Raw genomic sequence first — 72,089 nt, 5'->3', positions numbered from 1 at the left:
GTTAACAGCCGAACGCGCTAACCATTGCGCCACGGAAGCCCAAAAATTAAATGGTCGTCATTTATTGTGCAAAAACTTTGGCTTTCTACGTTACATTTCAGATCCCACAACACCGCTCCCGGGTGGGCTCGAACCACCAACCTATTGGTTAACAGCCGAACGCGCTAACCCTTGAGCCACGGAAGCTCCGAAATTAAATGGTTGTCAGGTATTGTGGAAAACCTTGACTTTTTACGTCACATCTGAGACCTCACAACACGGCTCCCGGATGGGCTCGAACCACCAACCTATTGGTTAACAGCCGAACGTGCTAACCATTGCGCCACGGAAGCCCAAAAATTAAATGGTCGTCAGGTATTGTGGAAAAACTTTGGCTTTCTACGTTACATTTGAGACCCCACAACACCTTTCCCGGGTGGGCTCGAACCACCAACCTTTCGATTAACAGCTGAACGCGCTAACCATTGCGCCACGGGAGCCCAAAAATTAAATGCTCGTCAGGTATTGTGTAAAAACCTTGACTTTTTACGTCACATCTGAGACCTCACAACACCGCTCCCGGATGGGCTCGAACCACCAACCTATTGGTTAACAGCCGAACGCGCTAAACATAGCGCCACGGAAGCCCAAAAGTTAAATGCTCGTCAGGTATTGTGTAAAAACCTTGACTTTTTACGTCACATCTGAGACCTCACAACACCGCTCCCGGATGGGCTCGAACCACCAACCTATTGGTTAACAGCCGAACGCGCTAACCATTGCGCCACGGAAGCCCAAAAGTTAAATGGTCGTCATTTATTGTGCAAAAACTTTGGCTTTCTACGTTACATTTCAGATCCCACAACACCGCTCCCGGGTGGGCTCGAACCACCAACCTATTGGTTAACAGCCGAACGCGCTAACCCTTGAGCCACGGAAGCTCCGAAATTAAATGGTTGTCAGGTATTGTGGAAAACCTTGACTTTTTACGTCACATCTGAGACCTCACAACACGGCTCCCGGATGGGCTCGAACCACCAACCTATTGGTTAACAGCCGAACGTGCTAACCATTGCGCCACGGAAGCCCAAAAATTAAATGGTCGTCAGGTATTGTGGAAAAACTTTGGCTTTCTACGTTACATTTGAGACCCCACAACACCTTTCCCGGGTGGGCTCGAACCACCAACCTTTCGATTAACAGCTGAACGCGCTAACCATTGCGCCACGGGAGCCCAAAAATTAAATGCTCGTCAGGTATTGTGTAAAAACCTTGACTTTTTACGTCACATCTGAGACCTCACAACACCGCTCCCGGATGGGCTCGAACCACCAACCTATTGGTTAACAGCCGAACGCGCTAAACATAGCGCCACGGAAGCCCAAAAGTTAAATGCTCGTCAGGTATTGTGTAAAAACCTTGACTTTTTACGTCACATCTGAGACCTCACAACACCGCTCCCGGATGGGCTCGAACCACCAACCTATTGGTTAACAGCCGAACGCGCTAACCATTGCGCCACGGAAGCCCAAAAGTTAAATGGTCGTCATTTATTGTGCAAAAACTTTGGCTTTCTACGTTACATTTCAGATCCCACAACACCGCTCCCGGGTGGGCTCGAACCACCAACCTATTGGTTAACAGCCGAACGCGCTAACCCTTGAGCCACGGAAGCTCCGAAATTAAATGGTTGTCAGGTATTGTGGAAAACCTTGACTTTTTACGTCACATCTGAGACCTCACAACACGGCTCCCGGATGGGCTCGAACCACCAACCTATTGGTTAACAGCCGAACGTGCTAACCATTGCGCCACGGAAGCCCAAAAATTAAGTGGTCGTCAGGTATTGTGGAAAAACTTTGGCTTTCTACGTTACATTTGAGACCCCACAACACCTTTCCCGGGTGGGCTCGAACCACCAACCTTTCGATTAACAGCTGAACGCGCTAACCATTGCGCCACGGGAGCCCAAAAATTAAATGCTCGTCAGGTATTGTGTAAAAACCTTGACTTTTTACGTCACATCTGAGACCTCACAACACCGCTCCCGGATGGGCTCGAACCACAACCTATTGGTTAACAGCCGAACGCGCTAAACATAGCGCCACGGAAGCCCAAAAGTTAAATGCTCGTCAGGTATTGTGTAAAAACCTTGACTTTTTACGTCACATCTGAGACCTCACAACACCGCTCCCGGATGGGCTCGAACCACCAACCTATTGGTTAACAGCCGAACGCGCTAACCATTGCGCCACGGAAGCCCAAAAGTTAAATGCTCGTCAGGTATTGTGTAAAAACCTTGACTTTTTACGTCACATCTGAGACCTCAAAACACCGCTCCCGGATGGGGTCGAACCACCAACCTATTGGTTAACAGCCGAACGCGCTAACCATTGCGCCACGGAAGCCCAAAAATTAAATGGTCGTCATTTATTGTGCAAAAACTTTGGCTTTCTACGTTACATTTGAGATCCCACAACACCGCTCCCGGGTGGGCTCGAACCACCAACCTTTTGGTTAACAGCCGAACGCGCTAACCATTGAGCCACGGAAGCTAAGAAATTAAATGGTTGTCAGGTATTGTGGAAAAACTTTGGCTTTCTACGTTACATTTGAGATCACACAACACCGCTCCCGGGTGGGCTCGAACCACCAACCTATTGGTTAACAGCCGAACGCGCTAACCATTGCGCCACGGAAGCCCAAAAGCTAAATGCTCGTCAGGTGTTGTGCAAAAAACTTGACTTTTTACGTCACATCTGAGACCTCACAACACCGCTCCCGGATGGGCTCGAACCACCAACCTATTGGTTAACAGCCGAACGCGCTAACCATTGCGTCACGGAAGCCCAAAAGTTAAATGCTCGTTAGGTATTGTGTAAAAACCTTGACTTTTTACGTCACATCTGAGACCTCACAACACCGCTCCCGGATGGGCTCGAACCACCAACCTATTGGTTAACAGCCGAACGCGCTAACCATTGCGCCACGGAAGCCCAAAAGTTAAATGCTCGTTAGGTATTGTGTAAAAACCTTGACTTTTTACGTCACATCTGAGACCTCACAACACCGCTCCCGGATGGGCTCGAACCACCAACCTATTGGTTAACAGCCGAACGCGCTAACCATTGCGCCACGGAAGCCCAAAAGTTAAATGCTCGTCAGGTATTATGTAAAAACCTTGACTTTTTACGTCACATCTGAGACCTCACAACACCGCTCCCGGATGGGCTCGAACCACCAACCTATTGGTTAACAGCCGAACGCGCTAACCATTGCGCCACGGAAGCCCAAAAGTTAAATGCTCGTCAGGTATTGTGTAAAAGCCTTGACTTTTTACGTCACATCTGAGACCTCAAAACACCGCTCCCGGATGGGGTCGAACCACCAACCTATTGGTTAACAGCCGAACGCGCTAACCATTGCGCCACGGAAGCCCAAAAATTAAATGGTCGTCATTTATTGTGCAAAAACTTTGGCTTTCTACGTTACATTTGAGATCCCACAACACCGCTCCCGGGTGGGCTCGAACCACCAACCTTTTGGTTAACAGCCGAACGCGCTAACCATTGAGCCACGGAAGCTAAGAAATTAAATGGTTGTCAGGTATTGTGGAAAAACTTTGGCTTTCTACGTTACATTTGAGATCACACAACACCGCTCCCGGGTGGGCTCGAACCACCAACCTATTGGTTAACAGCCGAACGCGCTAACCATTGCGCCACGGAAGCCCAAAAGCTAAATGCTCGTCAGGTGTTGTGCAAAAAACTTGACTTTTTACGTCACATCTGAGACCTCACAACACCGCTCCCGGATGGGCTCGAACCACCAACCTATTGGTTAACAGCCGAACGCGCTAACCATTGAGCCACGGAAGCTCAGAAATTAAATTGTTGTCAGGTATTGTGGAAAAACTTTGGCTTTCTACGTTACATTTGAGACCCCACAACACCTCTCCCGGGTGGGCTCGAACCACCAACCTATTGGTTAACAGCCGAACGCGCTAACCATTGCGCCACGAAAGCCCATAAGTTAAATGCTCGTCAGGTATTGGGTAAAAACCTTGACTTTTTACGTCACATCTGAGACCTCACAACACCGCTCCCGGATGGGCTCGAACCACCAACCTATTGGTTAACAGCCGAACGCGCTAACCATTGCGTCACGGAAGCCCAAAAGTTAAATGCTCGTTAGGTATTGTGTAAAAACCTTGACTTTTTACGTCACATCTGAGACCTCACAACACCGCTCCCGGATGGGCTCGAACCACCAACCTATTGGTTAACAGCCGAACGCGCTAACCATTGCGCCACGGAAGCCCAAAAGTTAAATGCTCGTTAGGTATTGTGTAAAAACCTTGACTTTTTACGTCACATCTGAGACCTCACAACACCGCTCCCGGATGGGCTCGAACCACCAACCTATTGGTTAACAGCCGAACGCGCTAACCATTGCGCCACGGAAGCCCAAAAGTTAAATGCTCGTCAGGTATTATGTAAAAACCTTGACTTTTTACGTCACATCTGAGACCTCACAACACCGCTCCCGGATGGGGTCGAACCACCAACCTATTGGTTAACAGCCGAACGCGCTAACCATTGCGCCACGGAAGCCCAAAAATTAAATGGTCGTCATTTATTGTGCAAAAACTTTGGCTTTCTACGTTACATTTCAGATCCCACAACACCGCTCCCGGGTGGGCTCGAACCACCAACCTATTGGTTAACAGCCGAACGCGCTAACCCTTGAGCCACGGAAGCTCCGAAATTAAATGGTTGTCAGGTATTGTGGAAAACCTTGACTTTTTACGTCACATCTGAGACCTCACAACACGGCTCCCGGATGGGCTCGAACCACCAACCTATTGGTTAACAGCCGAACGTGCTAACCATTGCGCCACGGAATCCCAAAAATTAAATGGTCGTCAGGTATTGTGGAAAACCTTGACTTTTTACGTCACATCTGAGACCTCACAACACGGCTCCCGGATGGGCTCGAACCACCAACCTATTGGTTAACAGCCGAACGTGCTAACCATTGCGCCACGGAAGCCCAAAAATTAAATGGTCGTCAGGTATTGTGGAAAAACTTTGGCTTTCTACGTTACATTTGAGACCCCACAACACCTTTCCCGGGTGGGCTCGAACCACCAACCTTTCGATTAACAGCTGAACGCGCTAACCATTGCGCCACGGGAGCCCAAAAATTAAATGCTCGTCAGGTATTGTGTAAAAACCTTGACTTTTTACGTCACATCTGAGACCTCACAACACCGCTCCCGGATGGGCTCGAACCACCAACCTATTGGTTAACAGCCGAACGCGCTAAACATAGCGCCACGGAAGCCCAAAAGTTAAATGATCGTCAGGTATTGTGTAAAAACCTTGACTTTTTACGTCACATCTGAGACCTCACAACACCGCTCCCGGATGGGCTCGAACCACCAACCTATTGGTTAACAGCCGAACGCGCTAACCATTGCGCCACGGAAGCCCAAAAGTTAAATGCTCGTCAGGTATTGTGTAAAAACCTTGACTTTTTACGTCAAATCTGAGACCTCAAAACACCGCTCCCGGATGGGGTCGAACCACCAACCTATTGGTTAACAGCCGAACGCGCTAAACATTGCGCCACGGAAGCCCAAAAATTAAATGGTCGTCATTTATTGTGCAAAAACTTTGGCTTTCTACGTTACATTTGAGATCCCACAACACCGCTCCCGGGTGGGCTCGAACCACCAACCTTTTGGTTAACAGCCGAACGCGCTAACCATTGAGCCACGGAAGCTAAGAAATTAAATGGTTGTCAGGTATTGTGGAAAAACTTTGGCTTTCTACGTTACATTTGAGATCACACAACACCGCTCCCGGGTGGGCTCGAACCACCAACCTATTGGTTAACAGCCGAACGCGCTAACCATTGCGCCACGGAAGCCCAAAAGCTAAATGCTCGTCAGGTGTTGTGCAAAAAACTTGACTTTTTACGTCACATCTGAGACCTCACAACACCGCTCCCGGATGGGCTCGAACCACCAACCTATTGGTTAACAGCCGAACGCGCTAACCATTGCGCCACGGAAGCCCAAAAATTAAATGGTCGTCATTTATTGTGCAAAAACTTTGGCTTTCTACGTTACATTTGAGATCCCACAACACCGCTCCCGGGTGGGCTCGAACCACCAACCTTTTGGTTAACAGCCGAACGCGCTAACCATTGAGCCACGGAAGCTAAGAAATTAAATGGTTGTCAGGTATTGTGGAAAAACTTTGGCTTTCTACGTTACATTTGAGATCACACAACACCGCTCCCGGGTGGGCTCGAACCACCAACCTATTGGTTAACAGCCGAACGCGCTAACCATTGCGCCACGGAAGCCCAAAAGCTAAATGCTCGTCAGGTGTTGTGCAAAAAACTTGACTTTTTACGTCACATCTGAGACCTCACAACACCGCTCCCGGATGGGCTCGAACCACCAACCTATTGGTTAACAGCCGAACGCGCTAACCATTGCGCCACGGAAGCCCAAAAATTAAATGCTCGTCAGGTATTGTGTAAAAACCTTGACTTTTTACGTCACATCTGAGACCTCACAACACCGCTCCCGGATGGGCTCGAACCACCAACCTATTGGTTAACAGCCGAACGCGCTAAACATAGCGCCACGGAAGCCCAAAAGTTAAATGATCGTCAGGTATTGTGTAAAAACCTTGACTTTTTACGTCACATCTGAGACCTCACAACACCGCTCCCGGATGGGCTCGAACCACCAACCTATTGGTTAACAGCCGAACGCGCTAACCATTGCGCCACGGAAGCCCAAAAGTTAAATGCTCGTCAGGTATTGTGTAAAAACCTTGACTTTTTACGTCAAATCTGAGACCTCAAAACACCGCTCCCGGATGGGGTCGAACCACCAACCTATTGGTTAACAGCCGAACGCGCTAAACATTGCGCCACGGAAGCCCAAAAATTAAATGGTCGTCATTTATTGTGCAAAAACTTTGGCTTTCTACGTTACATTTGAGATCCCACAACACCGCTCCCGGGTGGGCTCGAACCACCAACCTTTTGGTTAACAGCCGAACGCGCTAACCATTGAGCCACGGAAGCTAAGAAATTAAATGGTTGTCAGGTATTGTGGAAAAACTTTGGCTTTCTACGTTACATTTGAGATCACACAACACCGCTCCCGGGTGGGCTCGAACCACCAACCTATTGGTTAACAGCCGAACGCGCTAACCATTTCGCCACGGAAGCCCAAAAGCTAAATGCTCGTCAGGTGTTGTGCAAAAAACTTGACTTTTTACGTCACATCTGAGACCTCACAACACCGCTCCCGGATGGGCTCGAACCACCAACCTATTGGTTAACAGCCGAACGCGCTAACCATTGCGCCACGGAAGCCCAAAAATTAAATGGTCGTCATTTATTGTGCAAAAACTTTGGCTTTCTACGTTACATTTGAGATCCCACAACACCGCTCCCGGGTGGGCTCGAACCACCAACCTTTTGGTTAACAGCCGAACGCGCTAACCATTGAGCCACGGAAGCTAAGAAATTAAATGGTTGTCAGGTATTGTGGAAAAACTTTGGCTTTCTACGTTACATTTGAGATCACACAACACCGCTCCCGGGTGGGCTCGAATCACCAACCTATTGGTTAACAGCCGAACGCGCTAACCATTGCGACACGGAAGCCCAAAAGCTAAATGCTCGTCAGGTGTTGTGCAAAAAACTTGACTTTTTACGTCACATCTGAGACCTCACAACACCGCTCCCGGATGGGCTCGAACCACCAACCTATTGGTTAACAGCCGAACGCGCTAACCATTGCGCCACGGAAGCCCAAAAGCTAAATGCTCGTCAGGTGTTGTGCAAAAAACTTGACTTTTTACGTCACATCTGAGACCTCACAACACCGCTCCCGGATGGGCTCGAACCACCAACCTATTGGTTAACAGCCGAACGCGCTAACCATTGCGCCACGGAAGCCCAAAAGTTAAATGCTCGTCAGGTATTGTGTAAAAACCTTGACTTTTTACGTCACATCTGAGACCTCACAACACCGCTCCCGGATGGGCTCGAACCACCAACCTATTGGTTAACAGCCGAACGCGCTAACCATTGAGCCACGGAAGCTCAGAAATTAAATTGTTGTCAGGTATTGTGGAAAAACTTTGGCTTTCTACGTTACATTTGAGACCCCACAACACCTCTCCCGGGTGGGCTCGAACCACCAACCTATTGGTTAACAGCCGAACGCGCTAACCATTGCGCCACGGAAGCCCAAAAGTTAAATGCTCGTCAGGTATTGTGTAAAAACCTTGACTTTTTACGTCACATCTGAGACCTCACAACACCGCTCCCGGATGGGCTCGAACCACCAACCTATTGGTTAACAGCCGAACGCGCTAACCATTGCGCCACGGAAGCCCAAAAGTTAAATGCTCGTTAGGTATTGTGTAAAAACCTTGACTTTTCACGTCACATCTGAGACCTCACAACACCGCTCCCGGATGGGCTCGAACCACCAACCTATTGGTTAACAGCCGAACGCGCTAACCATTGCGCCACGGAAGCCCAAAAGTTAAATGCTCGTCAGGTATTATGTAAAAACCTTGACTTTTTACGTCACATCTGAGACCTCACAACACCGCTCCCGGATGGGGTCGAACCACCAACCTATTGGTTAACAGCCGAACGCGCTAACCATTGCGCCACGGAAGCCCAAAAATTAAATGGTCGTCATTTATTGTGCAAAAACTTTGGCTTTCTACGTTACATTTCAGATCCCACAACACCGCTCCCGGGTGGGCTCGAACCACCAACCTATTGGTTAACAGCCGAACGCGCTAACCCTTGAGCCACGGAAGCTCCGAAATTAAATGGTTGTCAGGTATTGTGGAAAACCTTGACTTTTTACGTCACATCTGAGACCTCACAACACGGCTCCCGGATGGGCTCGAACCACCAACCTATTGGTTAACAGCCGAACGTGCTAACCATTGCGCCACGGAAGCCCAAAAATTAAATGGTCGTCAGGTATTGTGGAAAAACTTTGGCTTTCTACGTTACATTTGAGACCCCACAACACCTTTCCCGGGTGGGCTCGAACCACCAACCTTTCGATTAACAGCTGAACGCGCTAACCATTGCGCCACGGGAGCCCAAAAATTAAATGCTCGTCAGGTATTGTGTAAAAACATTGACTTTTTACGTCACATCTGAGACCTCACAACACCGCTCCCGGATGGGCTCGAACCACCAACCTATTGGTTAACAGCCGAACGCGCTAAACATAGCGCCACGGAAGCCCAAAAGTTAAATGTTCGTCAGGTATTGTGTAAAAACCTTGACTTTTTACGTCACATCTGAGACCTCACAACACCGCTCCCGGATGGGCTCGAACCACCAACCTATTGGTTAACAGCCGAACGCGCTAACCATTGCGCCACGGAAGCCCAAAAGTTAAATGCTCGTCAGGTATTGTGTAAAAACCTTGACTTTTTACGTCAAATCTGAGACCTCAAAACACCGCTCCCGGATGGGGTCGAACCACCAACCTATTGGTTAACAGCCGAACGCGCTAACCATTGCGCCACGGAAGCCCAAAAATTAAATGGTCGTCATTTATTGTGCAAAAACTTTGGCTTTCTACGTTACATTTGAGATCCCACAACACCGCTCCCGGGTGGGCTCGAACCACCAACCTTTTGGTTAACAGCCGAACGCGCTAACCATTGAGCCACGGAAGCTAAGAAATTAAATGGTTGTCAGGTATTGTGGAAAAACTTTGGCTTTCTACGTTACATTTGAGATCACACAACACCGCTCCCGGGTGGGCTCGAACCACCAACCTATTGGTTAACAGCCGAACGCGCTAACCATTGCGCCACGGAAGCCCAAAAGCTAAATGCTCGTCAGGTGTTGTGCAAAAAACTTGACTTTTTACGTCACATCTGAGACCTCACAACACCGCTCCCGGATGGGCTCGAACCACCAACCTATTGGTTAACAGCCGAACGCGCTAACCATTGCGCCACGGAAGCCCAAAAGCTAAATGCTCGTCAGGTGTTGTGCAAAAAACTTGACTTTTTACGTCACATCTGAGACCTCACAACACCGCTCCCGGATGGGCTCGAACCACCAACCTATTGGTTAACAGCCGAACGCGCTAACCATTGCGCCACGGAAGCCCAAAAGTTAAATGCTCGTCAGGTATTGTGTAAAAACCTTGACTTTTTACGTCACATCTGAGACCTCACAACACCGCTCCCGGATGGGCTCGAACCACCAACCTATTGGTTAACAGCCGAACGCGCTAACCATTGAGCCACGGAAGCTCAGAAATTAAATTGTTGTCAGGTATTGTGGAAAAAATTTGGCTTTCTACGTTACATTTGAGACCCCACAACACCTCTCCCGGGTGGGCTCGAACCACCAACCTATTGGTTAACAGCCGAACGCGCTAACCATTGCGCCACGGAAGCCCAAAAGTTAAATGCTCGTCAGGTATTGTGTAAAAACCTTGACTTTTTACGTCAAATCTGAGACCTCAAAACACCGCTCCCGGATGGGGTCGAACCACCAACCTATTGGTTAACAGCCGAACGCGCTAACCATTGCGCCACGGAAGCCCAAAAGTTAAATGCTCGTTAGGTATTGTGTAAAAACCTTGACTTTTCACGTCACATCTGAGACCTCACAACACCGCTCCCGGATGGGCTCGAACCACCAACCTATTGGTTAACAGCCGAACGCGCTAACCATTGCGCCACGGAAGCCCAAAAGTTAAATGCTCGTCAGGTATTATGTAAAAACCTTGACTTTTTACGTCACATCTGAGACCTCACAACACCGCTCCCGGATGGGGTCGAACCACCAACCTATTGGTTAACAGCCGAACGCGCTAACCATTGCGCCACGGAAGCCCAAAAATTAAATGGTCGTCATTTATTGTGCAAAAACTTTGGCTTTCTACGTTACATTTCAGATCCCACAACACCGCTCCCGGGTGGGCTCGAACCACCAACCTATTGGTTAACAGCCGAACGCGCTAACCCTTGAGCCACGGAAGCTCCGAAATTAAATGGTTGTCAGGTATTGTGGAAAACCTTGACTTTTTACGTCACATCTGAGACCTCACAACACGGCTCCCGGATGGGCTCGAACCACCAACCTATTGGTTAACAGCCGAACGTGCTAACCATTGCGCCACGGAAGCCCAAAAATTAAATGGTCGTCAGGTATTGTGGAAAAACTTTGGCTTTCTACGTTACATTTGAGACCCCACAACACCTTTCCCGGGTGGGCTCGAACCACCAACCTTTCGATTAACAGCTGAACGCGCTAACCATTGCGCCACGGGAGCCCAAAAATTAAATGCTCGTCAGGTATTGTGTAAAAACCTTGACTTTTTACGTCACATCTGAGACCTCACAACACCGCTCCCGGATGGGCTCGAACCACCAACCTATTGGTTAACAGCCGAACGCGCTAAACATAGCGCCACGGAAGCCCAAAAGTTAAATGTTCGTCAGGTATTGTGTAAAAACCTTGACTTTTTACGTCACATCTGAGACCTCACAACACCGCTCCCGGATGGGCTCGAACCACCAACCTATTGGTTAACAGCCGAACGCGCTAACCATTGCGCCACGGAAGCCCAAAAGTTAAATGCTCGTCAGGTATTGTGTAAAAACCTTGACTTTTTACGTCAAATCTGAGACCTCAAAACACCGCTCCCGGATGGGGTCGAACCACCAACCTATTGGTTAACAGCCGAACGCGCTAACCATTGCGCCACGGAAGCCCAAAAATTAAATGGTCGTCATTTATTGTGCAAAAACTTTGGCTTTCTACGTTACATTTGAGATCCCACAACACCGCTCCCGGGTGGGCTCGAACCACCAACCTTTTGGTTAACAGCCGAACGCGCTAACCATTGAGCCACGGAAGCTAAGAAATTAAATGGTTGTCAGGTATTGTGGAAAAACTTTGGCTTTCTACGTTACATTTGAGATCACACAACACCGCTCCCGGGTGGGCTCGAACCACCAACCTATTGGTTAACAGCCGAACGCGCTAACCATTGCGCCACGGAAGCCCAAAAGCTAAATGCTCGTCAGGTGTTGTGCAAAAAACTTGACTTTTTACGTCACATCTGAGACCTCACAACACCGCTCCCGGATGGGCTCGAACCACCAACCTATTGGTTAACAGCCGAACGCGCTAACCATTGCGCCACGGAAGCCCAAAAGCTAAATGCTCGTCAGGTGTTGTGCAAAAAACTTGACTTTTTACGTCACATCTGAGACCTCACAACACCGCTCCCGGATGGGCTCGAACCACCAACCTATTGGTTAACAGCCGAACGCGCTAACCATTGCGCCACGGAAGCCCAAAAGTTAAATGCTCGTCAGGTATTGTGTAAAAACCTTGACTTTTTACGTCACATCTGAGACCTCACAACACCGCTCCCGGATGGGCTCGAACCACCAACCTATTGGTTAACAGCCGAACGCGCTAACCATTGAGCCACGGAAGCTCAGAAATTAAATTGTTGTCAGGTATTGTGGAAAAACTTTGGCTTTCTACGTTACATTTGAGACCCCACAACACCTCTCCCGGGTGGGCTCGAACCACCAACCTATTGGTTAACAGCCGAACGCGCTAACCATTGCGCCACGGAAGCCCAAAAGTTAAATGCTCGTCAGGTATTGTGTAAAAACCTTGACTTTTTACGTCACATCTGAGACCTCACAACACCGCTCCCGGATGGGCTCGAACCACCAACCTATTGGTTAACAGCCGAACGCGCTAACCATTGCGCCACGGAAGCCCAAAAGTTAAATGCTCGTTAGGTATTGTGTAAAAACCTTGACTTTTCACGTCACATCTGAGACCTCACAACACCGCTCCCGGATGGGCTCGAACCACCAACCTATTGGCTAACAGCCGAACGCGCTAACCATTGCGCCACGGAAGCCCAAAAGTTAAATGCTCGTCAGGTATTATGTAAAAACCTTGACTTTTTACGTCACATCTGAGACCTCACAACACCGCTCCCGGATGGGGTCGAACCACCAACCTATTGGTTAACAGCCGAACGCGCTAACCATTGCGCCACGGAAGCCCAAAAATTAAATGGTCGTCATTTATTGTGCAAAAACTTTGGCTTTCTACGTTACATTTCAGATCCCACAACACCGCTCCCGGGTGGGCTCGAACCACCAACCTATTGGTTAACAGCCGAACGCGCTAACCCTTGAGCCACGGAAGCTCCGAAATTAAATGGTTGTCAGGTATTGTGGAAAACCTTGACTTTTTACGTCACATCTGAGACCTCACAACACGGCTCCCGGATGGGCTCGAACCACCAACCTATTGGTTAACAGCCGAACGTGCTAACCATTGCGCCACGGAAGCCCAAAAATTAAATGGTCGTCAGGTATTGTGGAAAAACTTTGGCTTTCTACGTTACATTTGAGACCCCACAACACCTTTCCCGGGTGGGCTCGAACCACCAACCTTTCGATTAACAGCTGAACGCGCTAACCATTGCGCCACGGGAGCCCAAAAATTAAATGCTCGTCAGGTATTGTGGAAAAACCTTGACTTTTTACGTCACATCTGAGACCTCACAACACCGCTCCCGGATGGGCTCGAACCACCAACCTATTGGTTAACAGCCGAACGCGCTAAACATAGCGCCACGGAAGCCCAAAAGTTAAATGCTCGTCAGGTATTGTGTAAAAACCTTGACTTTTTACGTCACATCTGAGACCTCACAACACCGCTCCCGGATGGGCTCGAACCACCAACCTATTGGTTAACAGCCGAACGCGCTAACCATTGCGCCACGGAAGCCCAAAAGTTAAATGCTCGTCAGGTATTGTGTAAAAACCTTGACTTTTTACGTCAAATCTGAGACCTCAAAACACCGCTCCCGGATGGGGTCGAACCACCAACCTATTGGTTAACAGCCGAACGCGCTAACCATTGCGCCACGGAAGCCCAAAAATTAAATGGTCGTCATTTATTGTGCAAAAACTTTGGCTTTCTACGTTACATTTGAGATCCCACAACACCGCTCCCGAGTGGGCTCGAACCACCAACCTTTTGGTTAACAGCCGAACGCGCTAACCATTGAGCCACGGAAGCTAAGAAATTAAATGGTTGTCAGGTATTGTGGAAAAACTTTGGCTTTCTACGTTACATTTGAGATCACACAACACCGCTCCCGGGTGGGCTCGAACCACCAACCTATTGGTTAACAGCCGAACGCGCTAACCATTGCGCCACGGAAGCCGAAAAGGTAAATGCTCGTCAGGTGTTGTGCAAAAAACTTGACTTTTTACGTCACATCTGAGACCTCACAACACCGCTCCCGGATGGGCTCGAACCACCAACCTATTGGTTAACAGCCGAACGCGCTAACCATTGCGCCACGGAAGCCCAAAAGTTAAATGCTCGTCAGGTATTGTGTAAAAACCTTGACTTTTTACGTCACATCTGAGACCTCACAACACCGCTCCCGGATGGGCTCGAACCACCAACCTATTGGTTAACAGCCGAACGCGCTAACCATTGAGCCACGGAAGCTCAGAAATTAAATTGTTGTCAGGTATTGTGGAAAAACTTTGGCTTTCTACGTTACATTTGAGACCCCAAAACACCTCTCCCGGGTGGGCTCGAACCACCAACCTATTGGTTAACAGCCGAACGCGCTAACCCTTGCGCCACGGAAGCCCAAAAGTTAAATGCTCGTCAGGTATTGTGTAAAAACCTTGACTTTTTACGTCACATCTGAGACCTCACAACACCGCTCCCGGATGGGCTCGAACCACCAACCTATTGGTTAACAGCCGAACGCGCTAACCATTGCGCCACGGAAGCCCAAAAGTTAAATGCTCGTTAGGTATTGTGTAAAAACCTTGACTTTTTACGTCACATCTGAGACCTCACAACACCGCTCCCGGATGGGCTCGAACCACCAACCTATTGGTTAACAGCCGAACGCGCTAACCATTGCGCCACGGAAGCCCAAAAGTTAAATGCTCGTCAGGTATTCTGTAAAAACCTTGACTTTTTACGTCACATCTGAGACCTCACAACACCGCTCCCGGATGGGGTCGAACCACCAACCTATTGGTTAACAGCCGAACGCGCTAACCATTGCGCCACGGAAGCCCAAAAATTAAATGGTCGTCATTTATTGTGCAAAAACTTTGGCTTTCTACGTTACATTTCAGATCCCACAACACCGCTCCCGGGTGGGCTCGAACCACCAACCTATTGGTTAACAGCCGAACGCGCTAACCCTTGAGCCACGGAAGCTCCGAAATTAAATGGTTGTCAGGTATTGTGGAAAACCTTGACTTTTTACGTCACATCTGAGACCTCACAACACGGCTCCCGGATGGGCTCGAACCACCAACCTATTGGTTAACAGCCGAACGTGCTAACCATTGCGCCACGGAAGCCCAAAAATTAAATGGTCGTCAGGTATTGTGGAAAAACTTTGGCTTTCTACGTTACATTTGAGACCCCACAACACCTTCCCCGGGTGGGCTCGAACCACCAACCTTTCGATTAACAGCTGAACGCGCTAACCATTGCGCCACGGGAGCCCAAAAATTAAATGCTCGTCACGTATTGTGTAAAAACCTTGACTTTTTACGTCACATCTGAGACCTCACAACACCGCTCCCGGATGGGCTCGAACCACCAACCTATTGGTTAACAGCCGAACGCGCTAAACATAGCGCCACGGAAGCCCAAAAGTTAAATGCTCGTCAGGTATTGTGTAAAAACCTTGACTTTTTACGTCACATCTGAGACCTCACAACACCGCTCCCGGATGGGCTCGAACCACCAACCTATTGGTTAACAGCCGAACGCGCTAACCATTGCGCCACGGAAGCCCAAAAGTTAAATGCTCGTCAGGTATTGTGTAAAAACCTTGACTTTTTACGTCACATCTGAGACCTCACAACACCGCTCCCGGATGGGCTCGAACCACCAACCTATTGGTTAACAGCCGAACGCGCTAACCATTGCGCCACGGAAGCCCAAAAATTAAATGGTCGTCATTTATTGTGCAAAAACTTTGGCTTTCTACGTTACATTTGAGATCCCACAACACCGCTCCCGGGTGGGCTCGAACCACCAACCTTTTGGTTAACAGCCGAACGCGCTAACCATTGAGCCACGGAAGATAAGAAATTAAATGGTTGTCAGGTATTGTGGAAAACTTTGGCTTTCTACGTTACATTTGAGATCACACAACACCGCTCCCGGGTGGGCTCGAACCACCAACCTATTGGTTAACAGCCGAACGCGCTAACCATTGCGCCACGGAAGCCCAAAAGCTAAATGCTCGTCAGGTGTTGTGCAAAAAACTTGACTTTTTACGTCACATCTGAGACCTCACAACACCGCTCCCGGATGGGCTCGAACCACCAACCTATTGGTTAACAGCCGAACGCGCTAACCATTGCGCCACGGAAGCCCAAAAGTTAAATGCTCGTCAGGTATTGTGTAAAAACCTTGACTTTTTACGTCACATCTGAGACCTCACAACACCGCTCCCGGATGGGCTCGAACCACCAACCTATTGGTTAACAGCCGAACGCGCTAACCATTGAGCCACGGAAGCTCAGAAATTAAATTGTTGTCAGGTATTGTGGAAAAACTTTGGCTTTCTACGTTACATTTGAGACCCCACAACACCTCTCCCGGGTGGGCTCGAACCACCAACCTTTCGATTAACAGCTGAACGCGGTAACCATTGTGCCACGGAAGCCCAAAAATGAAATGCTCGTCAGGTATTGTGGAAAAACTCTGACATTTTACGTTACATCTGAGACGTCACAACACCGCTCCCGGGAGGGCTCGAACCACCAACCTTTCGGTTAACAGCTGAACGCGCTGACCATTGCGCCACTGAAGCCCAAAAATTAAATTTTCGTCAGGTATTGAGGTAAAACTTTGACTTTTTACTTCACATCCGAGACCTCACAACACCGCTCCCGGATGGGCTCGAACCACCAACCTTTCGATTGACAGCCGAACGCGCTAACCATTGAGCCACGGAAGCTCAGAAATTAAATGGTTGTCACGTATTGTGGAAAAGTTTTGACTTTTTACGTTACATCTGAGACCCCACAACACCTCTTCCGGGCGGGCTCGAACCACCAACCTATTGGTTAACAGCTGAACGCGCTAACCATTGCGCCACGGAAGCCCAAAAGTTAAATGTTCGTCAGGTGTTGTGGAAAAACTCTGACATTTTACGTTACATCTGAGACGTCACAACACCGCTCCCGGGAGGGCTCGAACCACCAACCTTTCGGTTAACAGCTGAACGCGCTGACCATTGCGCCACTGAAGCCTAAAAATTAAATTTTCGTCAGGTATTGAGGTAAGACCTTGACTTTTTACTTCTCATCTGAGACCTCACAACACCGCTCCCGGATGGGCTCGAACCACCAACCTTTCGGTTAACAGCCGAACGCGCTAATCATTCGCCACGGACGCCCAAAAATTAAATGGTCGTCAGGTATTGTGGAAAAACTTTGGCTATTTACGTTACATTTGAGATCCAAAAACACCGCTCCCGGGTGGGCTCGAACCACCAACCTATTGGTTAACAGCCGAACGCGCTAACCATTGCGCCACGGAAGCCCAAAAATTAAATGTTCGTCAGGTATTGTGGAAAAACTCTGACATTTTACGTAACATCTGAGACGTCACAACACCGCTCCCGGATGGGCTCGAACCACCAACCTTTCGGTTAACAGCTGAACGCGCTGACCATTGCGCCACTGAAGCTCAGAAATTAAATGGTTGTCACGTATTGTGGAAAAGTTTTGACTTTTTACGCTACATCTGAGACCCCACATCACCTCTTCCGGGTGGGCTCGAACCACCAACCTTTCGATTAACAGCTGAACGCGCTAACCATTGCGCCACGGAAGCCCAAAAATTAAATGCTCGTCAGGTATTGTGGAAAAACTCTGACATTTTACGTTACATCTGAGACGTCACAACACCGCTCCCGGGAGGGCTCGAACCACCAACCTTTCGGTTAACAGCTGAACGCGCTGACCATTGCGCCACTGAAGCCCAAAAATTAAATTTTCGTCAGGTATTGAGGTAAAACTTTGACTTTTTACTTCACATCCGAGACCTCACAACACCGCTCCCGGATGGGCTCGAACCACCAACCTTTCGATTGACAGCCGAACGCGCTAACCATTGAGCCACGGAAGCTCAGAAATTAAATGTTCGTCAGGTGTTGTGGAAAAACTCTGACATTTTAATTTACATCTGAGACGTCACAACACCGCTCCCGGGAGGGCTCGAACCACCAACCTTTCGGTTAACAGCTGAACGCGCTGACCATTGCGCCACTGAAGCCTAAAAATTAAATTTTCGTCAGGTATTGAGGTAAGACCTTGACTTTTTACTTCTCATCTGAGACCTCACAACACCGCTCCCGGATGGGCTCGAACCACCAACCTTTCGGTTAACAGCCGAACGCGCTAATCATTCGCCACGGACGCCCAAAAATTAAATGGTCGTCAGGTATTGTGGAAAAACTTTGGCTATTTACGTTACATTTGAGATCCAAAAACACCGCTCCCGGGTGGGCTCGAACCACCAACCTATTGGTTAACAGCCGAACGCGCTAACCATTGAGCCACGGAAGATCAGAAATTAAATGGTTGTCACGTATTGTGGAAAAGTTTTGACTTTTAACGCTACATCTGAGACCCCACAACACCTCTCCCGGGTGGGCTCGAACCACCAACCTTTCGATTAACAGCTGAACGCGCTAACCATTGCGCCACGGAAGCCCAAAAATTAAATGTTCGTCAGGTATTGTGGAAAAACTCTGACATTTTACGTTACATCTGAGACCCCACAACACCTCTTCCGGTGGGCTCGAACCACCAACCTTTCGATTAAGTGCTCGACGCGCTAATTATTGCGCCACGGAAGGCCAAAAATTAAATGTTCGTCAGGTATTGTGGAAAAACTCTGACATTTTACGTAACATCTGAGACGTCACAACACCGCTCCCGGATGGGCTCGAACCTCCAACCTATAGGTTAACAGCCGAACGCGCTAACCATTGAGCCACGGAAGCTCAGAAATTAAATGGTTGTCAGGTATTGATGAAAAGTTACGACTTTTCAAGCTACATCTGAGACCCCACAAAACCTCTCTCGTTTGGGCTCGAACCACCAACCTTTCGGTTAACAGCTGAACGCGCTGACCATTGCGCCACTGAAGCCCAAAAAATAAATGCTCGTCAGGTATTGAGGTAAAACTTTGACTTTTTACTTCACATCCGAGACCTCACAACACCGCTCCCGGATGGGCTCGAACCACCAACCTTTCGATTAACAGCCGAACGCGCTAACCATTGAGCCACGGAAGCTCAGAAATTAAATGGTTGTCACGTATTGTGGAAAAGTTTTGACTTTTTACGCTACATCTGAGACCCCACATCACCTCTTCCGGGTGGGCTCGAACCACCAACCTTTCGATTAACAGCTGAACGCGCTAACCATTGCGCCAAGGAAGCCCAAAAATTAAATGTTCGTCAGGTATTGTGGAAAAACTCTGACATTTTACGTTACATCTGAGACCCCACAACACCTCTTCCGGTGGGCTCGAACCACCAACCTTTCGATTAAGTGCTCGACGCGCTAATTATTGCGCCACGGAAGGCCAAAAATTAAATGTTCGTCAGGTATTGTGGAAAAACTCTGACATTTTACGTAACATCTGAGACGTCACAACACCGCTCCCGGATGGGCTCGAACCTCCAACCTATAGGTTAACAGCCGAACGCGCTAACCATTGAGCCACGAAAGCTCAGAAATTAAATGGTTGTCAGGTATTGATGAAAAGTTACGACTTTTCAAGCTACATCTGAGACCCCACAAAACCTCTCTCGTTTGGGCTCGAACCACCAACCTTTCGGTTAACAGCTGAACGCGCTGACCATTGCGCCACTGAAGCCCAAAAATTAAATGTTCGTCAGGTATTGTGGAAAAACTCCGACATTTTACGTTACATCTGAGACGTCACAACACTTCTCCCGGATGGGCTCGAACCACCAACCTATTGGTTAATAGCCGAACGCGCTAACCATTGCGCCACTGAAGCCCAAAAATTAAATTTTCGTCAGGTATTGAGGTAAAACCTTGTCTTTTTACTTCACATCTGAGACCTCACAACACCGCTCCCGGATGGGCTCGAACCACCAACCTTTCGGTTAACAGCCGAACGCGCTAACCATTCGCCACGGACGCCCAAAAATTAAATGGTCGTCAGGTATTGCGGAAAAACTTTGGCTATTTACGTTACATTTGAGATCCAAAAACACCGCTCCCGGGTGGGCTCGAACCACCAAGCTATTGGTTAACAGCCGAACGCGCTAACCATTGCGCCACTGAAGCCCAAAAATTAAATTTTCGTCAGGTATTGAGGTAAAACTATGACTTTTTACTTCACATCCGAGACCTCACAACACCGCTCCCGGATGGGATCGAACCACCAACCTTTCGATTGACAGCCGAACGCGCTAACCATTGAGCCACGGAAGCTCAGAAATTAAATGGTTGTCACGTATTGTGGAAAACTTTTGACTTTTCAAGCTACATCTGAGACCCCACAAAACCTCTCTCGTTTGGGCTCGAACCACCAACCTTTCGGTTAACAGCTGAACGCGCTAACCATTGCGCCACGGAAGCCCAAAAATTAAATGGTCGTCATTTATTGTGCAAAAACTTTGGCTTTCTACGTAACATTTGAGATCCCACAACACCGCTCCCGGGTGGGCTCGAACCACCAACCTTTTGGTTAACAGCCGAACGCGCTAACCATTGAGCCACGGAAGCTAAGAAATTAAATGGTTGTCAGGTATTGTGGAAAAACTTTGGCTTTCTACGTTACATTTGAGATCACACAACACCGCTCCCGGGTGGGCTCGAACCACCAACCTATTGGTTAACAGCCGAACGCGCTAACCATTGCGCCACGGAAGCCCAAAAGCTAAATGCTCGTCAGGTGTTGTGCAAAAAACTTGACTTTTTACGTCACATCTGAGACCTCACAACACCGCTCCCGGATGGGCTCGAACCACCAACCTATTGGTTAACAGCCGAACGCGCTAACCATTGCGCCACGGAAGCCCAAAAGCTAAATGCTCGTCAGGTGTTGTGCAAAAAACTTGACTTTTTACGTCACATCTGAGACCTCACAACACCGCTCCCGGATGGGCTCGAACCACCAACCTATTGGTTAACAGCCGAACGCGCTAACCATTGCGCCACGGAAGCCCAAAAGTTAAATGCTCGTCAGGTATTGTGTAAAAACCTTGACTTTTTACGTCACATCTGAGACCTCACAACACCGCTCCCGGATGGGCTCGAACCACCAACCTATTGGTTAACAGCCGAACGCGCTAACCATTGAGCCACGGAAGCTCAGAAATTAAATTGTTGTCAGGTATTGTGGAAAAACTTTGGCTTTCTACGTTACATTTGAGACCCCACAACACCTCTCCCGGGTGGGCTCGAACCACCAACCTATTGGTTAACAGCCGAACGCGCTAACCATTGCGCCACGGAAGCCCAAAAGTTAAATGCTCGTCAGGTATTGTGTAAAAACCTTGACTTTTTACGTCACATCTGAGACCTCACAACACCGCTCCCGGATGGGCTCGAACCACCAACCTATGGGTTAACAGCCGAACGCGCTAACCATTGCGCCACGGAAGCCCAAAAGTTAAATGCTCGTTAGGTATTGTGTAAAAACCTTGACTTTTCACGTCACATCTGAGACCTCACAACACCGCTCCCGGATGGGCTCGAACCACCAACCTATTGGTTAACAGCCGAACGCGCTAACCATTGCGCCACGGAAGCCCAAAAGTTAAATGCTCGTCAGGTATTATGTAAAAACCTTGACTTTTTACGTCACATCTGAGACCTCACAACACCGCTCCCGGATGGGGTCGAACCACCAACCTATTGGTTAACAGCCGAACGCGCTAACCATTGCGCCACGGAAGCCCAAAAATTAAATGGTCGTCATTTATTGTGCAAAAACTTTGGCTTTCTACGTTACATTTCAGATCCCACAACACCGCTCCCGGGTGGGCTCGAACCACCAACCTATTGGTTAACAGCCGAACGCGCTAACCCTTGAGCCACGGAAGCTCCGAAATTAAATGGTTGTCAGGTATTGTGGAAAACCTTGACTTTTTACGTCACATCTGAGACCTCACAACACGGCTCCCGGATGGGCTCGAACCACCAACCTATTGGTTAACAGCCGAACGTGCTAACCATTGCGCCACGGAAGCCCAAAAATTAAATGGTCGTCAGGTATTGTGGAAAAACTTTGGCTTTCTACGTTACATTTGAGACCCCACAACACCTTTCCCGGGTGGGCTCGAACCACCAACCTTTCGATTAACAGCTGAACGCGCTAACCATTGCGCCACGGGAGCCCAAAAATTAAATGCTCGTCAGGTATTGTGTAAAAACCTTGACTTTTTACGTCACATCTGAGACCTCACAACACCGCTCCCGGATGGGCTCGAACCACCAACCTATTGGTTAACAGCCGAACGCGCTAAACATAGCGCCACGGAAGCCCAAAAGTTAAATGTTCGTCAGGTATTGTGTAAAAACCTTGACTTTTTACGTCACATCTGAGACCTCACAACACCGCTCCCGGATGGGCTCGAACCACCAACCTATTGGTTAACAGCCGAACGCGCTAACCATTGCGCCACGGAAGCCCAAAAGTTAAATGCTCGTCAGGTATTGTGTAAAAACCTTGACTTTTTACGTCAAATCTGAGACCTCAAAACACCGCTCCCGGATGGGGTCGAACCACCAACCTATTGGTTAACAGCCGAACGCGCTAACCATTGCGCCACGGAAGCCCAAAAATTAAATGGTCGTCATTTATTGTGCAAAAACTTTGGCTTTCTACGTTACATTTGAGATCCCACAACACCGCTCCCGGGTGGGCTCGAACCACCAACCTTTTGGTTAACAGCCGAACGCGCTAACCATTGAGCCACGGAAGCTAAGAAATTAAATGGTTGTCAGGTATTGTGGAAAAACTTTGGCTTTCTACGTTACATTTGAGATCACACAACACCGCTCCCGGGTGGGCTCGAACCACCAACCTATTGGTTAACAGCCGAACGCGCTAACCATTGCGCCACGGAAGCCCAAAAGCTAAATGGTCGTCAGGTATTGTTGAAAAGTTACGACTTTTCACGCTACATCTGAGACCCCACAAATCCTCTCTCGTTTGGGCTCGAACCACCAACCTTTCGGTTAACAGCTGAACGCACTAACCATTGCGCCACGGAAGCCCAAAAATTAAATGGTCGTCAGGTATTGCGGAAAAACTTTGGCTATTTACGTTAAATTTGAGATCCAAAAACACCGCTCCCGGGTGGGCTCGAACCACCAAGCTATTGGTTAACAGCCGAACGCGCTAACCATTGAGCCACGAAAGATCAGAAAATAAATGGTTATCACGTATTATGGAAAAAGTTTGACTTTTCACGCTACATCTGAGACCTCACAACACCTCTCCCGGGTGGGCTCGAACCACCAACCTTTCGATTAACAGCTGAACGCGCTAACCATTGCGCCACGGAAGCCCAAAAATTAAATGCTCGTCAGGTATTGTGGAAAAACTCTCACATTTTACGTTACATCTGAGACGTCACAACACCGCTCCCGGGAGGGCTCGAACCACCAACCTTTCGGTTAACAGCTGAACGCGCTGACCATTGCGCCACTGAAGCCCAAAAATTAAATTTTCGTCAGGTATTGAGGTAAAACTATGACTTTTTACTTCACATCCGAGACCTCACAACACCGCTCCCGGATGGGATCGAACCACCAACCTTTCGATTGACAGCCGAACGCGCTAACCATTGAGCCACGGAAGCTCAGAAATTAAATGGTTGTCACGTATTGTGGAAAACTTTTGACTTTTCAAGCTACATCTGAGACCCCACAAAACCTCTCTCGTTTGGGCTCGAACCACCAACCTTTCGGTTAACAGCTGAACGCGCTAACCATTGCGCCACGGAAGCCCAAAAATTAAATGGTCGTCATTTATTGTGCAAAAACTTTGGCTTTCTACGTAACATTTGAGATCCCACAACACCGCTCCCGGGTGGGCTCGAACCACCAACCTTTTGGTTAACAGCCGAACGCGCTAACCATTGAGCCACGGAAGCTAAGAAATGAAATGGTTGTCAGGTATTGTGGAAAAACTTTGGCTTTCTACGTTACATTTGAGATCACACAACACCGCTCCCGGGTGGGCTCGAACCACCAACCTATTGGTTAACAGCCGAACGCGCTAACCATTGCGCCACGGAAGCCCAAAAGCTAAATGCTCGTCAGGTGTTGTGCAAAAAACTTGACTTTTTACGTCACATCTGAGACCTCACAACACCGCTCCCGGATGGGCTCGAACCACCAACCTATTGGTTAACAGCCGAACGCGCTAACCATTGCGCCACGGAAGCCCAAAAGCTAAATGCTCGTCAGGTGTTGTGCAAAAAACTTGACTTTTTACGTCACATCTGAGACCTCACAACACCGCTCCCGGATGGGCTCGAACCACCAACCTATTGGTTAACAGCCGAACGCGCTAACCATTGCGCCACGGAAGCCCAAAAGTTAAATGCTCGTCAGGTATTGTGTAAAAACCTTGACTTTTTACGTCACATCTGAGACCTCACAACACCGCTCCCGGATGGGCTCGAACCACCAACCTATTGGTTAACAGCCGAACGCGCTAACCATTGAGCCACGGAAGCTCAGAAATTAAATTGTTGTCAGGTATTGTGGAAAAACTTTGGCTTTCTACGTTACATTTGAGACCCCACAACACCTCTCCCGGGTGGGCTCGAACCACCAACCTATTGGTTAACAGCCGAACGCGCTAACCATTGCGCCACGGAAGCCCAAAAGTTAAATGCTCGTCAGGTATTGTGTAAAAACCTTGACTTTTTACGTCACATCTGAGACCTCACAACACCGCTCCCGGATGGGCTCGAACCACCAACCTATTGGTTAACAGCCGAACGCGCTAACCATTGCGCCACGGAAGCCCAAAAGTTAAATGCTCGTTAGGTATTGTGTAAAAACCTTGACTTTTCACGTCACATCTGAGACCTCACAACACCGCTCCCGGATGGGCTCGAACCACCAAACTATTGGTTAACAGCCGAACGCGCTAACCATTGCGCCACGGAAGCCCAAAAGTTAAATGCTCGTCAGGTATTATGTAAAAACCTTGACTTTTTACGTCACATCTGAGACCTCACAACACCGCTCCCGGATGGGGTCGAACCACCAACCTATTGGTTAACAGCCGAACGCGCTAACCATTGCGCCACGGAAGCCCAAAAGCTAAATGCTCGTCAGGTGTTGTGCAAAAAACTTGACTTTTTACGTCACATCTGAGACCTCACAACACCGCTCCCGGATGGGCTCGAACCACCAACCTATTGGTTAACAGCCGAACGCGCTAACCATTGCGCCACGGAAGCCCAAAAGCTAAATGCTCGTCAGGTGTTGTGCAAAAAACTTGACTTTTTACGTCACATCTGAGACCTCACAACACCGCTCCCGGATGGGCTCGAACCACCAACCTATTGGTTAACAGCCGAACGCGCTAACCATTGCGCCACGGAAGCCCAAAAGTTAAATGCTCGTCAGGTATTGTGTAAAAACCTTGACTTTTTACGTCACATCTGAGACCTCACAACACCGCTCCCGGATGGGCTCGAACCACCAACCTATTGGTTAACAGCCGAACGCGCTAACCATTGAGCCACGGAAGCTCAGAAATTAAATTGTTGTCAGGTATTGTGGAAAAACTTTGGCTTTCTACGTTACATTTGAGACCCCACAACACCTCTCCCGGGTGGGCTCGAACCACCAACCTATTGGTTAACAGCCGAACGCGCTAACCATTGCGCCACGGAAGCCCAAAAGTTAAATGCTCGTCAGGTATTGTGTAAAAACCTTGACTTTTTACGTCACATCTGAGACCTCACAACACCGCTCCCGGATGGGCTCGAACCACCAACCTATTGGTTAACAGCCGAACGCGCTAACCATTGCGCCACGGAAGCCCAAAAGTTAAATGCTCGTTAGGTATTGTGTAAAAACCTTGACTTTTCACGTCACATCTGAGACCTCACAACACCGCTCCCGGATGGGCTCGAACCACCAACCTATTGGTTAACAGCCGAACGCGCTAACCATTGCGCCACGGAAGCCCAAAAGTTAAATGCTCGTCAGGTATTATGTAAAAACCTTGACTTTTTACGTCACATCTGAGACCTCACAACACCGCTCCCGGATGGGGTCGAACCACCAACCTATTGGTTAACAGCCGAACGCGCTAACCATTGCGCCACGGAAGCCCAAAAATTAAATGGTCGTCATTTATTGTGCAAAAACTTTGGCTTTCTACGTTACATTTCAGATCCCACAACACCGCTCCCGGGTGGGCTCGAACCACCAACCTATTGGTTAACAGCCGAACGCGCTAACCCTTGAGCCACGGAAGCTCCGAAATTAAATGGTTGTCAGGTATTGTGGAAAACCTTGACTTTTTACGTCACATCTGAGACCTCACAACACGGCTCCCGGGTGGGCTCGAACCACCAACCTTTCGATTAACAGCTGAACGCGCTAACCATTGCGCCACGGGAGCCCAAAAATTAAATGCTCGTCAGGTATTGTGTAAAAACCTTGACTTTTTACGTCACATCTGAGACCTCACAACACCGCTCCCGGATGGGCTCGAACCACCAACCTATTGGTTAACAGCCGAACGCGCTAAACATAGCGCCACGGAAGCCCAAAAGTTAAATGTTCGTCAGGTATTGTGTAAAAACCTTGACTTTTTACGTCACATCTGAGACCTCACAACACCGCTCCCGGATGGGCTCGAACCACCAACCTATTGGTTAACAGCCGAACGCGCTAACCATTGCGCCACGGAAGCCCAAAAGTTAAATGCTCGTCAGGTATTGTGTAAAAACCTTGACTTTTTACGTCAAATCTGAGACCTCAAAACACCGCTCCCGGATGGGGTCGAACCACCAACCTATTGGTTAACAGCCGAACGCGCTAACCATTGCGCCACGGAAGCCCAAAAATTAAATGGTCGTCATTTATTGTGCAAAAACTTTGGCTTTCTGCGTTACATTTGAGATCCCACAACACCGCTCCCGGGTGGGCTCGAACCACCAACCTTTTGGTTAACAGCCGAACGCGCTAACCATTGAGCCACGGAAGCTAAGAAATTAAATGGTTGTCAGGTATTGTGTAAAAACCTTGACTTTCTACGTCACATCTGAGACCTCACAACACCGCTCCCGGATGGGCTCGAACCACCAACCTATTGGTTAACAGCCGAACGCGCTAAACATAGCGCCACGGAAGCCCAAAAGTTAAATGCTCGTCAGGTATTGTGTAAAAACCTTGACTTTTTACGTCACATCTGAGACCTCACAACACCGCTCCCGGATGGGCTCGAACCACCAACCTATTGGTTAACAGCCGAACGCGCTAACCATTGCGCCACGGAAGCCCAAAAGTTAAATGCTCGTCAGGTATTGTGTAAAAACCTTGACTTTTTACGTCAAATCTGAGACCTCAAAACACCGCTCCCGGATGGGGTCGAACCACCAACCTATTGGTTAACAGCCGAACGCGCTAACCATTGCGCCACGGAAGCCCAAAAATTAAATGGTCGTCATTTATTGTGCAAAAACTTTGGCTTTCTACGTTACATTTGAGATCCCACAACACCGCTCCCGAGTGGGCTCGAACCACCAACCTTTTGGTTAACAGCCGAACGCGCTAACCATTGAGCCACGGAAGCTAAGAAATTAAATGGTTGTCAGGTATTGTGGAAAAACTTTGGCTTTCTACGTTACATTTGAGATCACACAACACCGCTCCCGGGTGGGCTCGAACCACCAACCTATTGGTTAACAGCCGAACGCGCTAACCATTGCGCCACGGAAGCCCAAAAGGTAAATGCTCGTCAGGTGTTGTGCAAAAAACTTGACTTTTTACGTCACATCTGAGACCTCACAACACCGCTCCCGGATGGGCTCGAACCACCAACCTATTGGTTAACAGCCGAACGCGCTAACCATTGCGCCACGGAAGCCCAAAAGTTAAATGCTCGTCAGGTATTGTGTAAAAACCTTGACTTTTTACGTCACATCTGAGACCTCACAACACCGCTCCCGGATGGGCTCGAACCACCAACCTATTGGTTAACAGCCGAACGCGCTAACCATTGAGCCACGGAAGCTCAGAAATTAAATTGTTGTCAGGTATTGTGGAAAAACTTTGGCTTTCTACGTTACATTTGAGACCCCACAACACCTCTCCCGGGTGGGCTCGAACCACCAACCTATTGGTTAACAGCCGAACGCGCTAACCATTGCGCCACGGAAGCCCAAAAGTTAAATGCTCGTCAGGTATTGTGTAAAAACCTTGACTTTTTACGTCACATCTGAGACCTCACAACACCGCTCCCGGATGGGCTCGAACCACCAACCTATTGGTTAACAGCCGAACGCGCTAACCATTGCGCCACGGAAGCCCAAAAGTTAAATGCTCGTTAGGTATTGTGTAAAAACCTTGACTTTTTACGTCACATCTGAGACCTCACAACACCGCTCCCGGATGGGCTCGAACCACCAACCTATTGGTTAACAGCCGAACGCGCTAACCATTGCGCCACGGAAGCCCAAAAGTTAAATGCTCGTCAGGTATTCTGTAAAAACCTTGACTTTTTACGTCACATCTGAGACCTCACAACACCGCTCCCGGATGGGGTCGAACCACCAACCTATTGGTTAACAGCCGAACGCGCTAACCATTGCGCCACGGAAGCCCAAAAATTAAATGGTCGTCATTTATTGTGCAAAAACTTTGGCTTTCTACGTTACATTTCAGATCCCACAACACCGCTCCCGGGTGGGCTCGAACCACCAACCTATTGGTTAACAGCCGAACGCGCTAACCCTTGAGCCACGGAAGCTCCGAAATTAAATGGTTGTCAGGTATTGTGGAAAACCTTGACTTTTTACGTCACATCTGAGACCTCACAACACGGCTCCCGGATGGGCTCGAACCACCAACCTATTGGTTAACAGCCGAACGTGCTAACCATTGCGCCACGGAAGCCCAAAAATTAAATGGTCGTCAGGTATTGTGGAAAAACTTTGGCTTTCTACGTTACATTTGAGACCCCACAACACCTTCCCCGGGTGGGCTCGAACCACCAACCTTTCGATTAACAGCTGAACGCGCTAACCATTGCGCCACGGGAGCCCAAAAATTAAATGCTCGTCACGTATTGTGTAAAAACCTTGACTTTTTACGTCACATCTGAGACCTCACAACACCGCTCCCGGATGGGCTCGAACCACCAACCTATTGGTTAACAGCCGAACGCGCTAAACATAGCGCCACGGAAGCCCAAAAGTTAAATGCTCGTCAGGTATTGTGTAAAAACCTTGACTTTTTACGTCACATCTGAGACCTCACAACACCGCTCCCGGATGGGCTCGAACCACCAACCTATTGGTTAACAGCCGAACGCGCTAACCATTGCGCCACGGAAGCCCAAAAGTTAAATGCTCGTCAGGTATTGTGTAAAAACCTTGACTTTTTACGTCACATCTGAGACCTCACAACACCGCTCCCGGATGGGCTCGAACCACCAACCTATTGGTTAACAGCCGAACGCGCTAACCATTGCGCCACGGAAGCCCAAAAATTAAATGGTCGTCATTTATTGTGCAAAAACTTTGGCTTTCTACGTTACATTTGAGATCCCACAACACCGCTCCCGGGTGGGCTCGAACCACCAACCTTTTGGTTAACAGCCGAACGCGCTAACCATTGAGCCACGGAAGATAAGAAATTAAATGGTTGTCAGGTATTGTGGAAAAACTTTGGCTTTCTACGTTACATTTGAGATCACACAACACCGCTCCCGGGTGGGCTCGAACCACCAACCTATTGGTTAACAGCCGAACGCGCTAACCATTGCGCCACGGAAGCCCAAAAGCTAAATGCTCGTCAGGTGTTGTGCAAAAAACTTGACTTTTTACGTCACATCTGAGACCTCACAACACCGCTCCCGGATGGGCTCGAACCACCAACCTATTGGTTAACAGCCGAACGCGCTAACCATTGCGCCACGGAAGCCCAAAAGTTAAATGCTCGTCAGGTATTGTGTAAAAACCTTGACTTTTTACGTCACATCTGAGACCTCACAACACCGCTCCCGGATGGGCTCGAACCACCAACCTATTGGTTAACAGCCGAACGCGCTAACCATTGAGCCACGGAAGCTCAGAAATTAAATTGTTGTCAGGTATTGTGGAAAAACTTTGGCTTTCTACGTTACATTTGAGACCCCACAACACCTCTCCCGGGTGGGCTCGAACCACCAACCTTTCGATTAACAGCTGAACGCGGTAACCATTGTGCCACGGAAGCCCAAAAATGAAATGCTCGTCAGGTATTGTGGAAAAACTCTGACATTGTACGTTACATCTGAGACGTCACAACACCGCTCCCGGGAGGGCTCGAACCACCAACCTTTCGGTTAACAGCTGAACGCGCTGACCATTGCGCCACTGAAGCCCAAAAATTAAATTTTCGTCAGGTATTGAGGTAAAACTTTGACTTTTTACTTCACATCCGAGACCTCACAACACCGCTCCCGGATGGGCTCGAACCACCAACCTTTCGATTGACAGCCGAACGCGCTAACCATTGAGCCACGGAAGCTCAGAAATTAAATGGTTGTCACGTATTGTGGAAAAGTTTTGACTTTTTACGTTACATCTGAGACCCCACAACACCTCTTCCGGGCGGGCTCGAACCACCAACCTATTGGTTAACAGCTGAACGCGCTAACCATTGCGCCACGGAAGCCCAAAAGTTAAATGTTCGTCAGGTGTTGTGGAAAAACTCTGACATTTTACGTTACATCTGAGACGTCACAACACCGCTCCCGGGAGGGCTCGAACCACCAACCTTTCGGTTAACAGCTGAACGCGCTGACCATTGCGCCACTGAAGCCTAAAAATTAAATTTTCGTCAGGTATTGAGGTAAGACCTTGACTTTTTACTTCTCATCTGAGACCTCACAACACCGCTCCCGGATGGGCTCGAACCACCAACCTTTCGGTTAACAGCCGAACGCGCTAATCATTCCCCACGGACGCCCAAAAATTAAATGGTCGTCAGGTATTGTGGAAAAACTTTGGCTATTTACGTTACATTTGAGATCCAAAAACACCGCTCCCGGGTGGGCTCGAACCACCAACCTATTGGTTAACAGCCGAACGCGCTAACCATTGCGCCACGGAAGCCCAAAAATTAAATGTTCGTCAGGTATTGTGGAAAAACTTTGGCTTTCTACGTTACATTTGAGATCCCACAACACCGCTCCCGAGTGGGCTCGAACCACCAACCTTTTGGTTAACAGCCGAACGCGCTAACCATTGAGCCACGGAAGCTAAGAAATTAAATGGTTGTCAGGTATTGTGGAAAAACTTTGGCTTTCTACGTTACATTTGAGATCACACAACACCGCTCCCGGGTGGGCTCGAACCACCAACCTATTGGTTAACAGCCGAACGCGCTAACCATTGCGCCACGGAAGCCCAAAAGGTAAATGCTCGTCAGGTGTTGTGCAAAAAACTTGACTTTTTACGTCACATCTGAGACCTCACAACACCGCTCCCGGATGGGCTCGAACCACCAACCTATTGGTTAACAGCCGAACGCGCTAACCATTGCGCCACGGAAGCCCAAAAGTTAAATGCTCGTCAGGTATTGTGTAAAAACCTTGACTTTTTACGTCACATCTGAGACCTCACAACACCGCTCCCGGATGGGCTCGAACCACCAACCTATTGGTTAACAGCCGAACGCGCTAACCATTGAGCCACGGAAGCTCAGAAATTAAATTGTTGTCAGGTATTGTGGAAAAACTTTGGCTTTCTACGTTACATTTGAGACCCCACAACACCTCTCCCGGGTGGGCTCGAACCACCAACCTATTGGTTAACAGCCGAACGCGCTAACCATTGCGCCACGGAAGCCCAAAAGTTAAATGCTCGTCAGGTATTGTGTAAAAACCTTGACTTTTTACGTCACATCTGAGACCTCACAACACCGCTCCCGGATGGGCTCGAACCACCAACCTATTGGTTAACAGCCGAACGCGCTAACCATTGCGCCACGGAAGCCCAAAAGTTAAATGCTCGTTAGGTATTGTGTAAAAACCTTGACTTTTTACGTCACATCTGAGACCTCACAACACCGCTCCCGGATGGGCTCGAACCACCAACCTATTGGTTAACAGCCGAACGCGCTAACCATTGCGCCACGGAAGCCCAAAAGTTAAATGCTCGTCAGGTATTCTGTAAAAACCTTGACTTTTTACGTCACATCTGAGACCTCACAACACCGCTCCCGGATGGGGTCGAACCACCAACCTATTGGTTAACAGCCGAACGCGCTAACCATTGCGCCACGGAAGCCCAAAAATTAAATGGTCGTCATTTATTGTGCAAAAACTTTGGCTTTCTACGTTACATTTCAGATCCCACAACACCGCTCCCGGGTGGGCTCGAACCACCAACCTATTGGTTAACAGCCGAACGCGCTAACCCTTGAGCCACGGAAGCTCCGAAATTAAATGGTTGTCAGGTATTGTGGAAAACCTTGACTTTTTACGTCACATCTGAGACCTCACAACACGGCTCCCGGATGGGCTCGAACCACCAACCTATTGGTTAACAGCCGAACGTGCTAACCATTGCGCCACGGAAGCCCAAAAATTAAATGGTCGTCAGGTATTGTGGAAAAACTTTGGCTTTCTACGTTACATTTGAGACCCCACAACACCTTCCCCGGGTGGGCTCGAACCACCAACCTTTCGATTAACAGCTGAACGCGCTAACCATTGCGCCACGGGAGCCCAAAAATTAAATGCTCGTCACGTATTGTGTAAAAACCTTGACTTTTTACGTCACATCTGAGACCTCACAACACCGCTCCCGGATGGGCTCGAACCACCAACCTATTGGTTAACAGCCGAACGCGCTAAACATAGCGCCACGGAAGCCCAAAAGTTAAATGCTCGTCAGGTATTGTGTAAAAACCTTGACTTTTTACGTCACATCTGAGACCTCACAACACCGCTCCCGGATGGGCTCGAACCACCAACCTATTGGTTAACAGCCGAACGCGCTAACCATTGCGCCACGGAAGCCCAAAAGTTAAATGCTCGTCAGGTATTGTGTAAAAACCTTGACTTTATACGTCACATCTGAGACCTCACAACACCGCTCCCGGATGGGCTCGAACCACCAACCTATTGGTTAACAGCCGAACGCGCTAACCATTGCGCCACGGAAGCCCAAAAATTAAATGGTCGTCATTTATTGTGCAAAAACTTTGGCTTTCTACGTTACATTTGAGATCCCACAACACCGCTCCCGGGTGGGCTCGAACCACCAACCTTTTGGTTAACAGCCGAACGCGCTAACCATTGAGCCACGGAAGATAAGAAATTAAATGGTTGTCAGGTATTGTGGAAAAACTTTGGCTTTCTACGTTACATTTGAGATCACACAACACCGCTCCCGGGTGGGCTCGAACCACCAACCTATTGGTTAACAGCCGAACGCGCTAACCATTGCGCCACGGAAGCCCAAAAGCTAAATGCTCGTCAGGTGTTGTGCAAAAAACTTGACTTTTTACGTCACATTTGAGACCTCACAACACCGCTCCCGGATGGGCTCGAACCACCAACCTATTGGTTAACAGCCGAACGCGCTAACCATTGCGCCACGGAAGCCCAAAAGTTAAATGCTCGTCAGGTATTGTGTAAAAACCTTGACTTTTTACGTCACATCTGAGACCTCACAACACCGCTCCCGGATGGGCTCGAACCACCAACCTATTGGTTAACAGCCGAACGCGCTAACCATTGAGCCACGGAAGCTCAGAAATTAAATTGTTGTCAGGTATTGTGGAAAAACTTTGGCTTTCTACGTTACATTTGAGACCCCACAACACCTCTCCCGAGTGGGCTCGAACCACCAACCTTTCGATTAACAGCTGAACGCGGTAACCATTGTGCCACGGAAGCCCAAAAATGAAATGCTCGTCAGGTATTGTGGAAAAACTCTGACATTTTACGTTACATCTGAGACGTCACAACACCGCTCCCGGGAGGGCTCGAACCACCAACCTTTCGGTTAACAGCTGAACGCGCTGACCATTGCGCCACTGAAGCCCAAAAATTAAATTTTCGTCAGGTATTGAGGTAAAACTTTGACTTTTTACTTCACATCCGAGACCTCACAACACCGCTCCCGGATGGGCTCGAACCACCAACCTTTCGATTGACAGCCGAACGCGCTAACCATTGAGCCACGGAAGCTCAGAAATTAAATGGTTGTCACGTATTGTGGAAAAGTTTTGACTTTTTACGTTACATCTGAGACCCCACAACACCTCTTCCGGGCGGGCTCGAACCACCAACCTATTGGTTAACAGCTGAACGCGCTAACCATTGCGCCACGGAAGCCCAAAAGTTAAATGTTCGTCAGGTGTTGTGGAAAAACTCTGACATTTTACGTTACATCTGAGACGTCACAACACCGCTCCCGGGAGGGCTCGAACCACCAACCTTTCGGTTAACATCTGAACGCGCTGACCATTGCGCCACTGAAGCCTAAAAATTAAATTTTCGTCAGGTATTGAGGTAAGACCTTGACTTTTTACTTCTCATCTGAGACCTCACAACACCGCTCCCGGATGGGCTCGAACCACCAACCTTTCGGTTAACAGCCGAACGCGCTAATCATTCCCCACGGACGCCCAAAAATTAAATGGTCGTCAGGTATTGTGGAAAAACTTTGGCTATTTACGTTACATTTGAGATCCAAAAACACCGCTCCCGGGTGGGCTCGAACCACCAACCTATTGGTTAACAGCCGAACGCGCTAACCATTGCGCCACGGAAGCCCAAAAATTAAATGTTCGTCAGGTATTGTGGAAAAACTCTGACATTTTACGTTACATCTGAGACCCCACAACACCTCTTCCGGTGGGCTCGAACCACCAACCTTTCGATTAAGTGCTCGACGCGCTAATTATTGCGCCACGGAAGGCCAAAAATTAAATGTTCGTCAGGTATTGTGGAAAAACTCTGACATTTTACGTAACATCTGAGACGTCACAACACCGCTCCCGGATGGGCTCGAACCACCAACCTTTCGGTTAACAGCTGAACGCGCTGACCATTGCGCCACTGAAGCTCAGAAATTAAATGGTTGTCACGTATTGTGGAAAAGTTTTGACTTTTTACGCTACATCTGAGACCCCACATCACCTCTTCCGGGTGGGCTCGAACCACCAACCTTTCGATTAACAGCTGAACGCGCTAACCATTGCGCCACGGAAGCCCAAAAATTAAATGCTCGTCAGGTATTGTGGAAAAACTCTGACATTTTACGTTACATCTGAGACGTCACAACACCGCTCCCGGGAGGGCTCGAACCACCAACCTTTCGGTTAACAGCTGAACGCGCTGACCATTGCGCCACTGAAGCCCAAAAATTAAATTTTCGTCAGGTATTGAGGTAAAACTTTGACTTTTTACTTCACATCCGAGACCTCACAACACCGCTCCCGGATGGGCTCGAACCACCAACCTTTCGATTGACAGCCGAACGCGCTAACCATTGAGCCACGGAAGCTCAGAAATTAAATGTTCGTCAGGTGTTGTGGAAAAACTCTGACATTTTAATTTACATCTGAGACGTCACAACACCGCTCCCGGGAGGGCTCGAACCACCAACCTTTCGGTTAACAGCTGAACGCGCTGACCATTGCGCCACTGAAGCCTAAAAATTAAATTTTCGTCAGGTATTGAGGTAAGACCTTGACTTTTTACTTCTCATCTGAGACCTCACAACACCGCTCCCGGATGGGCTCGAACCACCAACCTTTCGGTTAACAGCCGAACGCGCTAATCATTCGCCACGGACGCCCAAAAATTAAATGGTCGTCAGGTATTGTGGAAAAACTTTGGCTATTTACGTTACATTTGAGATCCAAAAACACCGCTCCCGGGTGGGCTCGAACCACCAACCTATTGGTTAACAGCCGAACGCGCTAACCATTGAGCCACGGAAGATCAGAAATTAAATGGTTGTCACGTATTGTGGAAAAGTTTTGACTTTTAACGCTACATCTGAGACCCCACAACACCTCTCCCGGGTGGGCTCGAACCACCAACCTTTCGATTAACAGCTGAACGCGCTAACCATTGCGCCACGGAAGCCCAAAAAATAATTGCTCGTCAGGTATTGAGGTAAAACTTTGACTTTTTACTTCACATCCGAGACCTCACAACACCGCTCCCGGATGGGCTCGAACCACCAACCTTTCGATTAACAGCCGAACGCGCTAACCATTGAGCCACGGAAGCTCAGAAATTAAATGGTTGTCACGTATTGTGGAAAAGTTTTGACTTTTTACGCTACATCTGAGACCCCACATCACCTCTTCCGGGTGGGCTCGAACCACCAACCTTTCGATTAACAGCTGAACGCGCTAACCATTGCGCCACGGAAGCCCAAAAATTAAATGTTCGTCAGGTATTGTGGAAAAACTCTGACATTTTACGTTACATCTGAGACCCCACAACACCTCTTCCGGTGGGCTCGAACCACCAACCTTTCGATTAAGTGCTCAACGCGCTAATTATTGCGCCACGGAAGGCCAAAAATTAAATGTTCGTCAGGTATTGTGGAAAAACTCTGACATTTTACGTAACATCTGAGACGTCACAACACCGCTCCCGGATGGGCTCGAACCTCCAACCTATAGGTTAACAGCCGAACGCGCTAACCATTGAGCCACGGAAGCTCAGAAATTAAATGGTTGTCAGGTATTGATGAAAAGTTACGACTTTTCAAGCTACATCTGAGACCCCACAAAACCTCTCTCGTTTGGGCTCGAACCACCAACCTTTCGGTTAACAGCTGAACGCGCTGACCATTGCGCCACTGAAGCCCAAAAATTAAATGTTCGTCAGGTATTGTGGAAAAACTCCGACATTTTACGTTACATCTGAGACGTCACAACACTTCTCCCGGATGGGCTCGAACCACCAACCTATTGGTTAATAGCCGAACGCGCTAACCATTGCGCCACTGAAGCCCAAAAATTAAATTTTCGTCAGGTATTGAGGTAAAACCTTGTCTTTTTACTTCACATCTGAGACCTCACAACACCGCTCCCGGATGGGCTCGAACCACCAACCTTTCGGTTAACAGCCGAACGCGCTAACCATTCGCCACGGACGCCCAAAAATTAAATGGTCGTCAGGTATTGCGGAAAAACTTTGGCTATTTACGTTACATTTGAGATCCAAAAACACCGCTCCCGGGTGGGCTCGAACCACCAAGCTATTGGTTAACAGCCGAACGCGCTAACCATTGAGCCACGGAAGCTCAGAAATTAAATGGTTGTCACGTATTGTGGAAAAGTTTTGACTTTTTACGCTACATCTGAGACCCCACATCACCTCTTCCGGGTGGCTCGAACCACCAACCTTTCGATTAACAGCTGAACGCGCTAACCATTGCGCCACGGAAGCCCAAAAATTAAATGCTCGTCAGGTATTGTGGAAAAACTCTGACATTTTACGTTACATCTGAGACGTCACAACACCGCTCCCGGATGGGCTCGAACCACCAACCTATTGGTTAACAGCCGAACGCGCTAACCATTGCGCCACGGAAGCCCAAAAAGTAAATGGTCGTCAGGTATTGTTGAAAAGTTACGACTTTTCACGCTACATCTGAGACCCCACAAATCCTCTCTCGTTTGGGCTCGAACCACCAACCTTTCGGTTAACAGCTGAACGCACTAACCATTGCGCTACGGAAGCCCAAAAATTAAATGGTCGTCAGGTATTGCGGAAAAACTTTGGCTATTTACGTTACATTTGAGATCCAAAAACACCGCTCCCGGGTGGGCTCGAACCACCAAGCTATTGGTTAACAGCCGAACGCGCTAACCATTGAGCCACGAAAGATCAGATAATAAATGGTTATCACGTATTATGGAAAAAGTTTGACTTTTCACGCTACATCTGAGACCTCACAACACCTCTCCCGGGTGGGCTCGAACCACCAACCTTTCGATTAACAGCTGAACGCGCTAACCATTGCGCCACGGAAGCCCAAAAATTAAATGCTCGTCAGGTATTGTGGAAAAACTCTCACATTTTACGTTACATCTGAGACGTCACAACACCGCTCCCGGGAGGGCTCGAACCACCAACCTTTCGGTTAACAGCTGAACGCGCTGACCATTGAGCCACGGAAGCTCAGAATTTAAATGGTTGTCAGGTATTGTTGAAAAGTTACGACTTTTCACGCTACATCTGAGACCCCACAAAACCTCTCTCGTTTGGGCTCGAACCACCAACCTTTCGGTTAACAGCTGAACGCGCTGACCATTGCGCCACTGAAGCCCAAAAATTAAATGTTCGTCAGGTATTGTGGAAAAACTCTGACATTTTACGTTACATCTGAGACGTCACAACACTTCTCCCGGATGGGCTCGAACCACCAACCTATTGGTTAATAGCCGAACGCGCTAACCATTGAGCCACGGAAGCTCAGAAATTAAATGGTTGTCAGGTATTGATGAAAAGTTACGACCTTTCAAGCTACATCTGAGACCCCACAAAACCTCTCTCGTTTGGGCTCGAACCACCAACCTTTCGGTTAACAGCTGAACGCGCTGACCATTGCGCCACTGAAGCCCAAAAATTAAATGTTCGTCAGGTATTGTGGAAAAACTCCGACATTTTACGTTACATCTGAGACGTCACAACACTTCTCCCGGATGGGCTCGAACCACCAACCTATTGGTTAATAGCCGAACGCGCTAACCATTGAGCCACGGAAGCTCACAAATTAAATGGTTGTCACGTATTGTGGAAAAGTTTTGGCTTTTTACGCTACATCTGAGACCCCACATCACCTCTTCCGGGTGGGCTCGAACCACCACCCTTTCGATTAACAGCTGAACGCGCTGACCATTGCGCCACTGAAGCCCAAAAATTAAATGTTCGTCAGGTATTGTGGAAAAACTCCGACATTTTACGTTACATCTGAGACGTCACAACACTTCTCCCGGATGGGCTCGAACCACCAACCTATTGGTTAATAGCCGAACGCGCTAACCATTGCGCCACTGAAGCCCAATAATTAAATTTTCGTCAGGTATTGAGGTAGAATTTTGACTTTTTACTTCACATCTGAGGCCTCACAACACCGCTCCCGGATGGGCTCGAACCACCAACCTTTCGGTTAACAGCCGAACGCGCTAACCATTGCGCCACGAACGCGCTAACCATTGCGCCACGGACGCCCAAAAAAAAATGGTCGTCAGGTATTGCGGAAAAACTTTGGCTATTTACGTTACATTAGAGATCAAAAACACCGCTCCCGGGTGTGCTCGAACCACCAAGCTATGGGTTAACAGCCGAACGCGCTAACCATTGAGCCACGAAAGATCAGAAAATAAATGGTTATCACGTATTATGGAAAAAGTTTGACTTTTCACGCTACATCTGAGACCTCACAACACCTCTCTCGGGTGGGCTCGAACCACCAACCTTTCGATTAACAGCTGAACGCGCTAACCATTGCGCCACGGAAGCCCAAAAATTAAATGCTCGTCAGGTATTGTGGAAAAACTCTGACATTTTACGTTACATCTGAGACGTCACAACACCGCTCCCGGGAGGGCTCGAACCACCAACCTTTCGGTTAACAGCTGAAAGCGCTGACCATTGCGCCACTGAAGCTCAGAAATTAAATGGTTGTCACGTATTGTGGAAAAGTTTTGACTTTTTACGCTACATCTGAGACCCCACATCACCTCTTCCGGATGGGCTCGAACCACCAACCTTTCGATTAACAGCTGAACGCGCTAACCATTGCGCCACGGAAGCCCAAAAATTAAATGTTCGTCAGGTATTGTGGAAAAACTCTGACATTTTACGTTACATCTGAGACGTCACAACACTTCTCCCGGATGGGCTCGAACCACCAACCTATTGGTTAATAGCCGAACGCGCTAACCATTGCGCCACTGAAGCCCAAAAATTAAATTTTCGTCAGGTATTGAGGTAAAACTTTGACTTTTTACTTCACATCTGAGGCCTCACAACACCGCTCCCGGATGGGCTCGAACCACCAACCTTTCGGTTAACAGCCGAACGCGCTAACCATTCGCCACGGACGCCCAAAAATTAAATGGTCGTCAGGTATTGTGGAAAAACTCTGACATTTTACGTTACATCTGAGACGTCACAACACTTCTCCCGGATAGGCTCGAAAAACCAACCAATTGGTTAACAGCCGAACGCGCTAACCATTGAGCCACAGAAGCTCAGAAATTAAATGGTTGTTAGGTTTTGTGGATAAGTTATGACTTTTTACGTTACATCTGAGACCCTACAACACCTCTCCCAGGTGGGCTCGAACCACCATCCTTTCGGTTAACAGCCGAACGCGCTAACCATTGCGCCAAGGAAGCCCAAAAATGAAATGGTCGTCAGGTATTGTGGAAAAACTTTGGCTATTTACGTTACATTTGAGATCCCAAAACACCGCTCCCGGGTGGGCTCGAACCACCAACCTATTGCTTAACAGCCGAACGCGCTAACCATTGAGCCACGGAAGCTCAGAAAATAAATGGTTATCACGTATTATGGAAAAAGTTTGACTTTTCACGCTACATCTGAGACCTCACAACACCGCTCGCGGATGGGCTCGAACCACCAACCTTTCGATTAACAGCCGAACGCGCTAACATTGAGCCACGGAAGCCCAAAAATTAAATGTTCGTCAGGACAATAAATAAAAATGTACCTCGATTTTTAATTTTCAGCTGTTAACCGAAAGGTTGGTGGTTCGAGCCCTCCCGGGAGCGGTGTTGTGACGTCTCAGATGTAACGTAAAATGTCAGAGTTTTTCCACAATACCTGACGAGCATTTAATATTGGGGCTTCCGTGGCGCAATGGTTAGCGCGTTCAGCTGTTAATCAAAAGGTTGGTGGTTCGAGCCCACCCGGGAGAGGTGTGGTGAGGTCTCAGATGTAGCGTGAAAAGTCAAACTTTTTCCATAATACGTGATAACCATTTATTTTCTGATCTTTCGTGGCTCAATGGTTAGCGCGTTCGGCTGTTAACCAATAGCTTGGTGGTTCGAGCCCACCCGGGAGCGGTGTTTTTGGATCTCAAATGTAACGTAAATAGCCAAAGTTTTTCCACAATACCTGACGACCATTTAATTTTTGGGCGTCCGTGGCGAATGGTTAGCGCGTTCGGCTGTTAACCGAAAGGTTGGTGGTTCGAGCGCATCCGGGAGCGGTGTTGTGAGGTCTCAGATGAGAAGTAAAAAGTCAAGGTTTTACCTCAATACCTGACGAAAATTTAATTTTTGGGCTTCAGTGGCGCAATGGTCAGCGCGTTCAGCTGTTAACCGAAAGGTTGGTGGTTCGAGCCCTCCCGGGAGCGGTGTTGTGACGTCTCAGATGTAACGTAAAATGTCAGAGTTTTTCCACAACACCAGACGAACATTTAACTTTTGGGCTTCCGTGGCGCAATGGTTAGCGCGTTCGGCTGTTAACCAATTGGTTGGTGGTTCGAGCCCATCCGGGAGCGGTGTTGTGAGGTCTCAGATGTGACGTAAAAAGTCAAGGTTTTTACACAATACCTGACGAGCAATTAATTTTTACCTCTCCGAGTGACGTATGTCACGGAGAGGTATTACACCGGCCGTGTCTGTCTGTGTGTCTGTGTGTCTGTGTGTGTGTCTGTCTGTCTGTCTGTCAGACCCCACGTGACCGCGTTCGCAGTTTACAAATCGGAGCAAACAAATACCCGATTTCCGGAACGCGTTCGCGGTTCACGGAAGTTTGGTCATTCATCTACCAACACCAGTCTTTACTAACTGGCTTCTAAGGACCACAATCTGCTAGTCTTTGTCCATCCCACATGGACACTAGTCTGTACTTGCTTGCTTGCTTTCAAGCAATTTCACCTTGACTTCAGCTTCTATGCACCACCATCTTCTGTTCTTCGTCAATTCCACATTGACACCAGCTTCTATGCACCACCATCTTCAGGTCTTTTGTCCATTCCACATGGACGCCGGTCAGTACATTCTGGCTTCTTTTCCACCGTAATCGTTTGGTTTCAAGATATACGCGGCGAGCGGCTAGGGTTACGAGAAACGTCGAGCCTCCCAATGGCAGGGCTTCCACCATCGGTTCACGCGAATGCGTTTTTATCTATTATTTGGTTTTAAGATATACGCAGCGATCAGCTAGGGTTACGAGAAACGTCTAGCCTCCCAATGGCAGGGCTTCCACCAAAGGTTCACGCGAATGCGTTTTTATCTATTTTTATAATGGAAACGGATCTTATATATACCCCAAAATTTGAAGAAAGCGGGCAAGAAGGGTACCCTTCACTTTAAACGTCAATATTAGCAAAGTTTCGAAAGATATTATGAACAACTTTATTTTAAACTATTTAACTATTTTTAAAGTTATTTACTGGCGATTAAAATAATTAAAAATAATTATATTTATTTAAATATTAAAGATAAACCCAAGTACCGAAGTCGTTAAATCATTGCCTCCTATATCTATCAAGGCCCGTGCATTGCGTTATATTTCCTACATTGCCTCCTATATCTTTCAAGGCCCGTGCATTGCGATATATTTTTGAAAATAACAACCAAAATGGGAAGCTCCTCTCAAAACCATAATAATTTATTTTCTTTGTTATATGAAATGAAAATATGGATAATATTTTCGGCAATTCGATTTGAATGGCTCTTTCTGATGTATCATTCTCTCAGCACTGTTCATAATGGACAGGAACATAGAGATTCGAGACACTATGAATTATGGTAGTGTTTCAAATCCTCTGTAATGAGGGCTTAACGACTTGGAGTGAGTCGAAAGATAAATACACATCCTATTTTTTAGTTGTACCATGCGTACCACAATGTTGCCAGACGTTTATTGAAGGATGCTTGGGTACTTGGTACAGACTGTTACGTCTACCAAGTTTCCTAGTATCCAAGAATAAATAGGATTCATAGAAGCCAGTGTTAAGGGCATGTCATGGGTCAAGTCGTTAATTATATCGACGCAGTTAAATAGCTGATGGCATTATTTTATCCACTTTCTCATTGCGTTTCGAGTGGAAGTTCAACTTTGGCACGGACGACAGATGGCGCTCTTAACCTTCTACCCCCAAAAATCGCTGTTGTCTGCTCGTTTTCCCCTTCCGCGTTTTTTCGTTATAAACTTATGATTTAACGAACTGTTAAGATAAAATTTCATATTTCCTAAGACAGATAAGCTTCTACTCCTTTCATCTTACTCCCAGTTAGATTACAAGCTGGTGTTAAAAAAAATTCAACGGCGAAAAAAGTATTTGACAATCTAAGAATATTTTTTAAATATAAAAAAATGCTGTTTATTTTATACGCCCCCTATTTGTGAAAGACCTTTTTTACGCACTTTTATCATTCTTTATTTGAATTTCAAAGGCAGTACTTCATAATTCAATCTTCTGTAATAACTTTCTTCGGAAAATAATATTTCAAACGTTACAGAGCCTTGCAAGGGGATTGCTTTTGCGGATTTTGTGAGTATTTAACTGAATAATAAAATGGAGGAGGATAATAATTTAAGTAAAGAGGAAATCAGGAAACGTAAAGCAAGGGAAAGAATGAGGGCAAAAAGGTCAGATCCTGAATTTAGGAAACGAGAAAATGAAAGGAGAAGAGTGTTAGCAGCTGAAAAAAAAGCTGTTTCGGGAACAGGTTCTAGCACACCCAATGTTGGTCCTACCGCGAGGCCAGTTGGCCATGATTCTGCGAAAGATGACGCATTAAATAAAAGCTCTATTGAAAGTACCGTAAGCGTAGGCATATCTATTAATGAGGAACCCAATAATGTACAAAATGATAATGCTAATATTAGTGAAATAATCGAAGGCGATGAACAAGTACGAGCCTAGCTTATGTGTGATTGGGTTGTGGCTTCCATGTTTTGGGGACATTTGCTTTTTGTGTGGCGAGGTATGATTCAGCTTTGATATGGACAAATGTTACAAATCATACTGGTAGACTAAGAATACGGTTGAGGTATAGCGAGAGAGTAGAGTTTCCACAGCAATTGAGAGATATTGAAAAGGCTTGAACAATTGACTATTTTAAAATTGAATTCCTGCACTTGCAAAGAATTAAAAAAAGCGATAGATGCATATACTTAGGTTGTTTAAGGGGTAGTGATAGTCATCTCCACTCGGAGAGGTAATATTTTGGCTTTCCCAACTTGTTGGGATTCCGTGGCGCAATGGTTAGCGCGTTCAGCTGTTAATCGAAAGGTTGGTGGTTCGAGCCCACCCGGGAGAGGTAATGTGGGGTCTCAAATGTAACGTAGAAAGCCAAAGTTTTTCCACAACACCTGACAACCATTTAATTTCTGAGCTTCCGTGGCTCAATGGTTAGCGCGTTCGGCTGTTAACCAATAGGTTGTTGGTTCGAGCCCATCCGGGAGCGGTGTTGTGAGGTCTCAGATGTGACGTAAATAGTCAAGGTTTTTACACAATACCTGACGAGCATTTAACTTTTGGGCTTCCGTGGCGCAATGGTTAGCGCGTTCGGCTGTTAACCAATAGGTTGGTGGTTCGAGCCCATCCGGGAGCGGTGTTGTGAGGTCTCAGATGTGACGTAAGAAGTCAAGGTTTTTACACAATACCTGACGAGTATTTAACTTTTGGGCTTCCGTGGCGCAATGGTTAGCGCGTTCGGCTGTTAACCAATAGGTTGGTGGTTCGAGCCCATCCGGGAGCGGTGTTGTGAGGTCTCAGATGTGACGTAAAAAGTCAAGTTTTTTGCACAATACCTGACGAGCATTTAGGTTTTGGGCTTCCGTGGCGCAATGGTTAGCGCGTTCGGCTGTTAAGCAATAGGTTGGTGGTTCGAGCCCATCCGGGAGCGGTGTTGTGAGGTCTCAGATGTGACGTAAAAAGTCAAGGTTTTTACACAATACCTGACGAGCATTTAAATTTTGGGCTTCCTTGGCGCAATGGTTAGCGCGTTCGGCTGTTAACCAATAGGTTGGTGGTTCGAGCCCACCCGGGAGCGGTGTTGTGTGATCTCAAATGTAACGTAGAAAGCCAAAATTTTTCCACAATACCTGACGACCATTTAATTTTTGGGCTTCCGTGGCGCAATGGTTAGCACGTTCGGCTGTTAACCAATAGGTTGGTGGTTCGAGCCCATCTGGGAGCGGTGTTGTGAGGTCTCAGATGTGACGTTAAAAGTCAAGGTTTTCCACAATACCTGACAACCATTTAATTTCTGAGCTTCCGTGGCTCAATGGTTAGCGCGTTCGGCTGTTAACCAATAGGTTGGTGGTTCGAGCCCACCCGGGAGCGGTGTTGTGTGATCTCAAATGTAACGTAGAAAGCCAAAGTTTTTCCACAATACCTGACGACCATTTAATTTTTGGGCTTCCGTGGCGCAATGGTTAGCGCGTTCAGCTGCTATTCAAAAGACTGGTGGTTTGAGCTCTCCCGGGAGCGGTGTTGTGACGTCTCAAATGTAACATAAAATGTCAGAGTTTTTCCACAATACCTGTCGAACATTGAATTTTTGGGCTTCCGTGGCGCAATGGTTATCGCGTTCAGCTGTTAATCGAGAGGTTGGTGGTACGAGCCCACCCGGGAGAGGTGTTGTGGGGTCTCAGATGTAGCGTAAAAAGTCAAAACTTTTCCACAATACGTGACAACCATTTAATTTCTGGGCTTCCGTGGCTCAATGATTAGCGCGTTCGGCTGTTAACCAATAGGTTTGTGGTTCGAGCCCATCCGGGATGCGGTGTTGTGAGGTCTCAGATGTAACGTAAAATGTCTGAGTTTTTCACAATACCTGACGAACATTTAATTTTTGGGCTTCCGTGGCGCAATGATTAGCGCGTTCAGCTGTTAATCGAAAGGTTGAAGGTTCGAGCCCACCCGGGAGAGGTGTTGTGGGGTCTCATATGTAGCGTAGAAAGCCAAAGTTTTTCCACATAACCTGACGACCATTTAATTTTTGGGCTTCCGTGGCTCAATGGTTAGCGTGTTCGGCTGTTAACCAATAGGTTGGTGGTTCGAGCCCATCCGGGAGCGGTGTTGTGTGATCTCAAATGTAACGTAGAAAGCCAAAGTTTTTGCACAATAAATGACGACCATTTAATTTTTGGGCTTCCGTGGCGCAATGGTTAGCGCGTTCGGCTGCTAACCAATAGGTTGGTGGTTCGACCCCATCCGGGAGCGGTGTTGTGAGGTCTCAGATTTGACGTAAAAAATCAAGGTTTTTACACAATACCTGACGAGCATTTAACTTTTGGGCTTCCGTGGCGCAATGGTTAGCGCGTTCGGCTGTTAACCAATAGGTTGGTGGTTCGAGCCCATCCGGGAGCGGTGTTGTGAGGTCTCAGATGTGACGTAAAAAGTCAAGGTTTTTACACAATACCTGACGAGCATTTAACATTTGGGCTTCCATGGCGCAATGTTTAGCGCGTTCGGCTGTTAACCAATAGGTTGGTGGTTCGAGCCCATCCGGGAGCGGTGTTGTGAGGTCTCAGATGTGACGTAAAAAGTCAAGGTTTTTACACAATACCTGACGAGCATTTAACTTTTGGGCTTCCGTGGCGCAATGTTTAGCGCGTTCGGCTGTTAACCAATAGGTTGGTGGTTCGAGCCCATCCGGGAGCGGTGTTGTGAGGTCTCAGATGTGACGTAAAAAGTCAAGGTTTTTACACAATACCTGACGAGCATTAAACTTTTGGGCTTCCTTGGCGCAATGGTTAGCGCGTTCGGCTGTTACCCAATAGGTTGGTGGTTCGAGCCCATCCGGGAGCGGTGTTGTGAGGTCTCAGATGTGACGTAAGAAGTCAAGGTTTTTACACAATACCTGACGAGTATTTAACTTTTGGGCTTCCGTGGCGCAATGGTTAGCGCGTTCGGCTGTTAACCAATAGGTTGGTGGTTCGAGCCCATCCGGGAGCGGTGTTGTGAGGTCTCAGATGTGACGTAAAAAGTCAAGGTTTTTACACAATACCTGACGAGCATTTAACATTTGGGCTTCCATGGCGCAATGTTTAGCGCGTTCGGCTGTTAACCAATAGGTTGGTGGTTCGAGCCCATCCGGGAGCGGTGTTGTGAGGTCTCAGATGTGACGTAAAAAGTCAAGGTTTTTACACAATACCTGACGAGCATTTAACATTTGGGCTTCCATGGCGCAATGTTTAGCGCGTTCGGCTGTTAACCAATAGGTTGGTGGTTCGAGCCCATCCGGGAGCGGTGTTGTGAGGTCTCAGATGTGACGTAAAAAGTCAAGGTTTTTACACAATACCTGACGAGCATTAAACTTTTGGGCTTCCTTGGCGCAATGGTTAGCGCGTTCGGCTGTTACCCAATAGGTTGGTGGTTCGAGCCCATCCGGGAGCGGTGTTGTGAGGTCTCAGATGTGACGTAAGAAGTCAAGGTTTTTACACAATACCTGACGAGCAATTAATTTTTGGGATTCCGTGGCGCAATGGTTAGCGCGTTCGGCTGTTAACCAATAGGTTGGTGGTTCGAGCCCATCCGGGAGCGGTGTTGTGAGGTCTCAAATGTAACGTAGAAAGCCAAAGTTTTTCCACAACACCTGACAACCATTTAATTTCTGAGCTTCCGTGGCTCAATGGTTAGCGCGTTCGGCTGTTAACCAATAGGTTGGTGGTTCGAGCCCATCCGGGAGCGGTGTTGTGAGGTCTCAGATGTGACGTAAAAAGTCAAGGTTTTTACACAATACCTGACAAGCATTTAACTTTTGGGCTTCCGTGGCGCAATGGTTAGCGCGTTCGGCTGTTAACCAATAGGTTGGTGGTTCGAGCCCATCCGGGAGCGGTGTTGTGAGGTCTCAGATGTGACGTAAAAAGTCAAGTTTTTTGCACAATACCTGACGAGCATTTAGGTTTCGGGCTTCCGTGGCGCAATAGTTAGCGCGTTCGGCTGTTAAGCAATAGGTTGGTGGTTCGAGCCCATCCGGGAGCGGTGTTGTGAGGTCTCAGATGTGACGTAAAAAGTCAAGGTTTTCCACAATACCTGACAACCATTTAATTTCTGAGCTTCTGTGGCTCAATGGTTAGCGCGTTCGGCTGTTAACCAATAGGTTGGTGGTTCGAGCCCACCCGGGAGCGGTGTTGTGGGATCTGAAATATAACGTAGAAAGCCAAAGTTTTTGCACAATAAATGACGACCATTTAATTTTTGGGCTTCCGTGGCGCAATGGTTAGCGCGTTCGGCTTTTAACCAATAGGTTGGTGGTTCGACCCCATCCGGGAGCGGTGTTGTGAGGTCTCAGATGTGACGTAAAAAGTCAAGGTTTTTACATAATACCTGACGAGCATTTAACTTTTGGGCTTCCGTGGCGCAATGGTTAGCGCGTTCAGCTGCTATTCAAAAGACTGGTGGTTTGAGCTCTCCCGGGAGCGGTGTTGTGACGTCTCAAATGTAACATAAAATGTCAGAGTTTTTCCACAATACCTGTCGAACATTGAATTTTTGGGCTTCCGTGGCGCAATGGTTAGCGCGTTCAGCTGTTAATCGAGAGGTTGGTGGTACGAGCCCACTCGGGAGAGGTGTTGTGGGGTCTCAGATGTAGCGTAAAAAGTCAAAACTTTTCCACAATACGTGACAACCATTTAATTTCTGAGCTTCCGTGGCTCAATGGTTAGCGCTTTCAGCTGTTAACCAATAGGTTGGTGGTTCGAGCCCATCCGGGAGCGGCGTTGTGGGATCTCAAACGTAACGTAGAAAGCCAAGGTTTTTACACAATACCTGACAAGCATTTAACTTTTGGGCTTCCGTGGCGCAATGGTTAGCGCGTTCGGCTGTTAACCAATAGGTTGGTGGTTCGAGCCCATCCGGGAGCGGTGTTGTGAGGTCTCAGATGTGACGTAAAAAGTCAAGTTTTTTGCACAATACCTGACGAGCATTTAGGTTTCGGGCTTCCGTGGCGCAATAGTTAGCGCGTTCGGCTGTTAAGCAATAGGTTGGTGGTTCGAGCCCATCCGGGAGCGGTGTTGTGAGGTCTCAGATGTGACGTAAAAAGTCAAGGTTTTCCACAATACCTGACAACCATTTAATTTCTGAGCTTCTGTGGCTCAATGGTTAGCGCGTTCGGCTGTTAACCAATAGGTTGGTGGTTCGAGCCCACCCGGGAGCGGTGTTGTGGGATCTGAAATGTAACGTAGAAAGCCAAAGTTTTTGCACAATAAATGACGACCATTTAATTTTTGGGCTTCCGTGGCGCAATGGTTAGCGCGTTCGGCTTTTAACCAATAGGTTGGTGGTTCGACCCCATCCGGGAGCGGTGTTGTGAGGTCTCAGATGTGACGTAAAAAGTCAAGGTTTTTACATAATACCTGACGAGCATTTAACTTTTGGGCTTCCGTGGCGCAATGGTTAGCGCGTTCAGCTGCTATTCAAAAGACTGGTGGTTTGAGCTCTCCCGGGAGCGGTGTTGTGACGTCTCAAATGTAACATAAAATGTCAGAGTTTTTCCACAATACCTGTCGAACATTGAATTTTTGGGCTTCCGTGGCGCAATGGTTAGCGCGTTCAGCTGTTAATCGAGAGGTTGGTGGTACGAGCCCACTCGGGAGAGGTGTTGTGGGGTCTCAGATGTAGCGTAAAAAGTCAAAACTTTTCCACAATACGTGACAACCATTTAATTTCTGAGCTTCCGTGGCTCAATGGTTAGCGCTTTCAGCTGTTAACCAATAGGTTGGTGGTTCGAGCCCATCCGGGAGCGGCGTTGTGGGATCTCAAACGTAACGTAGAAAGCCAAAGTTTTTCCACAATACCTGACGACCATTTAATTTTTGGGCTACCGTGGCGCAATGGTTAACGCGTTCGGCTGTTAACCAATAGGTTGGTGGTTCGAGCCCACCCGGGAGCGGTGTTGTGTGATCTCAAATGTAACGTAGAAAGCCAAAGTTTTTCCACAATACGTGACGACCATTTAATTTCTGAGCTTCCGTGGCTCAATGGTTAGCGCGTTCGGCTGTTGAAGCCCAAAAATTAAATGCTCGTCAGGTATTGTGGAAAAACTCTGACATTTTACGTTACATCTGAGACGTCACAACACCGCTCCCGGGAGGGCTCGAACCACCAACCTTTCGGTTAACAGCCGAACGCGCTAACCATTGAGCCACGGAAGCTCAGAAATTAAATGGTTGTCAGGTATTGTTGAAAAGTTACGACTTTTCAAGCTACATCTGAGACCCCACAAAACCTCTCTCGTTTGGGCTCGAACCACCAACCTTTCGGTTAACAGCTGAACGCGCTGACCATTGCGCCACTGAAGCCCAAAAATTAAATGTTCGTCAGGTATTGTGGAAAAACTCCGACATTTTACGTTTCATCTGAGACGTCACAACACCTCTCCCGGGTGGGCTCGAATACCAACCTTTCGATTAACAGCTGAACGCGCTAACCATTGCGCCACGGAAGCCCAAAAATTAAATGCTCGTCAGGTATTGTGGAAAAACTCTGACATTTTACGTTACATCTGAGACGTCACAACACCGCTCCCGGGAGGGCTCGAACCACCAACCTTTCGGTTAACAGCCGAACGCGCTAACCATTCGCCACGGACGCCCAAAAATTAAATGGTCGTCAGGTATTGTGGAAAAACTTTGGCTATTTACGTTACATTTGAGATCCAAAAACACCGCTCCCGGGTGGGCTCGAACCACCAACCTATTGGTTAACAGCCGAACGCGCTAACCATTGAGCCACGGAAGATCAGAAATTAAATGGTTGTCACGTATTGTGGAAAAGTTTTGACTTTTAACGCTACATCTGAGACCCCACAACACCTCTTCCGGTGGGCTCGAACCACCAACCTTTCGATTAAGTGCTCGACGCGCTAATTATTGCGCCACGGAAGGCCAAAAATTAAATGTTCGTCAGATATTGTGGAAAAACTCTGACATTTTACGTAACATTGAGACGTCACAACACCGCTCCCGGATGGGCTCGAACCACCAACCTTTCGGTTAACAGCCGAACGCGCTAGCCATTGCGCCACGGACGCCCAAAAATTAAATGGTCGTCAGGTATTGTGGAAAAACTTTGGCTATTTACGTTACATTTGAGATCCAAAAACACCGCTCCCGGGTGGGCTCGAACCACCAAGCTAATGGTTAACAGCCGAACGCGCTAACCATTGAGCCACGAAAGATCAGAAAATAAATGGTTATCACGTATTATGGAAAAAGTTTGACTTTTCACGCTACATCTGAGACCTCACAACACCTCTCCCGGGTGGGCTCGAACCACCAACCTTTCGATTAACAGCTGAACGCGCTAACCATTGCGCCACGGAAGCCCAAAAATTAAATGGTCGTCAGGTATTGTGGAAAAACTTTGGCTATTTACGTTACATTTGAGATCCAAAAACACCGCTCCCGGGTGGGCTCGAACCACCAAGCTAATGGTTAACAGCCGAACGCGCTAACCATTGAGCCACGAAAGATCAGAAAATATATGGTTATCACGTATTATGGAAAAAGTTTGACTTTTCACGCTACATCTGAGACCTCACAACACCTCTCCCGGGTGGGCTCGAACCACCAACCTTTCGATTAACAGCTGAACGCGCTAACCATTGCGCCACGGAAGCCCAAAAATTAAATGGTCGTCAGGTATTGTGGAAAAACTTTGGCTATTTACGTTACATTTGAGATCCAAAAACACCGCTCCCGGGTGGGCTCGAACCACCAAGCTAATGGTTAACAGCCGAACGCGCTAACCATTGAGCCACGAAAGATCAGAAAATATATGGTTATCACGTATTATGGAAAAAGTTTGACTTTTCACGCTACATCTGAGACCTCACAACACCTCTCCCGGGTGGGCTCGAACCACCAACCTTTCGATTAACAGCTGAACGCGCTAACCATTGCGCCACGGAAGCCCAAAAATTAAATGGTCGTCAGGTATTGTGGAAAAACTTTGGCTATTTACGTTACATTTGAGATCCAAAAACACCGCTCCCGGGTGGGCTCGAACCACCAAGCTAATGGTTAACAGCCGAACGCGCTAACCATTGAGCCACGAAAGATCAGAAAATAAATGGTTATCACGTATTATGGAAAAAGTTTGACTTTTCACGCTACATCTGAGACCTCACAACACCTCTCCCGGGTGGGCTCGAACCACCAACCTTTCGATTAACAGCTGAACGCGCTAACCATTGCGCCACGGAAGCCCAAAAAATAAATGTTCGTCAGGTATTGTGGAAAAACTTTGACATTTTACTTCACATCCGAGACCTCACAACACCGCTCCCGGATGGGCTAGAACCTCCAACCTATAGGTTAACAGCCGAACGCGCTAACCATTGAGCCACGGAAGCTCAGAAATTAAATGGTTGTCACGTATTGTGGAAAAGTTTTGACTTTTTACGCTACATCTGAGACCCCACATCACCTCTTCCGGGTGGGCTCGAACCACCAACCTTTCGATTAACAGCTGAACCCGCTAACCATTGCGCCAAGGAAGCCCAAAAATTAAATGTTCGTCAGGTATTGTGGAAAAACTCTGACATTTTACGTTACATCTGAGACCCCAAAACACCGCTCCCGGGTGGGCTCGAACCACCAACCTTTCGATTAAGTGCTCGACGCGCTAATTATTGCGCCACGGAAGGCCAAAAATTAAATGTTCGTCAGGTATTGTGGAAAAACTCTGACATTTTACGTAACATCTGAGACGTCACAACACCGCTCCCGGATGGGCTCGAACCACCAACCTTTCGATTAACAGCTGAACGCGCTAGCCATTGCGCCACGGAAGCCCAAATATTAAATGCTCGTCAGGTATTGTGGAAAAACTCTGACATTTTACGTTACATCTGAGACCCCACAACACCTCTTCCGGTGGGCTCGAACCACCAACCTTTCGATTAAGTGCTCGACGCGCTAATTATTGCGCCACGGAAGGCCAAAAATTAAATGTTCGTCAGGTATTGTGGAAAAACTCTGACATTTTACGTAACATCTGAGACGTCACAACACCGCTCCCGGATGGGCTCGAACCACCAACCTTTCGATTAACAGCTGAACGCGCTAACCATTGCGCCACGGAAGCCCAAAAAATAAATGCTCGTCAGGTATTGAGGTAAAACTTTGACTTTTTACTTCACATCCGAGACCTCACAACACCGCTCCCGGATGGGCTCGAACCACCAACCTTTCGATTAACAGCCGAACGCGCTAACCATTGAGCCACGGAAGCTCAGAAATTAAATGGTTGTCACGTATTGTGGAAAAGTTTTGACTTTTTACGCTACATCTGAGACCCCACATCACCTCTTCCGGGTGGGCTCGAACCACCAACCTTTCGATTAACAGCTGAACGCGCTAACCATTGCGCCACGGAAGCCCAAAAATTAAATGTTCGTCAGGTATTGTGGAAAAACTCTGACATTTTACGTTACATCTGAGACCCCACAACACCTCTTCCGGTGGGCTCGAACCACCAACCTTTCGATTAAGTGCTCGACGCGCTAATTATTGCGCCACGGAAGGCCAAAAATTAAATGTTCGTCAGGTATTGTGGAAAAACTCTGACATTTTACGTAACATCTGAGACGTCACAACACCGCTCCCGGATGGGCTCGAACCACCAACCTTTCGGTTAACAGCCGAACGCGCTAGCCATTGCGCCACGGAAGCCCAAATATTAAATGTTCGTCAGGTATTGTGGAAAAACTCTGACATTTTACGTTACATCTGAGACGTCACAACACCGCTCCCGGGAGGGCTCGAACCACCAACCTTTCGGTTAACAGCTGAACGCGCTGACCATTGCGCCACTGAAGCCCAAAAATTAAATTTTCGTCAGGTATTGAGGTAAAACTTTGACTTTTTACTTCACATCCGAGACCTCACAACACCGCTCCCGGATGCGCTCGAACCACCAACCTTTCGATTGACAGCCGAACGCGCTAACCATTGAGCCACGGAAGCTCAGAAATTAAATGGTTGTCACGTATTGTGGAAAAGTTTTGACTTTTTACGTTACATCTGAGACCCCACAACACCTCTTCCGGGCGGGCTCGAACCACCAACCCTTCGATTAACAGCTGAACGCGCTAACCATTGCGCCACGGAAGCCCAAAAGTTAAATGTTCGTCAGGTGTTGTGGAAAAACTCTGACATTTTACGTTACATCTGAGACGTCACAACACCGCTCCCGGGAGGGCTCGAACCACCAACCTTTCGGTTAACAGCTGAACGCGCTGACCATTGCGCCACTGAAGCCCAAAAATTAAATTTTCGTCAGGTATTGAGGTAAAACCTTGACTTTTTACTTCTCATCTGAGACCTCACAACACCGCTCCCGGATGGGCTCGAACCACCAACCTTTCGGTTAACAGCCGAACGCGCTAACCATTCGCCACGGACGCCCAAAAATTAAATGGTCGTCAGGTATTGTGGAAAAACTTTGGCTATTTACGTTACATTTGAGATCCAAAAACACCGCTCCCGGGTGGGCTCGAACCACCAACCTATTGGTTAACAGCCGAACGCGCTAACCATTGAGCCACGGAAGATCAGAAATTAAATGGTTGTCACGTATTGTGGAAAAGTTTTGACTTTTAACGCTACATCTGAGACCCCACAACACCTCTTCCGGGTGGGCTCAAACCACCAACATTTCGATTAAGAGCTGGACGCGCTAATTACTGCGCCACGGAAGCCCAAAAATTAAATGTTCGTCAGGTATTGTGGAAAAACTCTAACATTTTACGTAACATCTGAGACGTCACAACACCGCTCCCGGATGGGCTCGAACCACCAACCTTTCGGTTAACAGCCGAACGCGCTAGCCATTGCGCCACGGACGCCCAAAAATTAAATGGTTGACAGGTATTGTTGAAAAGTTACGACTTTTCACGCTACATCTGAGACCCCACAAATCCTCTCTCGTTTGGGCTCGAACCACCAACCTTTCGGTTAACAGCTGAACGCACTAACCATTGCGCCACGGAAGCCCAAAAATTAAATGGTCGTCAGGTATTGTAGAAAAACTTTGGCTATTTACGTTACATTTGAGATCCAAAAACACCGCTCCCGGGTGGAATCGAACCACCAAGCTATTGGTTAACAGCCGAACGCGCTAACCATGCCACTGTTCAATTTTAAGTGGATATAACATATATTCATTAAATCTTTTTTCATGAATCTTTAACACGAATTATTATAAGACACCATTGTTAAATCTATTTTTTATTTGATTAAATTAAATTGTTAAATTAAATTAAGCAGATAGGCACGGGGCTTACAAGTCACAATGTGACTTAGCCCCGTAGCAAACTGAAATGTAATGAAAAGTAAAAAATAAACATTTTTGAATTTGAATTTGAATTTGAACCATTGAGCCACGAAAGATCAGAAAATAAATGGTTATCACGCATTATGGAAAAAGTTTGACTTTTCACGCTACATCTGAGACCTCACAACACCTCTCCCGGGTGGGCTCGAACCACCAACCTTTCGATTAACAGCTGAACGCGCTAACCATTGCGCCACGGAAGCCCAAAAATTAAATGCTCGTCAGGTATTGTGGAAAAACTCTCACATTTTACGTTACATCTGAGACGTCACAACACCGCTCCCGGGAGGGCTCGAACCACCAACCTTTCGGTTAACAGCTGAACGCGCTGACCATTGCGCCACTGAAGCCCAAAAATTAAATTTTCGTCAGGTATTGTGGAAAAACTCTGACATTTTACGTTACATCTGAGACATCACAACACCGCTCCCGGATGGGCTAGAACCTCCAACCTATAGGTTAACAGCCGAACGCGCTAACCATTGAGCCACGGAAGCTCAGAAATTAAATGGTTGTCAGGTATTGATGAAAAGTTACGACTTTTCAAGCTACATCTGAGACCCCACAAAACCTCTCTCGTTTGAGCTCGAACCACCAACCTTTCGGTTAACAGCTGAACGCGCTGACCATTGCGCCACTGAAGCCCAAAAATTAAATGTTCGTCAGGTATTGTGGAAAAACTCCGACATTTTACGTTACATCTGAGACGTCACAACACTTCTCCCGGATGGGCTCGAACCACCAACCTATTGGTTAATAGCCGAACGCGCTAACCATTGCGCCACTGAAGCCCAAAAATTAAATTTTCGTCAGGTATTGAGGTAAAACTCCGACATTTTACGTTACATCTGAGACGTCACAACACTTCTCCCGGATGCGCTCGAACCACCAACCTTTCGATTGACAGCCGAACGCGCTAACCATTGAGCCACGGAAGCTCAGAAATTAAATGGTTGTCACGTATTGTGGAAAAGTTTTGACTTTTTACGTTACATCTGAGACCCCACAACACCTCTTCCGGGCGGGCTCGAACCACCAACCCTTCGATTAACAGCTGAACGCGCTAACCATTGCGCCACGGAAGCCCAAAAGTTAAATGTTCGTCAGGTGTTGTGGAAAAACTCTGACATTTTACGTTACATCTGAGACGTCACAACACCGCTCCCGGGAGGGCTCGAACCACCAACCTTTCGGTTAACAGCTGAACGCAATGACCATTGCGCCACTGAAGCCCAAAAATTAAATTTTCGTCAGGTATTGAGGTAAAACCTTGACTTTTTACTTCTCATCTGAGACCTCACAACACCGCTCCCGGATGGGCTCGAACCACCAACCTTTCGGTTAACAGCCGAACGCGCTAACCATTCGCCACGGACGCCCAAAAATTAAATGGTCGTCAGGTATTGTGGAAAAACTTTGGCTATTTACGTTACATTTGAGATCCAAAAACACCGCTCCCGGGTGGGCTCGAACCACCAACCTATTGGTTAACAGCCGAACGCGCTAACCATTGAGCCACGGAAGATCAGAAATTAAATGGTTGTCACGTATTGTGGAAAAGTTTTGACTTTTAACGCTACATCTGAGACCCCACAACACCTCTTCCGGGTGGGCTCAAACCACCAACATTTCGATTAAGAGCTGGACGCGCTAATTACTGCGCCACGGAAGCCCAAAAATTAAATGTTCGTCAGGTATTGTGGAAAAACTCTAACATTTTACGTAACATCTGAGACGTCACAACACCGCTCCCGGATGGGCTCGAACCACCAACCTTTCGGTTAACAGCCGAACGCGCTAGCCATTGCGCCACGGACGCCCAAAAATTTAATGGTTGACAGGTATTGTTGAAAAGTTACGACTTTTCACGCTACATCTGAGACCCCACAAATCCTCTCTCGTTTGGGCTCGAACCACCAACCTTTCGGTTAACAGCTGAACGCACTAACCATTGCGCCACGGAAGCCCAAAAATTAAATGGTCGTCAGGTATTGTAGAAAAACTTTGGCTATTTACGTTACATTTGAGATCCAAAAACACCGCTCCCGGGTGGAATCGAACCACCAAGCTATTGGTTAACAGCCGAACGCGCTAACCATTGAGCCACGAAAGATCAGAAAATAAATGGTTATCACGTATTATGGAAAAAGTTTGACTTTTCACGCTACATCTGAGACCTCACAACACCTCTCCCGGGTGGGCTCGAACCACCAACCTTTCGATTAACAGCTGAACGCGCTAACCATTGCGCCACGGAAGCCCAAAAATTAAATGCTCGTCAGGTATTGTGGAAAAACTCTCACATTTTACGTTACATCTGAGACGTCACAACACCGCTCCCGGGAGGGCTCGAACCACCAACCTTTCGGTTAACAGCTGAACGCGCTGACCATTGCGCCACTGAAGCCCAAAAATTAAATTTTCGTCAGGTATTGAGGTAAAACTATGACTTTTTACTTCACATCCGAGACCTCACAACACCGCTCCCGGATGGGATCGAACCACCAACCTTTCGATTGACAGCCGAACGCGCTAACCATTGAGCCACGGAAGCTCAGAAATTAAATGGTTGTCACGTATTGTGGAAAACTCTGACATTTTACGTTACATCTGAGACGTCACAACACCGCTCCCGGGAGGGCTCGAACCACCAACCTTTCGGTTAACAGCTGAACGCGCTGACCATTGCGCCACTGAAGCCCAAAAATTAAATTTTCGTCAGGTATTGAGGTAAAACCTTGTCTTTTTACTTCACATCTGAGACCTCACAACACCGCTCCCGGATGGGCTCGAACCACCAACCTTTCGGTTAACAGCCGAACGCGCTAACCATTCGCCACGGACGCCCAAAAATTAAATGGTCGTCAGGTATTGTGGAAAAACTTTGGCTATTTACGTTACATTTGAGATCCAAAAACACCGCTCCCGGGTGGGCTCGAACCACCAACCTATTGGTTAACAGCCGAACGCGCTAACCATTGAGCCACGGAAGATGAGAAATTAAATGGTTGTCACGTATTGTGGAAAAGTTTTGACTTTTAACGCTACATCTGAGACCCCACAACACCTCTTCCGGGTGGGCTCGAACCACCAACCTTTCGATTAAGTGCTCGACGCGCTAATTATTGCGCCACGGAAGGCCAAAAATTAAATGTTCGTCAGGTATTGTGGAAAATCTCTGACATTTTACGTAACATCTGAGACGTCAAAACACCGCTCCCGGATGGGCTCGAACCACCAACCTTTCGGTTAACAGCCGAACGCGCTAGCCATTGCGCCACGGACGCCCAAAAATTAAATGGTTGTCAGGTTTTGTTGAAAAGTTACGACTTTTCACGCAACATCTGAGACCCCACAAAACCTCTCTTTTGGGCTCGAACCACCAACCTTTCGGTTAACAGCTGAACGCGCTAACCATTGCGCCACGGAAGCCCAAAAATTAAATGGTCGACAGGTATTGTGGAAAAACTTTGGCCATTTACGTTACATTTGAGATCCAAAAACACCGCTCCCGGGTGGGCTCGAACCACCAAGCTATTGGTTAACAGCCGAACGCGCTAACCATTGAGCCACGAAAGATCAGAAAATAAAAGGTTATCACGTATTATGGAAAAAGTTTGACTTTTCACGCTACATCTGAGACCTCACAACACCTCTCCCGGGTGGGCTCGAACCACCAACCTTTCGATTAACAACTGAACGCGCTAACCATTGAGCCACGGAAGCCCAAAAAATAAATGCTCGTCAGGTATTGAGGTAAAACTTTGATTTTTACTTCACATCCGAGACCTCACAACACCGCTCCCGGATGGGCTCGAACCACCAACCTTTCGATTAACAGCCGAACGCGCTAACCATTGAGCCACGGAAGCTCACAAATTAAATGGTTGTCACGTATTGTGGAAAAGTTTTGGCTTTTTACGCTACATCTGAGACCCCACATCACCTCTTCCGGGTGGGCTCGAACCACCAACCTTTCGATTAACAGCTGAACGCGCTAACCATTGCGCCACGGAAGCCCAAAAAATAAATGTTCGTCAGGTATTGTGGAAAAACTCTGACATTTTACGTTACATCTGAGACATCACAACACCGCTCCCGGATGGGCTAGAACCACCAACCTATTGGTTAACAGACCAACGCGCTAACCATTGAGCCACGGAAGCTCAGAAATTAAATGGTTGTCAGGTATTGTTGAAAAGTTACGACTTTTCACGCTACATCTGAGACCCCACAAAACCTCTCTCGTTTGGGCTCGAACCACCAACCTTTCGGTTAACAGCTGAACGCGCTGACCATTGCGCCACTGAAGCCCAAAAATTAAATGTTCGTCAGGTATTGTGGAAAAACTCTGACATTTTACGTTACATCTGAGACGTCACAACACTTCTCCCGGATGGGCTCGAACCACCAACCTATTGGTTAATAGCCGAACGCGCTAACCATTGAGCCACGGAAGCTCAGAAATTAAATGTTTGTCAGGTATTGATGAAAAGTTACGACTTTTCAAGCTACATCTGAGACCCCACAAAACCTCTCTCGTTTGGGCTCGAACCACCAACCTTTCGGTTAACAGCTGAACGCGCTGACCATTGCGCCACTGAAGCCCAAAAATTAAATGTTCGTCAGGTATTGTGGAAAAACTCCGACATTTTACGTTACATCTGAGACGTCACAACACTTCTCCCGGATGGGCTCGAACCACCAACCTATTGGTTAATAGCCGAACGCGCTAACCATTGCGCCACTGAAGCCCAAAAATTAAATTTTCGTCAGGTATTGAGGTAGAACTTTGACTTTTTACTTCACATCTGAGGCCTCACAACACCGCTCCCGGATGGGCTCGAACCACCAACCTTTCGGTTAACAGCCGAACGCGCTAACCATTGCGCCACGGACGCCCAAAAAAAATAGTCGTCAGGTATTGCGGAAAAACTTTGGCTATTTACGTTACATTTGAGATCCAAAAACACCGCTCCCGGGTGGGCTCGAACCACCCAGCTATTGGTTAACAGCCGAACGCGCTAACCATTGAGCCACGAAAGATAAGAAAATAAATGGTTATCACGTATTATGGAAAAAGTTTGACTTTTCACGCTTCATCTGAGACCTCACAACACCTCTCCCGGGTGGGCTCGAATACCAACCTTTCGATTAACAGCTGAACGCGCTAACCATTGCGCCACGGAAGCCCAGAAATTAAATGCTTGTCAGGTATTGTGGAAAAACTCTGACATTTTACGTTACATCTGAGACGTCACAACACCTCTTCCGGGTGGGCTCGAACCACCAACCTTTCGATTAAGTGCTCGACGCGCTAATTATTGCGCCACGGAAGGCCAAAAATTAAATGTTCGTCAGGTATTGTGGAAAATCTCTGACATTTTACGTAACATCTGAGACCTCACAACACCTCTCCCGGGTGGGCTCGAACCACCAACCTTTCGATTAACAGCTGAACGCGCTAACCATTGCGCCACGGAAGCCCAAAAAATAAATGCTCGTCAGGTATTGAGGTAAAACTTTGACTTTTTACTTCATATCCGAGACCTTACAACACCGCTCCCGGATGGGCTCGAACCACCAACCTTTCGAATAACAGCCGAACGCGCTAACCATTGAGCCACGGAAGCTCAGAAATTAAATGGTTGTCACGTATTGTGGAAAAGTTTTGACTTTTTACGCTACATCTGAGACCCCACATCACCTCTTCCGGGTGGGCTCGAACCACCAACCTTTCGATTAACAGCTGAACGCGCTAACCATTGCGCCACGGAAGCCCAAAAAATAAATGTTCGTCAGGTATTGTGGAAAAACTCTAACATTTTACGTTACATCTGAGACATCACAACACCGCTCCCGGATGGGCTAGAACCACCAACCTATTGGTTAACAGCCGAACGCGCTAACCATTGAGCCACGGAAGCTCAGAAATTAAATGGTTGTCAGGTATTGTTGAAAAGTTTCGACTTTTCACGCTACATCTGAGACCCCACAAAACCTCTCTCGTTTGGGCTCGAACCACCAACCTTTCGGTTAACAGCTGAACGCGCTGACCATTGCGCCACTGAAGCCCAAAATTTAAATGTTCGTCAGGTATTGTGGAAAAACTCTGACATTTTACGTTACATCTGAGACGTCACAACACTTCTCCCGGATGGGCTCGAACCACCAACCTATTGGTTAATAGCCGAACGCGCTAACCATTGCGCCACTGAAGCCCAAAAATTAAATTTTCGTTGGTATTGAGGTAAAACTTTGACTTTTTACTTCACATCTGAGGCCTCACAGCACCGCTCCCGGATGGGCTCGAACCACCAACCTTTCGGTTAACAGCCGAATGCGCTAACCATTCGCCACGGACGCCCAAAAATTAAATGGTCGTCAGGTATTGTGGAAAAACTTTGGCTATTTACGTTACATTTGAGATCCAAAAACACCGCTCCCGGGTGGGCTTGAACCACCAACCTATTGGTTAACAGCCGAACGCGCTAACCATTGAGCCACGAAAGCTCAGAAAATAAATGGTTGTCACGTATTGTGGAAAAGTTTTGACTTTTTACGCTACATATGAGACCCAACAACACCTCTCCCGGGTGGGCTCGAACCACCAACCTTTCGATTAACAGCTGAACGCGCTGACCATTGCGCCACTGAAGCCCAAAAATTAAATGTTCGTCAGGTATTGTGGAAAAACTCTGACATTTTACGTTACATCTGAGACGTCACAACACTTCTCCCGGATGGGCTCGAACCACCAACCTATTGGTTAATAGCCGAACGCGCTAACCATTGCGCCACTGAAGCCCAAAAATTAAATTTTCGTTGGTATTGAGGTAAAACTTTGACTTTTTACTTCACATCTGAGGCCTCACAACACCGCTCCCGGATGGGCTCGAACCACCAACCTTTCGGTTAACAGCCGAATGCGCTAACCATTCGCCACGGACGCCCAAAAATTAAATGGTCGTCAGGTATTGTGGAAAAACTTTGGCTATTTACGTTACATTTGAGATCCAAAAACACCGCTCCCGGGTGGGCTTGAACCACCAACCTATTGGTTAACAGCCGAACGCGCTAACCATTGAGCCACGAAAGCTCAGAAAATAAATGGTTGTCACGTATTGTGGAAAAGTTTTGACTTTTTACGCTACATATGAGACCCAACAACACCTCTCCCGGGTGGGCTCGAACCACCAACCTTTCGATTAACAGCTGAACGCGCTAACCATTGCGCCACGCAAGCCCAAAAATTAAATGTTCGTCAGGTATTGTGGAAAAACTCTGACATTTTACGTTACATCTGAGACGTCACAACACTTCTCCCGGATAGGCTCGAACCACCAACCAATTGGTTAACAGCCGAACGCGCTAACCATTGAGCCACAGAAGCTCAGAAATTAAATGGTTGTTAGGTTTTGTGGATAAGTGTGACATTATGCTTTGTATTATTAGTAGGCCAGTTTATGAACAGCCCCATATTAGCCTAATGTCTATTATTTATCTAATCTCTCTTGTATAAAAAGGCCCCCTCTCTGTGTTAAAAATTCAGTCTATCTCGGACCTCGATCATGTATAAATCATTGTAAATAAAACCATAGTTTTAAAGTATCAACTCCTGTGTAGTCGTACAAACACACAACATGGTGTCAGAAGTTCGTTAATGTGGTATTTAGTCGCGCGATATCACGGTTAGCTTTAATTCGTTAATCAGTAATCGACTAGATTTGCGGTCTACCTCGACACGGAAAATGCAGAACGCCGCAGCCTATCAAGTGCAACCGCCTTGCCAATTCAACTTTTCGAATTCCAATGAGTGGCCCCGATGGAGGAGGAGGTTCGAGAGATTCAGATCCGCGTCCGGTCTTAGTTCCAAGACAGGAGAGGAACAAGTCAACGCGTTAATATACATGATGGGCGACAAAGCTGATGACGTATTCTTGTCATTTACGTTTGCCACCGATGCAGAGAAGTCTGACTTCAATGTCGTTATGAATAAATTCGAAGGACATTTCATTCTCCGGAGGAACGTTATCTACGAGCGAGCAACCTTCAACTCACGAGTTCAGCAAGATGGCGAACCGGTAGAAGAGTTTATCACCGCGTGTCGAGCCCAGATTTAGAAATGTGCCTACGGAACTCTCCAAGACGAATTGCTGAGAGACCGAATAGTAGTCGGGGTGCGAGACAAAGCCCTGTCGGACAAAATGCAATTAGACGGAAACCTTACACTGGAGAAAGCGATCTCAACCGCCCGCCATGCCGAAGAAGTTCGCCGACAACAACAGGAATTAAACGCAGGAAGTTATAAAAACGGAACTCCGGCTGTTGTCGAAAAGCTTGGCTCTCGAAACACCTCTCAGACGAAGGAGAACAGGCAACCAAGAGCAACTCATCCTTCAAGACCAATTCAACGCGATCAAAAGGTTACTTCAGATACCTGCAAGAAATGCGGAATATTCGAGAAACACAATCGAGAGCGATGCCCAGCATATAGAGCAGTTTGCAGGAAGTGTAAGAAGATTGGCCGCTACGAGTGTGTGTGTCAAAGGTCAACCATCAACTACAATCGTGAGGTCACATCGCAAATGATCTCTGTGGATGAAGATGACTCAACGCCAATGGATACGTTCTTGGGAAAAGTCAGCAGCGACGAGATACAAGATCTTTGGATGGTAAACATTAGGAATAATGCAAAACAAGTTCAATTCAAGATAGATACCGGCGCGGACGTTTGCGTATTACCAGACTAGCTATACAAGGCGAAATTTCAAGACTTAGCACTGAATAAATCTGACCGACGTCTGTTTGGACCAGGGAAGACCTTGATTAACTGCAAAGGTTTCATTGAAGCCTACCTGTCAAGTAGAGATACCACCATCCATGACAAGGTCTATGTCATCGACCAATTGCAAGTTCCACTTCTGAGCCTCAGAGCAAGTGAAGACCTGAAAATATTTCAAAGAATCGATGAGCTGCAACTCACGGAGACGAGTATAAGACCAAAGGACCATTATCCTCAACTATTTACCGGCTTAGGACGAGTCAAACGAAGCTACAAACTGAAGCTGAAACCGAACGCAGTACCGTATGCAGTGACGACTCCACGTCGAGTTGCGATTCCTTTGATGTCACAAGTCGAAGCTGAATTGAAACGAATGGTGGACTTGGGAGTAATCCGGAGAGTCGAGGACCCCACAGACTGGTGCGCTCCCATGGTGGTCGTGAGAAAGGATTCTGGCGAATTAAGGATATGCGTGGATTATACGCAACTGAATAACTACGTACAACGTGAACGGTACCAGATACCGGCTGTAGACCATACGCTTGGACGACTGGCTGGAGCCGAGATCTTCTCAAAACTTGATTGTAATTCCGGTTATTGGCAGATACCGCTACATCCGGACTCCATATTACTAACGACTTTCATGACGCCATTTGGAAGATATTGCTGCAATTGCCTGCCCTTTGGTTTAACATCTGCATCCGAGCACTACCAAAGCCAAATGTCTTCGTATATTGAAGGCGTCAAGAACAGAGTTTGTCATCAGGACGACATTCTAGTATGGGGCAAGGACATGGCCGAACATGATGAAAACCTAAAGGAAGTTCTCGAAAGATTGAAAGACCAAGGAGTCACGCTCAATGAAAGGAAATGCCTCTTTGGAGTCAAAAGGATCAAGTTTTTGGGGCACGTAATAGACAGTGCCGGGATCAGTCCAGACGAGGAGAAGGTTCGAGCCATAGTCGAGATGAAATCACCATCTGATGTCGCAGAGCTACGTCGTCTATTAGGAATGGTAAATTATCTTGGAAAGTTCATTCCCCGAATGGCCGAGCAGCTTAAACCACTAAGTAGTCTATTGAGCACCAAGAACAGCTGGATTTGGGGCCCAAGTCAAGAAATGGCCTTCAAATACCTCAAGACGACGCTCACAAGCAAGCCTGTTTTGGGTATCTTCGATCTGAGGAAGCCAACAGTAGTATCCGCCGATGCGTCAAGCTATGGGATTGGAGCAATACTTCGACAAGAACAAGCCAATGGAACTTACAAAGTCATTGCCTATGCCTCGAAGACGTTATCCTCGACAGAACAACGCTATGCGCAGATCGAGAAGGAGGCGTATGCACTAACGTGGGCATGCCAGCGATTTGAGGATTTCATAACGGGTATAACAATAAAGCTAGAAACTGATCATCAGCCCCTTGTTTCCATATTGCATTCGAAACAACTGGACGATTTATCTCCGAGACTGCAAAGGCTACGTCTACGCATGATGCGATACTCGTACAAGGTCTCCTACGTGCCTGGAAAATCCTTAGTTGCCGCTGATACATTGTCTAGAGCTCCGTTGATAGACGTTGACGACAACGAGCTACAACAAGAAATTTCTGCTCACGTACAGTTAGTAATGATGAACCTACCCACTACAGATCCAAAGCTTGCGGAAATTCTTCATAAACAACAGGAAGATGCTACATGCAGAACATTACAACGTTACCTCGAACATGGATGGCCGGAGAAAAAACGCGTACACAGTAGTTGTAATGACTACTTCAGCTACAGGCATGAAATCACCATCCAAGACGGAATCATCATGAAAGGCAGCAGACTGCTCATTCCAAGTTCCATGCGTCCAGAAATAATGGATCGAATTCATCAAGGTCACATGGGAATCGTCAAATGTCGAGAAAGAGCCAAACAATCCGTCTGGTGGCCTGGAATTTCACGGGAAATCGAAGATAAGGTGAAAAGATGCGAACGATGACTCAAAGAATCAGTCAACTTTCATGGGCCCTTAAAGCCAACAAGCTTACCCGAACGACCATGGCAAGCAGTTGCCATAGATATGCTACATCATGGGGGAAAATGGTACCTGGTCATGATGGACTACTACTCAAAATATCTGGAATTGGCTCGAATGAAAGATCAAACTACAAAAACTGTCATCGAGATCATCGAAGATATATTTGCACGACACGGAATTCCAGAGGTGGTCCGCAGCGATAATGGCACTAATTTATCAGCGACAAGAACCTTGGAATTCATCGCATTCTCCAAGAAATATGGATTTCGATCTATCACGAGCAGCCCAAGATATCCTCAAAGTAATGGGTTCGCAGAAGCAGCAGTAAAGACAGCGAAATCCATTTTAAAGAAATCTGACAACATCCCTTTGGCACTCTTGGCGTACCGATCTACACCGACGTCCAATGGTTTCAGTCCAGCACAAATGCTTATGAGTCGCCATCTCCGAACAACGCTCCCATTACCGTCAAACATGCTTGTCCCGACAATCTTATCAGCAGAACGTATCAAAGAAACATCACTAACGCAGAAAAAAACTCAAACGAAATTACGACCAACGCCATAGAGTCAGAGAGCTACACAAATTAGATCTTGGGAAAAGGGTATGGATAACCGATTTACGCAAAGAAGGAACCGTTGTCGAGAAAGCAGAGGAGCCCCGATCATATATAATCGAGACGTCTAAAGGAAGGATTCGAAGAAACCGGTTCCATCTAGTTCCCCTACCGGACAGTCATCAAAATCACGGAATCAAGTCTTTCACTCCGGAATCAAGTATTGGCCCAGAGGACGTCATAGATCCACCAAACATCATTGATCGAGAGGAACCTGTCTCTGAGCCAGCCCATGACAATCATCCATGCAATGCTGAAAACATTCAAGATACCGACAGAGAGAACTTGCGAGCTGATCCATCTGAGTCCAATACCACGAGGTCACCGGAAAGTACGAATAAGAGAAAGACAAGAAGCAAATTGCCAAAAGACGACAAAGGGACAGTAACACGATCCGGAAGAATCTCAAAGCCATCGACTAAGTTAAAATTATAAAACGCATTCTTATTTGTATAAAAATAGGGGATGTGACATTATGCTTTGTATTATTAGTAGGCCAGTTTATGAACAGCCCCATATTAGCTTAATGTCTATTATTTATCTAATCTCTCGTGTATAAAAAGGCCCCCTCTCTGTGTTAAAAATTCAGTCTATCTCGGACCTCGATCATGTATAAATCATTGTAAATAAAACCATAGTTTTAAAGTATCAACTCCTGTGTAGTCGTACAAACACACAACAATAAGTTATGACTTTTTACGTTACATCTGAGACCCTACAACACCTCTCCCAGGTGGGCTCGAACCACCATCCTTTCGGTTAACAGCCGAACGCGCTAACCATTGCGCCATGGAAGCCCAAAAGTTAAATGGTTGTCACGTATTGTGGAAAAACTCTGACATTTTACGTTACATCTGAGACCCCACAACACCTCTTCCGGTGGGCTCGAACCACCAACCTTTCGATTAACAGCTGAACGCGCTAACCATTGCGCCACGGAAGTCCAAAAGTTAAATGTTCGTCAGGTATTGTGGAAAAACTCTGACATTTTACGTTACATCTGAGACCCCACAACACCTCTTCCGGTGGGCTCGAACCACCAACCTTTCGATTAAGTGCTCGACGCGCTAATTATTGCGCCACGGAAGCTCAGAAATTAAATGGTCGTCAGGTATTGTGGAAAAACTTTGGCTATTTACGTTACATTTGATATCCAAAAACACCGCTCCCGGGTGGGCTCGAACCACCAAGCTAATGGTTAACAGCCGAACGCGCTAACCATTGAGCCACGAAAGATCAGAAAATAAATGGTTAACACGTATTATGGAAAAGTTACGACTTTTCACGCTACATCTGAGACCCCACAAAACCTCTCTTTTGGGCTCGAACCACCAACCTTTCGGGTAACAGCTGAACGCGCTAGCCATTGCGCCACGGAAGCCCAAAAATTAAATGGTCGTCAGGTATTGTGGAAAAACTCTGACATTTTACGTTACATCTGAGACGTCACAACACCGCTCCCGGGTGGGCTCGAACCACCAACCTTTCGGTTAACAGCTGAACGCGCTGACCATTGCGCCACTGAAGCCCAAAAATTAAATTTTCGTCAGGTATTGAGGGAAAACTTTGACTTTTTACTTCACATCCGAGACCTCACAACACCGCTCCCGGATGGGCTCGAACCACCAACCTTTCGATTGACAGCCGAACGCGCTAACCATTGAGCCACGGAACCTCAGAAATTAAATGGTTGTCAGGTTTTGTTGAAAAGTTACGACTTTTCACGCTACATCTGAGACCCCACAAAACCTCTCTTTAGGGCTCGAACCACCAACCTTTCGGTTAACAGCTGAACGCGCTAACCATTGCGCCACGGAAGCCCAAAAATTAAATGGTCGTCAGGTATTGTGGAAAAACTTTGGCTATTTACGTTACATTTGATATCCAAAAACACCGCTCCCGGGTGGGCTCGAACCACCAAGCTAATGGTTAACAGCCGAACGCGCTAACCATTGAGCCACGAAAGATCAGAAAATAAATGGTTAACACGTATTATGGAAAAAGTTTGACTTTTCACGCTACATCTGAGACCTCACAACACCTCTCCCGGGTGGGCTCGAACCACCAACCTTTCGATTAACAGCTGAACGCGCTAACCATTGCGCCACGGAAGCCCAAAAAATAAATGCTCGTCAGGTATTGAGGTAAAACTTTGAATTTTTACTTCACATCCGAGACCTCACAACACCGCTCCCGGATGGGCTCGAACCACCAACCTTTCGATTAACAGCCGAACGCGCTAACCATTGAGCCACGGAAGCTCAGAAATTAAATGGTTGTCACGTATTGTGGAAAAGTTTTGACTTTTTACGCTACATCTGAGACCCCACATCACCTCTTCCGGGTGGGCTCGAACCACCAACCTTTCGATTAACAGCTGAACGCGCTAACCATTGCGCCACGGAAGCCCAAAAATTAAATGTTCGTCAGGTATTGTGGAAAAACTCTGACATTTTACGTTACATCTGAGACCCCACAACACCTCTTCCGGTGGGCTCGAACCACCAACCTTTCGATTAAGTGCTCGACGCGCTAATTATTGCGCCACGGAAGGCCAAAAATGAAATGTTCGTCAGGTATTGTGGAAAAACTCTGACATTTTACGTAACATCTGAGACGTCACAACACCGCTCCCGGATGGGCTCGAACCACCAACCTTTCGGTTAACAGCCGAACGCGCTAGCCATTGAGCCACGGAAGCCCAAAAATTAAATGCTCGTCAGGTATTGTGGAAAAACTCTGACATTTTACGTTACATCTGAGACGTCACAACACCGCTCCCGGGAGGGCTCGAACCACCAACCTTTCGGTTAACAGCTGAACGCGCTGACCATTGCGCCATTGAAGCCCAAAAATTAAATTTTCGTCAGGTATTGAGGTAAAACTTTGACTTTTTACTTCACATCCGAGACCTCACAACACCGCTCCCGGATGGGCTCGAACCACCAACCTTTCGATTGACAGCCGAACGCGCTAACCATTGAGCCACGGAAGCTCAGAAATTAAATGGTTGTCACGTATTGTGGAAAAGTTTTGACTTTTTACGTTACATCTGAGACCCCACAACACCTCTTCCGGGCGGGCTCGAACCACCAACCCTTCGATTAACAGCTGAACGCGCTAACCATTGCGCCACGGAAGCCCAAAAGTTAAATGTTCGTCAGGTGTTGGGGAAAAACTCTGACATTTTACGTTACATCTGAGACGTCACAACACCGCTCCCGGGAGGGCTCGAACCACCAACCTTTCGGTTAACAGCTGAACGCGCTGACCATTGCGCCACTGAAGCCCAAAAATTAAATTTTCGTCAGGTATTGAGGTAAAACCTTGACTTTTTACTTCTCATCTGAGACCTCACAACACCGCTCCCGGATGGGCTCGAACCACCAACCTTTCGGTTAACAGCCGAACGCGCTAACCATTCGCCAAGGACGCCCAAAAATTAAATGGTCGTCAGGTATTGTGGAAAAACTTTGGCTATTTACGTTACATTTGAGATCCAAAAACACCGCTCCCGGGTGGGCTCGAACCACCAACCTATTGGTTAACAGCCGAACGCGCTAACCATTGAGCCACGGAAGATCAGAAATTAAATGGTTGTCACGTATTGTGGAAAAGTTTTGACTTTTAACGCTACATCTGAGACCCCACAACACCTCTCCCGGGTGGGCTCGAACCACCAACCTTTCGATTAACAGCTGAACGCGCTAACCATTGCGCCACGGAAGCCCAAAAAATAAATGCTCGTCAGGTATTGAGGTAAAACTTTGACTTTTTACTTCACATCCGAGACCTCACAACACCGCTCCCGGATGGGCTCGAACCACCAACCTTTCGATTAACAGCCGAACGCGCTAACCATTGAGCCACGGAAGCTCAGAAATTAAATGGTTGTCACGTATTGTGGAAAAGTTTTGACTTTTTACGCTACATCTGAGACCCCACATCACCTCTTCCGGGTGGGCTCGAACCACCAACCTTTCGATTAACAGCTGAACGCGCTAACCATTGCGCCACGGAAGCCCAAAAATTAAATGTTCGTCAGGTACTGTGGAAAAACTCTGACATTTTACGTTGCATCTGAGACCCCACAACACCTCTTCCGGTGGGCTCGAACCACCAACCTTTCGATTAAGTTCTCGACGCGCTAATTATTGCGCCACGGAAGGCCAAAAATTAAATGTTCGTCAGGTATTGTGGAAAAACTCTGACATTTTACGTAACATCTGAGACGTCACAACACCGCTCCCGGATGGGCTCGAACCACCAACCTTTCGGTTAACAGCCGAACGCGCTAGCCATTGCGCCACGGAAGCCCAAAAATTAAATGCTCGTCAGGTATTGTGGAAAAACTCTGACATTTTACGTTACATCTGAGACGTCACAACACCGCTCCCGGGAGGGCTCGAACCACCAACCTTTCGGTTAACAGCTCAACGCGCTGACCATTGCGCCACTGAAGCCCAAAAATTAAATTTTCGTCAGGTATTGAGGTAAAACCTTGACTTTTTACTTCTCATCTGAGACCTCACAACACCGCTCCCGGATGGGCTCGAACCACCAACCTTTCGGTTAACAGCCGAACGCGCTAACCATTCGCCACGGACGCCCAAAAATTAAATGGTCGTCAGGTATTGCGGAAAAACTTTGGCTATTTACGTTACATTTGAGATCCAAAAACACCGCTCCCGGGTGGGCTCGAACCACCAACCTATTGGTTAACAGCCGAACGCGCTAACCATTGAGCCACGGAAGATCAGAAATTAAATGGTTGTCACGTATTGTGGAAAAGTTTTGACTTTTAACGCTACATCTGAGACCCCACAACACCTCTTCCGGGTGGGCTCAAACCACCAACCTTTCGATTAAGAGCTGGACGCGCTAATTACTGCGCCACGGAAGCCCAAAAATTAAATGTTCGTCAGGTATTGTGGAAAAACTCTGACATTTTACGTAACATCTGAGACGTCACAACACCGCT

The 72,089-nt window shown here is 47.5% G+C and overlaps 1 long non-coding RNA gene and 12 other non-coding genes across 13 annotated transcripts; 1 reads left to right on the top strand and 12 right to left on the bottom strand.

Annotated features, from left to right (window-relative positions):
- Positions 1–17,007: 17,007 nt before the first annotated feature.
- Positions 17,008–17,080, bottom strand: TRNAD-GUC (transfer RNA aspartic acid (anticodon GUC)). Its single transcript has one exon. It is a non-coding gene; the product is annotated as a tRNA-Asp (tRNA).
- Positions 17,081–18,182: 1,102 nt separating this feature from the next.
- On the bottom strand, positions 18,183–18,255 carry TRNAD-GUC (transfer RNA aspartic acid (anticodon GUC)). The gene has a single exon. It is a non-coding gene; the product is annotated as a tRNA-Asp (tRNA).
- A 2,275-nt stretch (positions 18,256–20,530) lies between these two features.
- Positions 20,531–20,603, bottom strand: TRNAD-GUC (transfer RNA aspartic acid (anticodon GUC)). Its single transcript has one exon. It is a non-coding gene; the product is annotated as a tRNA-Asp (tRNA).
- Positions 20,604–23,910: 3,307 nt separating this feature from the next.
- TRNAD-GUC (transfer RNA aspartic acid (anticodon GUC)) lies at positions 23,911–23,983 on the bottom strand. Its single transcript has one exon. It is a non-coding gene; the product is annotated as a tRNA-Asp (tRNA).
- Positions 23,984–30,817: 6,834 nt separating this feature from the next.
- TRNAD-GUC (transfer RNA aspartic acid (anticodon GUC)) lies at positions 30,818–30,890 on the bottom strand. Its single transcript has one exon. It is a non-coding gene; the product is annotated as a tRNA-Asp (tRNA).
- A 3,600-nt stretch (positions 30,891–34,490) lies between these two features.
- TRNAD-GUC (transfer RNA aspartic acid (anticodon GUC)) lies at positions 34,491–34,563 on the bottom strand. The gene has a single exon. It is a non-coding gene; the product is annotated as a tRNA-Asp (tRNA).
- A 1,248-nt stretch (positions 34,564–35,811) lies between these two features.
- TRNAD-GUC (transfer RNA aspartic acid (anticodon GUC)) lies at positions 35,812–35,884 on the bottom strand. Its single transcript has one exon. It is a non-coding gene; the product is annotated as a tRNA-Asp (tRNA).
- Positions 35,885–42,716: 6,832 nt separating this feature from the next.
- LOC149667772 (uncharacterized) lies at positions 42,717–43,849 on the bottom strand. The gene is made up of 2 exons (XR_016368117.1): positions 43,756–43,849; positions 42,717–43,677 (listed from the first exon to the last, which is right to left on the bottom strand). It is a non-coding gene; the product is annotated as an uncharacterized LOC149667772 (long non-coding RNA).
- A 2,642-nt stretch (positions 43,850–46,491) lies between these two features.
- TRNAS-GCU (transfer RNA serine (anticodon GCU)) lies at positions 46,492–46,564 on the top strand. The gene has a single exon. It is a non-coding gene; the product is annotated as a tRNA-Ser (tRNA).
- Positions 46,565–54,242: 7,678 nt separating this feature from the next.
- TRNAD-GUC (transfer RNA aspartic acid (anticodon GUC)) lies at positions 54,243–54,315 on the bottom strand. The gene has a single exon. It is a non-coding gene; the product is annotated as a tRNA-Asp (tRNA).
- Positions 54,316–58,165: 3,850 nt separating this feature from the next.
- TRNAD-GUC (transfer RNA aspartic acid (anticodon GUC)) lies at positions 58,166–58,238 on the bottom strand. The gene has a single exon. It is a non-coding gene; the product is annotated as a tRNA-Asp (tRNA).
- Positions 58,239–68,710: 10,472 nt separating this feature from the next.
- TRNAD-GUC (transfer RNA aspartic acid (anticodon GUC)) lies at positions 68,711–68,783 on the bottom strand. The gene has a single exon. It is a non-coding gene; the product is annotated as a tRNA-Asp (tRNA).
- Positions 68,784–70,030: 1,247 nt separating this feature from the next.
- TRNAD-GUC (transfer RNA aspartic acid (anticodon GUC)) lies at positions 70,031–70,103 on the bottom strand. Its single transcript has one exon. It is a non-coding gene; the product is annotated as a tRNA-Asp (tRNA).
- Between the last annotated feature and the right edge of the window lie 1,986 nt (positions 70,104–72,089).

This window comes from Phalangium opilio, unplaced genomic scaffold, assembly GCF_054372755.1.
Source record: "Phalangium opilio isolate 3A_F unplaced genomic scaffold, DU_Popi_V2 ptg000056l_1, whole genome shotgun sequence".
NCBI classification, from domain to species: Eukaryota; Metazoa; Arthropoda; class Arachnida; order Opiliones; family Phalangiidae; genus Phalangium; species Phalangium opilio.
This window is presented reverse-complemented; position numbering and strand designations above follow the sequence as displayed.